Here is a 72089-nt window from a genome sequence, read left to right on the forward strand (position 1 = left end):
CCTTGTGCTGCTGTCACTTCACCCAACTAGCGAATCGAATTCGTTGGTTGGGTGGAGGTTGTGGCTCAACGAGCGGGTTCCGACTGTACTTTTTAGTTGGCTGACAGCTCAACTAACGGGGCCCCAACTAAAAAGTCACCCAACTATTAAGCCCCCAACCAGCGAGTCATGACTGTATATGATTTACTGCATAGAGCTGTTGCAGTGAGATTAACCACAGCAGGCGCTATTGAGTTGTCCAAAAAAGTCTCACGAAACCTACTGCAAGCCTATCCACATGCTAATCCTCAGTTACCCAGATTGGTGTCGAAGCGACCCAGATTGAGCAAAACTGCAGTTACTGTAATCTGAGTAAAGGCACCTTTACTCTAATCTGGGTTACCGATGTTGGTGGCAAAATCTGGGTAACCGGTACCCAGCTCCTCCTGGACCTTGATTTTGTTAATTTATTTCCAATTTCCAATTATTGTATTTGAATTTCCGTATTAGTGTAAGTTCATAGGCCTTTAAAGGAACATAAGTTCATTAGGCCTTATTTATTGTAAATTTATGTAAAATAAATGTTGTTGTGTAATTTAGAATTTTGATAAAAAGCTCACAATTCCCGTGTGCTGTTCACTTAGGGGCTGTTCATTTATTACGTAAGACAATTTTTACGATTTTTCGACACCCCCACCCCCCCTTGTAAGATTTTTTGTATGAAAGTCCAAATATTTTTGTATGGTGCGTAAGATTTCTCAAACCCCCCTCCCTCCATAAACCCTTACGTAATTAATGGACGGCCCCTTACCTGATACAGGAAAACAGTCCCCTGGAAGAATTTAACTGTTATTCTCAATCCGGAAAGTGACAAAGTGCCGATTACCCAGATCTTTACCCAGATTCAACCAATCTGGGTTTTCGGGCTACCCGGATTTTGACAACTGCTAACAACATGAAAATCCAGGTAGAATCGACCCAGGCGATGGGTAGTTTCAGGTTAGCGTGTAGAGATTAACACGGGAAATCTGAACACAAACCACTACCACACAGGAATATGGATTGGTCAATAGAGATAAGTGACATTTCAACACACGAACACCAGCGCAAGTTTTTCCTCACACAAAAGTGCACGCCGATTGAAAGGCTATTCAGATTGAATATGAAAATATTACCCAATCGAATTGGGTAAAACGGGTAAATAATGATAAAACTAACGTTCGGGGCAAGAGTGCAAATATTTTCCTCGCAGTTTCACAACTACATCTACAAAAAAGGCACGCATACATTTGAACGTGATTACCTCTATAGGGTACTGCAAGCACCTGATCTAACCTCACTTTGTCTGACAGTTCAGCGAGCTTGTTTGCAAGGTGTTAGATTTTTTAACGAGCGGCGAAAATTAAACTTACGTCCGGAACCATTATGATACGGAAATATCGATTATATTCAACTCTACTAGTACAAAACCAATCGTCTAATTACCGTTTTACTGAAATTGTATCGAAAAACAGTTTTGCCGGATCTCCAGAGACTAAGTCCACGTAAACAAGCTCGCTGAACTGTCAGTTCACGGCTTCGTGACGTCATCTTGCAGTATCCTATAGAGGCTTGCATCAAAAACATAACCTCATCGAATTCTCATACGATTTGTAAACATTGCCCTCAAATTTTTTTTGAGGGCAAGGACGGCTTTATGGACCGACGCAATGCTTGTATTCCTGCTTGCACAGCAACCACTCCAGGTGCCTGTAGCATAATGAAAATTTTACTAATAATATCAGTCTTGTAGCTTGTATTTTGTAATTTCCTGTTGCATAAAAATCCTACAAGTACAAGTTACAAGTCTAATATTACAAGTCAGCTGGACTAATATTATTAGTAGAAATGGATCATTAAAATAACTAAAACGGCCGCTATGAAATGAACAGATAGCGCCACCGTAGCCTTGTGTGTTTGACGTAACTCGACTGCTGTCACTGTGTTACCGTCCATATATAGGCTAGTGGCGCAGAACAGTGGCGACACCTACTAGTGTTTAGAGAAAAAGTAAAAAAACGTAAACAAACAAGTTGCACGAAATCCTCGATATGTTTTTAGTAGTTTTGAAGTAATTTGCCAAATATTCCGGTGTAATTTTGATCGAGTCGGTAGTTTGACCACGGCAGAGTCATTTTCTGCAACACAAGTGAAGTTATTGGCATTCCGTTGATAATACTAGGCGCTGGAAGTGTGAGATGTTTTTGTACTAGATAAATTGCATCCGTTTTACTGAAGATATTTTTCTAACTACGAGTAAGTATTTCACAAGAAATTTACTGGGGATTATTTATAAATGTATATGTGATGCATAAATCATTAATTACCGCTCAGAATTTTCGGTATTTTTACTATGTTTTGCTTGTCTTTTTAGGGTTATCATAATGGAAGAATGTTATCGGAAATCTTATGTTCGTTGCGTGGTTCCTTCTTGCTTACAGCAACGCGACATTGGTATATCGTTCCACAAATTTCCCGACAAACAGCATGATAAACAACGGTACAAGAAATGGATAAGTGCACTGAGATTGAAATATCAACCTAAACCATATTCTGTTGTGTGCAGTCGTCACTTTGCAATTGGTGATTTCCACTGTGTCAGTAAGTAATTTGTATCGTAATCGAAATCGGAATTGTGTATTGATTAAATGACTTCTTTTAGGAAATTCTGATCAGAACAAGCTCGTTTTGCGAAACGACGCAGTTCCTTCTGTTGTGGAAGAACCCCAACAAGCGCGAGGGAATCCGGAACTCATTAAAGGTCGAGCTGATCGTGCCAAATCACGGGCATCCAGGAAGGAAGAGTGTGACTTGTCAACAGATGCTGAAACCTCCCAGACACCTGCAGATGTGGCAATTCAAGTTGGCGCACCAATGCTGATGAATGTAACTGTAGCAGTGCAGGTTGATACGTTGGATCTTGATTCTCTATGGAAGAAACCAGAACGAGAGGTAGTTCAATTTAAAACTGAGGAACAGTTTACTGCATGGACCGGTTTAGGACATTTTAAAATGTTGGAAGTAATTGTCAAAGCAGTAGAGATGACACCCGAAGCCAAGATGTTTGCTAAATGGGACATTAGCATTGAAAACTTGGTGACACTGGTGTTTGTGAAGCTTAAGACAAATTTGTCTTTCCGCTGCATCTCAAATATGTTTGGGATAACTCCCAAGACAGCATCTAAGTACTTTCATACCTTTGTTCCAATCCTCGCCGATGTAATGCGTATAGCGGTTCCATGGATGAACAAAGATAACATTGCGAACGATCTGCCATACCATTTCCAGCAGTACCCAAACGTGCGCGCTATATTGGATTGCACCGAAATTCCTATTCAAAGGTCCAACTGTTTGCACTGTAGAATAATCACATATTCGCACTACAAAGGACGTGAGACAGCTAAATACATGGTTTCTATAACCCCCGGAGGAGTCTTCAATTTCATCAGTCCTGGATACGTCGGAAAGGCTTCAGATAAATTTATCTTTAATGCTTGTAATATTCTTCCTCTTTTTGAAGAAAACGATGCTGTTATGGTCGACAAGGGGTTTTCGATCATGAAGGAACTGGTGGAACACAAGCTGGAGTTGATAAGGCCCCCAATGTTGTTTGATGGGCAGCTTAGCAAGGAAGAAGCTACGTCAAACGTATCGATCGCAAGTGCTCGTGTGCATGTTGAGCGGAGTATCCAACGACTCAAGCAATTCAAGATATTGACAGAAAGAGTAGACACAACCTTGTTGCACTTCCCGGATAAAAACTAACCATAGGGTGTTTGGTGAAAACCATTCATGCACCATACAGTGTACCAGCTACAATAATGTATATTGTAATGAAATGGTTCATTCAAAGCTTCGCACATTGTAGCTACTATACATTTACATTCGATTTTTATGTAACAATATATTATACTGTTTTTCTTACGTTTGAACCATTCACTTTTCCGAAACATTATTTTTCCGTGCATTATTAATCATTTATTCAGTTTTAGATTTTTTCCGTGCTTTGTTTTGTTGATGTTTGTGACTTTTTTGATGCGAAGGAAAGGAAAGAAAAAAGTGAATAAGTTGAAACATCAATTTAAAAGTAAAAAGAAAATCGCGTTAAGTACTGTTCCTTTAAATTCCACTAAGAATCAAAGGAACAGTACTTAACGCGATTTTTTTTTACTCACGGATATTCCCCTAACAAGCCCAGGTTAATCATCATCATTAATTTAAAGTCAATAAAATGTTTAAATAAGTAGTAAATCAGATCTCTTAAGAACTGCAGATCCAAGAGATATGGTGGACTAGGTATGTAGAGTGCGATGAGAGGAATACGATTGACGTACTTTATCGTAGAGCCATGTTTAACATATGGACTGGACTGAATACTGAAAGAAATTCTAATATAGGTTCGTCTGTGGGTTCGCTTTTTAACCTAACTTATACTTGAATCGAACTTGACAGTTTTCTCATGAGTTGTTATGTATTTCCCCGTGTATTTCAAACTTTAGTCAAACTGGAGCCTCAATATTGCAAAAACGGTTAAGCGCGCTGTAATGATACTTATGTACCTCGTCACCCACTTCATGCAACTACATTAGTGGTCTAATAATACTTAGCGCGCTCGGCATAGTTCCATCATGCCGCTCAAAGTGTTGCCACAAATAATGCTTAGTTTGCGAAACCCAGTTATCTGGCTGGTGGGGCATGGGAGCCTAAGCTTCAACTGTTAATGCAATCAGAGACTACTCAGACCTTGACTCAGACTTAGACGTGGGCGATACAATATGAAGGGTTATCCAAAACGCTCTGGAGAATTCCCAAAGCGCATTCTCATAATGCTAGTAAGCCTAAGATGTCATTAACAGGAGGAAAATGACAAGATAATATAACATTATATGGTTTATGTAATGTAAACCAATACAACATAACAAAAGAGAACCATTCCAAAACCATTTAATTAAATGTATAACCAGTAGTGAAACTACAATTAAAAACAATATATTTACGGTACATTTTATTGTTTGAAACCATATGTGTACCATACAATGTACGGTTTTTTAAAACCCACGTATCAGTATTTATAACAATTCATTTACAATATAATGTATGGTTTTGCAAAAAATAATATATGGAGAAAAATATTTTTTTATATTGTTACGATTCTTAACCACCCGTATAGTATATTGTAAAAATCTTATTTACAATATACTGTATTAGGTTCTACATTACATTTTATTGTTTTTGTATTTTTATTTTTACAGTGGTGTCTATTGTAAAAATATGGTTTTAAATAGTACTGTTACAATACAACGTTCGGTTTTTCTACTGTATTTTTTATTCGGGTTGCTGGACGACTTCATCATCATTTTGGCTGGAACGGTAAACCTTTCGGCCCCAATTCTTTCGGACAATCGCTTTGTTTAGTATTAAAAACGTCTCATTTGAAGAATTTATAGTTTGTATTTTCATTCATTCTGCGCAAAGCATTGGCAAAAAAATGTTGAAATAAATTTCTCTCAATACAGGAAACATTTTCGCAATAAAATTACTATCATATGGCACATTAATCAAAAAATAATCATTTTCATATGCACTGTAAATCACCAAATCCGTTGATTTTGTTCGAGTCAAGCACATGCCTAACTGTACTTGCCCGTAGTATGCATGTTTTTTTCTAAGAGTGTAGTTTTCTGTTTTCTTTTCAATCCATTTCAATCCTTCAATCATTTCTGACATGCACTTATCCTTTCCCGAAAACGGACACTTAATCTCAATCAGTTTAGCATCGTCCACCACTACAGCATCCGGTGAACACCCAAGGAACGGGGCTGATGGCGGAATAACAAGTCCCATTCTTATAACGTTTTTCCCTGGATTCTTTTTCCTGTAGCAGTCCAGAGCATGTCCTTCCATCTGCTTTCCATACAATAACGGCGGAAGTCGTTTTTCTAGCGGATGCAGAATCGATGACAGCTTTTTATTCCAGTCGCGATCTCCAGTGTCGTTTAAGTAGTAAGTGTAGAGGTCGTAGCACTCACTAGCCGTTATGCGCATACGCCTTTCCCTACGCCAGATGTCATTGGACTGATTATGCGTTTCAGCACATATCGAAAGGCTTTCTTCCGATGAAACACATACCCGATATTCATAGAAGAGGTGCAATTTGAAATCGAGCAGCGGTCCATGGTAATATTTCCATCTTGCTGTGACCAACGGATTGGCGATGAACGGTCTTAGATAAGCTTGTGCCAACTTGATTTCTTGCTGGATATCTTCTTTCTCGATAACGTCCGTTGGTTGATTTTGGAGAGGATTCCATTCTGGTAGGTTTTGGTTGAATGATTCGGGCAATGACTCAATCTGCAGCTCAGCTGATGGTAACGCAGATGATTCCATTTCACTTTCTTTAGGTCGCAATGTATTGCGGCCAATCATCGACTTTGCGAGAGCAGAACCAGGAAGCTCTAAAATGAAATATAAAATTAGCTTTGTAAACTATTTTTTACTAGTGTAACCGTACCTGATATGAACAGATTGAATATGGACGAGCTAAGATCATCCGATACCGTAGCCGATGTGTTCCTCTTGCGCTGATTACACAATCCAGAAAGAGGCACAGGTTCGTAAAGCGCTTCAGCTTGTATTTTGGCTACTTTACCCCACTGTTGACGCACATCTGTTGCAGATAGTATTTCAAGATCCTTATTTCTGTAATCAGAGAACAAAACATGTGAAGAAGCATACTTTCACGGAAATCAAACCTTTTTATGTACCTGTGAATGAAGAGGAGGCAGGCAAATTGATGCTTGCATCGGAATTTTCCGGCAGGACACGAACACGATATTTCCCAATTCCGCAGTTCGCTGGATGTTACCATTCGAATCTCCCTTGGTGGTTCTGACGGATTCGATCCACGAAGGCAGCTGCAAAAAATGTGAATCGATTCCCCGGCCACTTTCGTCACTCCAACTACAATCACATGATTGTTCTTGAATATTTCGTTGCCTTCTTTCCAATTGCGGGTACTTTCTTGTGCGAAATCAAAGAGATCCACAATATCGACTTCGACTCGCACACTTTGCAGTAGCACATTCTGCAAAAAAGAATGAAATTTCGTCACATTCAACATTTTGGGTGTGATTAAAGTTAGTTTTATTTACCATTTGCTGATCCATCGCTTGCGCTAGATACCCTTAAACGAGGCCTGATCTTGGTGGGATTCTGAACGTCGAAAAACAAGTTTTCACCTAACAAACCACTGTAACCTATAGAAATAAAGAAAAAACTACTCTTCCACTGTCATTTAACAACAACTTTTGTATAAGATTTAAAACTTTTCATTCAGAAAAACTTTGCTGAAATTAACACTTTTGTCGGCATTCAAAATATATCGCGTAAAAGACTCGTCCAATACATTAAATGATTCACAGAAATTTTCAATTGCTTATGCGAAAAAGCTTCTATACACTTTCGATAGCGAAATTTATATCACTTTTTATTAAAACTGCATGAATAATCCGTTTCAAAAAACCACTTCAAAAGCTGATTTGTTTGTTTACATTTTTCTACTTTTTCTCAATCTGTCAGATGACAGTTCCACCAGCCTATGGTGGCGCTTTTGTTTTGATGCGGTGAGTAGCGGAAAAGTCGGCTTCAATGATCCATTACAAGTGTCTGCTGCATTAACAATCTACAAGTATAAAATATTAGCTATGACTTGTACTTTTGATTTTGATTACAAGTCTCGAAGGTCTTGTAAAATAATTTACATGTTAATTTAAATGTTTGCAGAAGTCATATTCAGTTTTAAATATATCGATTTACCATTCTGATGAACTCAAAAAATATTATTTATCTAACATTTCAACCTTAATTCCAGTTTTCATCGATTAAGTTTAGCCATATTTATCCATCGGATTGTGTTCAAAGTTCATTGAGAGATAATTGCGTTGATGTGCACGTCATGATGTATACAAAATATCATTTCTGCTGAAATTCTCAAATTCTCCAAAGTGTCTACAATACCCATCTTGGACTAGTGGTTCTTGGTGAAGTTATGTCACCAAATGTTATGGTCACTGCACCAAATTGAAATCGCGACTCCAAGCACATCTCGTGAAGTTGCTGATGCGAAATAAATATGAATCAATGAATTAAATGCTTTGACTGTTTTCCTACTCTCCGCATCGACCAATATGGCGCTAGCTTCTATGCGCGAAAGATCGCTAAAAGTAAATCGCAAAAATATTGTATGGCGAATAGCATCTAATGGCGTATTTCTCAAAACGAAACATATTATTCGAAAAAAATATTTGGTAGCGGTTGTGCACAATGATTACCGGTTTGGTGCCTACCAAATATTTTTTAGCTAAAAGCTTTTCATTTCAAGAAATTCGAGTTTAGATGCTTTTCGCCATACAAAATAAAATGATTTTATTCCTGTTGAGCAACATTGAACGCACTCCCTGCCGGTAATCCATTGTTTGTATTGGGCTTCATTGAGTTAATTAGGAGCTACAATAAGCATTATTCCGAATCGAGTTGCGACATACAAAAGTAGGTAAGAGGTCAATTTTTTGCATCCCAGGTCACTTCGAATTTTAACGAGAAGCATAATACTTGGCATATCCATTGCTTTTCCACCAGTACTATTGAATCTTTGAGACATTTCACTAAAAATCTAGGTATGTACTTGGTTCAGCATATTCACTAATGTTGTTCCATGTTTCGTTATTTTGGTAATTAGAATGCCACACCTAATTTTTTTTTTCGTTAAAGCGGCCGAAAATGATCCAAGCAGCACATGCTATTCTTCATGTATTATACATATAGGGCACTGCATTGTTTTGATTTTGTATGGGATTTTGACGTTTCTTGGTCTTGTTGTTTACAAAATTTCTGTAAGAGTGAAAGAAAAGGAGAGAATTTTATGCAGTGCCCTATGGAGAGTGTAAAACTTCGGAATCTATGAAGGATATTTTTTAACAAACAACCTGTTTTATTTTTTACAACTTTTTTTATTTTTCTTCCGGACGTTACTTAAAAATGCAGAAAATAAACAAACAATAACAGCCATTTTAAATTATTAGTGAACTGTCGGATGAATTTTGACAGATAAATGAACAAAAACAACTTGTTTTTCATGGTCACTAATACTACAAGCACCGACGAACTGACGTGACAGCTAGAACAAACAAATTCAAATTTGTTGTCCGCGAAGCCATGATGAAAAATAGCCGAACACTATCGCCACCTCTATAACGGTTCGCGTTGGTTTGCTAGCTTGATCCCAAACCCCCGTGTGTTGATATAGGAAGAGGTTCGCGTCTGCGCTGATTTGACAGAAGGGTTCGCTCGCTTTGCTAGTCGACCGTTAAATTGAGGGGGGACAGTTTTGAATCACCACTGTCACGTCGGTTCGTCGGTGCTACAAGTGCTAATAATATTAGTGGAAAATTGAGCCTTTATGCAACACAAATTATTAGCACTTGTAATATTAGTACTTGTAACTTGTAACTTGTAGCTAATATTATTAGCCCGATTATGTTACAGGGCCCAGGTGACACCCAACCGTATTACTCTTGCCACTTCCGAACCGACGTCATCCTGGGTAAGTTGAGTGTGCTGCACGTGAGGGGTGATTCCTTCCCAGATAAATCCCAAACTCCACACCAATCAAGCCCAAAAATGTAACAATTATAGCTAACTAGTTGGGGAACTAGCAGTCAAAATTTGAGAATTTTCGGTGCACCTAATAAAAAGTTACAGCTTTTTGAACATTTTCTAGCTAATTATTTAAATGTGTATGCTCTAGCAAATCTGCAACTAGCGTCATCTGGTGGCAGAAACTAGAACCAAACAGTAATTCTACTGAAAGGCCTTGATTCACCACACAACTTTGCCGAAGACACCATATTTCTTAAAAATCAGGATCCTGCGATATGTAGAATTTAAAATTTGTTTGCACTCTAGCGCCGCCTAGCGGTGGAATTTCAAATCATACGTACCATCATATTTAAGTCCTTTACCAACCAAACATCTTAGCCGAAGACGTCAACACTCCAAGTAATATGGATCCTGAGATATATGAAATTTCAATTTCGTTACTGTTTCATCTATTTGTCTGTGGTTTCTGTGATATCAAAGACAAGTAGACGTAACACTGACAATATTTCCATCCCGTATATATCAGGATCCTTATTACTTAGACAGTTGGTGTCTTCGGCAAAGTTGTTTAGTTTCGGCTGCTCAAAAAAATTCAGATAATGAGCGGTATGATTCGAAATTCCATCGCTAGGCGGCGCTATAGGGCAAACAAATTTTTAATTTACCATATGTCAGGATCCAGGTTTTTTAGAAAAAAAATAGTGTCTTCGGCAAAGTAGTTTAGTAGATCAAGGGCTTTCAGTTGAATTACGGTTTGGTTCGAGTTTCTGCCACAAAATAGCGCTATTTGCAAAATTGCAAAAACATACTAAATTAAGTCATTAGCTAGAAAATGTTAAACAAGCTGTAACTTTTTATTTATTTAAAATTCTCAAATTTTGACTGCAAGTTCCTTAACTAGTTAGCCATAAATGGTACAAATTTGGGCTTGATTGGTTAACTCTACCGTTGATATGTGTTCAATAAAATATGTATAATTTCAGTGCAGATTATAATACTACTATATCTTAGGGATATGTGAACCAAATTTAATGGAATTTTGTTCATTTATGAGTAATAAGCTGGTATTTGATTACCTTACTTACCTTACCGGTCAGGCTAAGGCCGGGGTGGCCTCTGCTGTACATAGGAGCCGCCTCCATTCCACTCGGTCCATGGATGTTTGTCTCCAGTTCCGCACTCTGCGTAGGGTCCGCAGATCGTCCTCCACTTGGTCGACCCACCTAGCTCGCTGCGCTCCACGTCTTCTTGTACCGGTCGGATGACTCTCGAGAACCATTTTAGTCGGGTTGCTATCCGACATCCTGATGACGTGACCCGCCCACCGTAGCCTCCCGATTTTCGCGGTATGGACGATGGTTGGTTCTCCCAGCAGCTGATGCAGCTCGTGGTTCATTCGCCTTCTCCAAGTCCCGTCTTCCATCTGCACTCCGCCGTAGATGGTACGCAACACCTTCCGTTCGAAAACTCCAAGGGCGCGTTGGTCCTCTGCACGTAGGGTCCATGTTTCGTGCCCATAGAGGACGACCGGTCTAATCAACGTTTTGTAGATGGTTAACTTCGTGTTACGGCGAACTTTATTCGATCGTAGAGTTCTGCGGAGTCCAAAGTAGGCACGATTTCCTGCCACAATGCGCCTCTGAATTTCTCTGCTGGTGTCGTTGTCGGTGGTCACCAGTGAGCCCAAGTACACGAATTCTTCAACCGCCTCGATTTCATCACCGTCGATATGAATTCGGGGTGGCGGGCGCGGTGATTCCTCCCTGGAGCCCTTCGCCATCATGTACTTTGTCTTCGACACATTAATGACTAATCCGATTCGCCTGGCTTCACTCTTTAGTCGAATGTACGTTTCCGCCATCGTCTCAAATTTACGAGCAATAATAACAATATCGTCGGCGAAACCAAGCAGCTGAACGGACTTCGCGAAAATCGTCCCACTCGTGTTTATCCCCGCTCTTCTTATTACACCCTCCAAAGCAATGTTGAACAGCAAGCACGAAAGACCATCACCTTGCCGTAGCCCTCTGCGAGATTCGAAGGGACTCGAGAGTGTCCCTGATACTCGAACTACGCACATCACTCGATCCATCGTCGCCTTGATCAACCGTATCAGTTTATCCGGGAATCCGTATTCGTGCATAATCTGCCATAGCTGTTCTCGATCGATTGTATCATACGCCGATTTGAAATCGATGAACAAGTGATGTGTGGGCACGTTGTATTCGCGGCATTTCTGCAACACCTGGCGGATGGCGAACATCTGGTCCGTTGTAGCGCGTTCACCCATAAATCCAGCCTGATATTGCCCCACGAACTCTCTTGCAATCGGTGATAGACGGCGGCATAAAATTTGAGAGAGTATTTTGTAGGCAGCGCTCAGTAGTGTGATCGCGCGGTAGTTCCCGCAATCCAACTTGTCGCCCTTTTTGTAGATGGGACACACGATACCTTCCATCCATTCCTCCGGTAATACTTCCTCCTCTCAAATCTTGGTAATGACCCAGTGTAGTGCTCTCACCAGTGCTTCTCCACCGTATTTTAGAAGCTCGCTTGGTAGTTGATCTGCTCCAGCGGCTTTGTTGTTTTTCAACCGGCCAACCTCCTCCTCAATCTCTTGAAGGTCAGGGGCCGGAAGTCTTTCGTCCTGTGCACGTACTCCTAGATCTGTTACCACGCCACCTTCGGTACTTGCAACGTCGCCATTGAGGTGCTCATCGTAATGCTGCCGCCACCTCTCGACCACCTCACGCTCGCTCGTGAGAATATTCCCGTGATTATCTCGGCACATGTCGGCTTGTGGCACAAAGCCTCTGCGCGAGCGGTTCAGCTTCTCGTAGAACTTTCGTGTTTCCTTAGCGCGGTACAGCTCTTCCATCGCTTCGCGATCTCGTTCTTCCTGCTGGCGCTTCTTCATCCGGAAGACTGAGTTCTGCCTGTTCCGCGCCTGTTTGTAACGTGCCTCATTCGCTCTCGTACGGTGTTGCAGCATTCTCGCCCATGCTGCATTCTTCTCGTTTTTCAACTGTTCACATTCGCCGTCGTACCAGTCGTTTCTGTGATTCGGAGTCGCGAAACCTAGTGCTGTAGCCGAGGTACTGCCTATGGCGGATCGGATGTCCCTCCAGCCATCTTCAAGTGTAGCTGCGCCAAGCTGCTCTTCCGTTGGTAGGGCCACTGCTAACTGCTGCGCGTAGTCTTGAGCCACTTCTACGTTACGAAGTTGCTCGATGTTGAGCCGCGGCGTTCGACTTCGACGCGTGGTGATAACTGTCGAAAGTTTTGAGCGCATGCATACAGCGACTAAGTAGTGATCCGAATCTATATTCGCACTGCGGTATGTGCGGACGTTGGTTATATCTGAGAAGAATTTACCGTCGATTAGAACGTGGTCGATTTGGTTTTCTGTTTGATGGTCGGGTGATCTCCAGGTGGCTTTGTGGATATCTTTGCGGGGGAAGAAGGTGCTTCGGACTACCATACCACGGGAGGCTGCAAAGTTTACGCATCGCTGGCCGTTATCATTCGATACGGCGTGCAGGCTGTTTCGCCCGATTACCGGTCTGTACATTTCCTCCCTTCCTACCTGCGCGTTCATGTCGCCGACAACGATTTTCACGATTACCATCGATTACCATTTGGCTACATATGTCACAAGAGAAAAAAAGTTACAGCTTGTTAAACACATTTTTAGAAATTCCATTGCAAGCTATTGTAAATTTGTTGTTAGCCCAGCCTAGTGACAATGTTTTGCATCAAATGGTAAACAAACGGTAAGCCCTTAATTTACCATACGTTTTGTCAAAGAAACCATCTTTTTAAGTAAACAGGAACCTGAGATATTCAAAAACTAAAATTTGAAAAGCTCTTTAGCACCGCCTATTGGTTGAATTTCGAATCCATCAACTGTAAGTCCATGACCAGCTTAACACGTACGTCCCCAACCCCCATTTCGACGAAAATTTCAAAATTCAAATGGCTGGTTCTCAGTCATTTTTCAACGGATTTTAAAAATTTTTGCACCAATCGATCACAAATTCCTTCTAGTTTTAAGAACCGGAGTCCACTTTACGGAAGCGGTCATGGTTCCGGAATTATTCCGGGGAGTCGTGGGGTAACCTCCTTATCGCTCATGGTGGCCACATTGTAACGTTAGCTAAAACCTCACATGCAGCATACCAATCTTCATGATTTTGCAAAACAGGAACTCTAGAAGGTATTTTGAGACTTTCTGGAGATAATGGCCACTATCGGAGATACTCCGGGAACCTGGTTCCCCCGGGGAAGTGGCCAGTTCGTGTTTTTTTTCTGAACCCTGTCTTGCGACATATCATTCTTCATGATTTTGCAAAAGAAGAACTTTTGAAGATATTTTGAGACTTTCTGGAAATATTGGCCACTGTCAGAGGGACTCCGGGAACCTGGTGCCCCAGAAAAGTGACCAGTTCGTGATTTTTTTCTGAACCCTGTCTTGCGACATATCATTCTTCATGATTTTGCAAAACAAGAACTCTAGAATGCATTACGAGACTTTCTGGAGATAATGGCCACTACCGGAGATACTCCGGGAACCTGGTTCCCCCGGGGAAGTGGCCAGTTCGTGATTTTTTTTCTGAACCCTATCTTGTGACATATCATTCTTCATGATTTTGCAAAACAAGAACTCTTGAAGATATTTTGAGACTTTCTGGAAATATTGGCCACTATCAGAGAGACTCCGGGAACCTGAGCCCCCGAGGAAGTGACCAGTTCATGTTTTTTTCTGAACCCTGAATTATTTTGCGGAACAAGAACTTTAGAATGCGTTTCGAGACTTTTGGACATATTGGCCACTATCGGAGATACTTCGGGAACATGGTGCCCCCGGGGAAGTGGCTAGTTCATGATTTTTTCTGAACCCTATCTTGCGACATATCACTCTTCACGATTTTGCAAAACAAGAACTCTTGAAGATATTTCGAGACTTTTTGAACATATTGGCCACTATTGGAGGAATTCCGGGAGCCTGGTGCCTCCGGGGAAATGGCCAGTTCATGATATTTTTTTCAGAACCCTGTTCTGCGACATATCATTCTTCATGATTTTGCAAAACAAGAACTCGAGAATGCATTTCGAGACTTTCTGGACATATTGACCCCTATCGGAGATACACCGGGAACCTGGTGTCCGCAGGGATGTGGCCAGTTCGTGATTTTTTGAACCCTGTATTGCTAGATATCATTCTTAATTATTTTGCGGAACAAGAACTTTAGAATGCGTTTCGAGACTTTTGGACATATTGGCCACTATCGGAGATATTCCGGGAACCTGGTGTCCCCGGGAAAGTGGCCAGTTCATGATTTTTTTCTAGACCCTGTCTTGCGACACATCATTCTTCATGATTTTGCAAAACATGATCTCTAGAATGCATTTCTAGACTTTCTAGAAATATTGGTCACAATTGAATGTACTGCGGGAACCTGGTGCCCCCGGTGAAGTGGCTAGTTCGTGTTTTTTTCCTGAATACTGGCTTCTGACATATCATTCTTCATGATTTTGCAAAACAAGAACTCTAGGATGTATTTCTAGACTTACTGGACATATTGGCCACTATCGGAGGTACTCCGGGAGCCTGGTGCCCTCGAGGAAGTGGTCAGGTTGTGATTTATTTTCTGAATACTGTCTTGCGAGGTATCACTCTTCATGATTTTGCAAAATAAGAACTCTGGGAGATATTTCAAGACTTTCTGGACATATTGGCAACTAACAGAGGTACTCTTTCCGGAACTTGGTTTTCCCTGACCAGTGTTTTTTTCTGATAACGTTCCTGCGACATACCACTTCATGATTTTGTAAAACAAGAACTCTTGAGAACATTTCAAGATATTTGGACTTATAGACCACTATTAGAGATTCTTCGAGAACCTCGTGCGACATCAATCTTCATGATTTTGCATAACAGAACAATTTGGTCATATCGGTCACTGCCAGAGGTACATCAGCAACCTGATTTCCTTGGGGAAGTGGACTGTTTGATTTTTTTTTGAACAAATATAGGGTCAGGGATTCTCGTATAAGTTTCCCGGAAATACGTCCAGGACTTTTTCTTGACGTTTTTATGTGATTCTGAAATGTCTTCTTCTGGTCATTTATGAATTTGCAAAACAAGAACTCTAGAAGACATTTCGAGACTTTTTGGTCGATTCGGGATTTTTTTCTGAGCCCTGTCTTGCGACACATTTCATGGGATTATTCTTTGAAACTTTTGGAGATTCTTCTAAAAGTGGTTTGGAGATTACACAAGGAGTTTCTTTTGGAATTCCTCCAAACATGTTTCTGGGATAACACCTCAACGGATTTCGCTTTATTATCTTTTAGGATTCGTAAGAAGTATTTTTGTAGGGATTCCTCAAGGAATTACTTATGGGGCTATTTTACCATTTCTTATGGAATTCTTCAATTTTATTCTTTGGAATGCTTCCAGAAATACTTTGAGGATTCTTCAACGGGTATTATGGGATTTTTGTATGTAGTCTATGTAATGTATGTAATCTATTGATTACTCTGGGAAAGTACTCGGGGAACCTGTTTCCCCACGGCTAAAATATAAACGACTCTTAAAAAAGTGATAATTTTCCATAACAAAATCAGAAATTGCCAATAAAAAAGTAGGGGTGGGAGCAATAATAAACTACAAAATTTCCATAAACAAATCAAAAAGTGCATAAATAAATCAAAACTTCCCATAAATAATTGATTTTCGAGCAATAAAAAATGTCAGAATTTCCACAAATAAAACAACAATTGCAATAAAAAACTGTATTTTTTTCCAACAAAAAAGTTTAAATTTTCCATAAATAAATCTGATTTTTCCATAAACAATTCAAAAATTTCCAATTGAAAAACATCAAAAAAGCAATTGAAAACATAGCAATAAAAACGAACTGATGAGCAAAGTAAAAGTATCAGCCGAGCCATGTGGCGAATCCGAAATCCGATGCACCGTAACTGCGTCGATTCGGTTCTAGGCAATCCACAGAACCAAGAATTTGCCCGGTATAATGCAAACAGAGATGTTATCCTTTTTTAAAGTCCGACGAGCGTTAGCGAGTTCGGACAGCAAGCGATTGTCTGTTAAATTGCATAATAGTTTCAGTTTTTCTATCATAGTTCTATAATCTAGTATGTTCGAAATTTTTTGTTGGAAAAAATATAATTTTTAATCGCAATTGTTTACATATTTGTGGAAATTCTGACATTTTTTATTGCTCGAAAATCAATTATTTATGGGAAGTTTTGATTTATTTATGCGCTTTTTGAATTGTTTATGGAACTTTTATAGTTTATTATTGCTTCCACCCCTATTTATTTATTGGCAATTTTCGAATTATTTATGGAAAATTTTTAATTTATTATGGAACGATTAATTGGCTGCCGTTTCCCCACAGGGAAGTGGTCAGTTCGGGGTTTTTTCTGGACCCTTGCGACATATCAATCTTCATCATTCTGCACAACAAAAACTGTTGAATGCATTTTGTATTTTTTTGGACAAATTGGTCATTATCAGAGGTAGGTACTCAGGAAACCTTGCCGGAATCGACTCGTTTGGGATTCTCGGGAGAAGCTTTTAGTGTAAACCTAGTAGGAAATCTTGGAGAAATTCCAGAGACGATTTTGGAGGAAATTCAACAGAAGCATTTGCAGAAATCTAAGAATAAGGGCAAGGATGAAAAGTACTCTAGAAGAAACTAGGAATCCTTACAGGAAGTCCTGGAAGAACCTCAAAAGGAACTCCTGCAGATATTCATGGAAAAATCTCAGAAGGATTCCTTGGAAGAATACCAAAAGGACCTCTTCTATGAATCGCAGATGGAACTTCAAAATGGATAGAATTTCACTTTTTTATGAAAAAATCTCAAGCAGAAATTCTGTGGGAACTCATGTAGAAGTTTCAAAAGGAATTATTGAAGAAAAAAAAATCCTGGAACAATTATCATAGGAGCTTTTGAAGAAAACGCCGGGGGAACTCTTACAGGAATATCCAAATAATAATCTGGGTGAATTTCAGAAGGAACTCCTGGAGCAATTTCAGAAAGTAAAACCCAGAGATCATTCTTCGAAAAAATATATCAATTCCTGGCGGAGGAATTTAAAAATTGGCACCTGGGTCAATCCTAGAAGCAGTTCCTGGAAAATTCACAGACGTCAAACATTATTTTAGGTGTCCAAATAAGAACTTCACACCGAAATCCAAAAGATAACCTAATCCTTGGAGGAATCCCAGAGAGAAACTCAGTAGGGAAAACAAAAAAGTAATTTTGGATAATATCTAGAAATCTGGATATCTGGAAATGTATATCTGGATATGGAAATCTGGAAATATCAAGAAACTACATGTAAATATCCCATTCGTCGAAATATCCTGAAAGTACTTTTGGAGGTAATCTGAGGAACTGTTTGGAAGAATTTCAAAAGAATTCCTAAAGATAAACTCTTTGAAGAACCTCTAAAAAATACTTCCTTCAAATTCAGAACATAATCGAGCGAAATCCAACGAGATATCCCACAAACCTTTTCCCTAAGGAATTATTTGTGTTAACTGTAAACCGCTTGAAGAGGAAAAAATAATGAATATTGATGTGTCGAAAAACAAGGATTAGAAAATTTTCACAATTTGGCCTCTTATCAGAAAACAGGTTCCTGAAGGACTCGCCAATATGTCCAAAGTTGTTGTATTGATATGTCATAAAACCAGGGTCAAAAAAGTATCTCGAAGTACCTCCTGATTGTGGCTAACATGACAAAAATACCTTAAATATCTTCTAGAGTTCTTGTTTTGCAATATTATGACGGTTGAAATGTTGCAAGACCGTTTTCAAAATAACGAACTGGTGGCTCCCTTGGAATAATCAGGTTCTCTGAGCTCCTCTGATAGTGGTCTGTATATCCAAAAATTCTCCAAAAGTTTCCTACAGTTCTTGTTTTGCAAAATCAAGAAGATTGATATGTATGTCGCAAAACAGGCTTCAGAGGGAATCAGAAATTGGTCACTTCCTCGGGGAACCAAATTCCAGAAGTAACTCTAATAGTGGCCAATATTTCCAAAAAGTCTTGAAATGTCTTCTAGAGTTCCTATTATGCGAAATGATGAAGATTGAAATGTTGCAAGACCGGGTTCTGAAAAAAAAACAAATCACGAACTGGCGGTTTCCCCGGGGGAGCCAAATTCCTCTGCTGCTGGCCAGTATATCCAAAAAGTCTCCAAATGTCTTCTATTGATATGTCGCCAGACTGGTTTCAGAAATAATCACAAACAGGCCACTTCCCCGGGGGCACCAGGTTCCTGGAATACCTTTGATAGTGGTCAAGATATGCAAAAATAAATTCTGTGGCAAGACATACAAAAAACACGAACTGGCCACTTTCCCGGGGGCACCAGGTTCCCGGAGTCCCTCTGATAGTGGCCAATATGTCCAGAAAGTCTCTAAATACATTCTAGAGTTCTTGTTTTGCAAAATCATGAAGAATGATATGTCGCAATACAGGATTCAGAAAAAAAATCACGGACTGGCCACTTCCCTGGGGACACCAGGTTCCCGGTGTATCTCCGATAGTGGCCAATATGTCCAGAAAGTCTAGAAACGCATCCTAGAGTTCTTGTTTTGCAAAATCATGAAGAATGATATGTCAGAAGACAGTATTCAGAAAAAAAACACGAACTGGCCACTTCACTGGGGGAACCAGGTTCCCGGAGTATCTCCGATAGTGGCCAATATGTCCAGAAAGTCTAGAAATACATTCTAGAGTTCTTGTTTTGCAAAATCATGAAGAAAGATATGTCGCAATACAGGGTTCAGAAAAAAACACGAACTGGCCACTTGCCTGGGGACACCAGGTTCCCGGTGTATCTCCGATAGTGGCCAATATGTCCAGAAAGTCTAGAAATACATTCTAGAGTTCTGGTTTTGCAAAATCATGAAGAATGATATGTCGCAATACAGGGTTCTGAAAAAAAAACACGAACTGGCCACTTCCCCGGGAGCACCAGGTTCCCGGAGTCCCTCTGATAGTGGCCAATATTTCCAGAAAATCTCAAAATATCTTCAAGAGTTCTTGTTTTGCAAAATCATAAAGAATGATATGTCAGAAGACAGTATTCAGAATAAAAAACACGAACTGGCCACTTCACTGGGGGAACCAGGTTCCCGGAGTATCTCCGATAGTGGCCATTATCTCCAGAAAGTCTCGAAATGCATTCTGGAGTTCTTGTTTTGCAAAATCATGAAGAATGATATGTCAGAAGACAGTATTCAGAAAAAAAAAAACACGAACTGGTCACTTCACCGGGGGCACCAGGTTCCCGCAGTACATTCAATTGTGGCCAATATTTCTAGAGAGTCTAGAAATGCATTCTAAAGTTCATGTTTTTCAAAATCATGGAGAATGATGTGTCGCAAGACAGGGTCTAGAAAAAAAAATCATGAACTGGCCACTTTCCCGGGGGCACCAGGTTCCCGGAGTATCTCCGATAGTGGCCAATATGTCCAAAAGTCTCGAAACGCATTCTAAAGTTCTTGTTTCGCAAAATAATGAAGAATGATATGTCGCAAGACAGGGTTCAGAAAAAACATGAACTGGTCACTTCCCCGGGGGCACCAGGTTCCCGGAGTATTTCCGATAGTGGCCATTCACTCCAGAAAGTCTCGAAATGCATTCTAGAGTTCTTGTTTTGCAAAATCATGAAGAATGATATGTCGCAATACAGGGTTCAGAAAAAAATCATGAACTGGCCACTTCCCCGGGGGCACCAGATTCCAGGTGTTTCTCCGATAGTGGCCAATATGTCCAGAAAGTCTCGAAATGAATTCTAGAGTTTTTGTTTTTGCAAAATCATGAAGAATGATATGTCGCAATACAGGGTTCAGAAAAAAAAACATGAACTGGCCACTTCCCCGGGGGCACCAGGTTCCCGGAGTATCTCCGATAGTGGCCAGTATGTCCAAAAGTCTAGAAACACCTTCTAGAGTTCCTGTTTTGCAAAATCATGAAGAATGATATGTCGTAAGATAGGGTTCAGAAAAAATCACGAACTGGCCACTTCCCCGGGGGCACCAAGTTCCCGGAGTATTTCCGATAGTGGCCAATATGTCCAGAAAGTCTCGTAATACCTTCTAGAGTTCCTGTTTTGCAAAATCATGAAGATTGGTATGCTGCATGTGAGGTTTTAGCTAACGTTACAATGTGGCCACCATGAGCGATAAGGAGGTTACCCCACGACTCCCCGGAATAATTCCGGAACCATGACCGCTTCCGTAAAGTGGACTCCGGTTCTTAAAACTAGAAGGAATTTGTGATCGATTGGTGCAAAAATTTTTAAAATCCGTTGAAAAATGACTGAGAACCAGCCATTTGAATTTTGAAATTTTCGTCGAAATGGGGGTTGGGGACGTACGTGTTAAGCTGGTCATGGACTTACAGTTGATGGATTCGAAATTCAACCAATAGGCGGTGCTAAAGAGCTTTTCAAATTTTAGTTTTTGAATATCTCAGGTTCCTGTTTACTTAAAAAGATGGTTTCTTTGACAAAACGTATGGTAAATTAAGGGCTTACCGTTTGTTTACCATTTGATGCAAAACATTGTCACTAGGCTGGGCTAACAACAAATTTACAATAGCTTGCAATGGAATTTCTAAAAATGTGTTTAACAAGCTGTAACTTTTTTTCTCTTGTGACATATGTAGCCAAATGGTAATCGATGGTAATCGTGAAAATCGTTGTCGGCGACATGAACGCGCAGGTAGGAAGGGAGGAAATGTACAGACCGGTAATCGGGCGAAACAGCCTGCACGCCGTATCGAATGATAACGGCCAGCGATGCGTAAACTTTGCAGCCTCCCGTGGTATGGTAGTCCGAAGCACCTTCTTCCCCCGCAAAGATATCCACAAAGCCACCTGGAGATCACCCGACCATCAAACAGAAAACCAAATCGACCACGTTCTAATCGACGGTAAATTCTTCTCAGATATAACCAACGTCCGCACATACCGCAGTGCGAATATAGATTCGGATCACTACTTAGTCGCTGTATGCATGCGCTCAAAACTTTCGACAGTTATCACCACGCGTCGAAGTCGAACGCCGCGGCTCAACATCGAGCAACTTCGTAACGTAGAAGTGGCTCAAGACTACGCGCAGCAGTTAGCAGTGGCCCTACCAACGGAAGAGCAGCTTGGCGCAGCTACACTTGAAGATGGCTGGAGGGACATCCGATCCGCCATAGGCAGTACCTCGGCTACAGCACTAGGTTTCGCGACTCCGAATCACAGAAACGACTGGTACGACGGCGAATGTGAACAGTTGAAAAACGAGAAGAATGCAGCATGGGCGAGAATGCTGCAACACCGTACGAGAGCGAATGAGGCACGTTACAAACAGGCGCGGAACAGGCAGAACTCAGTCTTCCGGATGAAGAAGCGCCAGCAGGAAGAACGAGATCGCGAAGCGATGGAAGAGCTGTACCGCGCTAAGGAAACACGAAAGTTCTACGAGAAGCTGAACCGCTCGCGCAGAGGCTTTGTGCCACAAGCCGACATGTGCCGAGATAATCACGGGAATATTCTCACGAGCGAGCGTGAGGTGGTCGAGAGGTGGCGGCAGCATTACGATGAGCACCTCAATGGCGACGTTGCAAGTACCGAAGGTGGCGTGGTAACAGATCTAGGAGTACGTGCACAGGACGAAAGACTTCCGGCCCCTGACCTTCAAGAGATTGAGGAGGAGGTTGGCCGGTTGAAAAACAACAAAGCCGCTGGAGCAGATCAACTACCAAGCGAGCTTCTAAAATACGGTGGAGAAGCACTGGTGAGAGCACTACACTGGGTCATTACCAAGATTTGAGAGGAGGAAGTATTACCGGAGGAATGGATGGAAGGTATCGTGTGTCCCATCTACAAAAAGGGCGACAAGTTGGATTGCGGGAACTACCGCGCGATCACACTACTGAGCGCTGCCTACAAAATACTCTCTCAAATTTTATGCCGCCGTCTATCACCGATTGCAAGAGAGTTCGTGGGGCAATATCAGGCTGGATTTATGGGTGAACGCGCTACAACGGACCAGATGTTCGCCATCCGCCAGGTGTTGCAGAAATGCCGCGAATACAACGTGCCCACACATCACTTGTTCATCGATTTCAAATCGGCGTATGATACAATCGATCGAGAACAGCTATGGCAGATTATGCACGAATACGGATTCCCGGATAAACTGATACGGTTGATCAAGGCGACGATGGATCGAGTGATGTGCGTAGTTCGAGTATCAGGGACACTCTCGAGTCCCTTCGAATCTCGCAGAGGGCTACGGCAAGGTGATGGTCTTTCGTGCTTGCTGTTCAACATTGCTTTGGAGGGTGTAATAAGAAGAGCGGGGATAAACACGAGTGGGACGATTTTCGCGAAGTCCGTTCAGCTGCTTGGTTTCGCCGACGATATTGTTATTATTGCTCGTAAATTTGAGACGATGGCGGAAACGTACATTCGACTAAAGAGTGAAGCCAGGCGAATCGGATTAGTCATTAATGTGTCGAAGACAAAGTACATGATGGCGAAGGGCTCCAGGGAGGAATCACCGCGCCCGCCACCCCGAATTCATATCGACGGTGATGAAATCGAGGCGGTTGAAGAATTCGTGTACTTGGGCTCACTGGTGACCACCGACAACGACACCAGCAGAGAAATTCAGAGGCGCATTGTGGCAGGAAATCGTGCCTACTTTGGACTCCGCAGAACTCTACGATCGAATAAAGTTCGCCGTAACACGAAGTTAACCATCTACAAAACGTTGATTAGACCGGTCGTCCTCTATGGGCACGAAACATGGACCCTACGTGCAGAGGACCAACGCGCCCTTGGAGTTTTCGAACGGAAGGTGTTGCGTACCATCTACGGCGGAGTGCAGATGGAAGACGGGACTTGGAGAAGGCGAATGAACCACGAGCTGCATCAGCTGCTGGGAGAACCAACCATCGTCCATACCGCGAAAATCGGGAGGCTACGGTGGGCGGGTCACGTCATCAGGATGTCGGATAGCAACCCGACTAAAATGGTTCTCGAGAGTCATCCGACCGGTACAAGAAGACGTGGAGCGCAGCGAGCTAGGTGGGTCGACCAAGTGGAGGACGATCTGCGGACCCTACGCAGAGTGCGGAACTGGAGACAAACATCCATGGACCGAGTGGAATGGAGGCGGCTCCTATGTACAGCAGAGGCCACCCCGGCCTTAGCCTGACCGGTAAGGTAAGTAAGGTAATCAAATACCAGCTTATTACTCATAAATGAACAAAATTCCATTAAATTTGGTTCACATATCCCTAAGATATAGTAGTATTATAATCTGCACTGAAATTATACATATTTTATTGAACACATATCAACGGTAGAGTTAACCAATCAAGCCCAAATTTGTACCATTTATGGCTAACTAGTTAAGGAACTTGCAGTCAAAATTTGAGAATTTTAAATAAATAAAAAGTTACAGCTTGTTTAACATTTTCTAGCTAATGACTTAATTTAGTATGTTTTTGCAATTTTGCAAATAGCGCTATTTTGTGGCAGAAACTCGAACCAAACCGTAATTCAACTGAAAGCCCTTGATCTACTAAACTACTTTGCCGAAGACACTATTTTTTTTCTAAAAAACCTGGATCCTGACATATGGTAAATTAAAAATTTGTTTGCCCTATAGCGCCGCCTAGCGATGGAATTTCGAATCATACCGCTCATTATCTGAATTTTTTTGAGCAGCCGAAACTAAACAACTTTGCCGAAGACACCAACTGTCTAAGTAATAAGGATCCTGATATATACGGGATGGAAATATTGTCAGTGTTACGTCTACTTGTCTTTGATATCACAGAAACCACAGACAAATAGATGAAACAGTAACGAAATTGAAATTTCATATATCTCAGGATCCATATTACTTGGAGTGTTGACGTCTTCGGCTAAGATGTTTGGTTGGTAAAGGACTTAAATATGATGGTACGTATGATTTGAAATTCCACCGCTAGGCGGCGCTAGAGTGCAAACAAATTTTAAATTCTACATATCGCAGGATCCTGATTTTTAAGAAATATGGTGTCTTCGGCAAAGTTGTGTGGTGAATCAAGGCCTTTCAGTAGAATTACTGTTTGGTTCTAGTTTCTGCCACCAGATGACGCTAGTTGCAGATTTGCTAGAGCATACACATTTAAATAATTAGCTAGAAAATGTTCAAAAAGCTGTAACTTTTTATTAGGTGCACCGAAAATTCTCAAATTTTGACTGCTAGTTCCCCAACTAGTTAGCTATAATTGTTACATTTTTGGGCTTGATTGGTGTGGAGTTTGGGATTTATCTGGGAAGGAATCACCCCTCACGTGCAGCACACTCAACTTACCCAGGATGACGTCGGTTCGGAAGTGGCAAGAGTAATACGGTTGGGTCAGAGAAGAGAAGGGCATCTCAGAACAAACCGAACACACGAAAAGTGATAAATTTTTGGCGTGAAAAATCGACTCGATTTATTTTGTTTCTGCCCATTTCGTTTCCGTCGTGTATAATCGTCAAAACAACTGCATGGCTCAAAGTGTATTGATTATTTCAGGTATAATCAAAATAAATGAACAGATGACGTCATATCGATGATTACTTATCTTATTCTTCGAAATTTTGTTTCATTGAGAGCATATCAATTGTTGTTTTGACCACTATTACAATAATATGGTACACGTACCAAAGGTGTTTTTTGCAATTGCAGGCTGTTATAAAGCATAACAATGATGTTATTCCTATTTTTTTCTCAATTATCATAACGATTTTATACATATTCCCATCACTATTGTATAGCGTACCCTATTTACGGTTTTAAGAGATAAGCAACTTTGTCTGTGTCCCCGAAATACATTGTAATTAAACACATTTTTTGCGAATCAGTTTTTGAGTTGTTGTACCTGCCTCCGAAATACTTTGCTTTTTCGTGTCAACACGGTTGAAATTTTCCGTGTAAAAAGTGTGGCTTCAACCGCTAGGTGTCGCGACCAACAGCATGAAATATTTATCAATTTCTGACTCGGGAGATGGCCTTCTCTTCTCTGGTTGGGTGTCACCTGGGCCCTGTAACATAATCGGGCTAATAATATTAGCTACAAGTTACAAGTTACAAGTACTAATATTACAAGTGCTAATAATTTGTGTTGCATAAAGGCTCAATTTTCCACTAATATTATTAGCACTTGTAGCACCGACGAACCGACGTGACAGTGGTGATTCAAAACTGTCCCCCCTCAATTTAACGGTCGACTAGCAAAGCGAGCGAACCCTTCTGTCAAATCAGCGCAGACGCGAACCTCTTCCTATATCAACACACGGGGGTTTGGGATCAAGCTAGCAAACCAACGCGAACCGTTATAGAGGTGGCGATAGTGTTCGGCTATTTTTCATCATGGCTTCGCGGACAACAAATTTGAATTTGTTTGTTCTAGCTGTCACGTCAGTTCGTCGGTGCTTGTAGTATTAGTGACCATGAAAAACAAGTTGTTTTTGTTCATTTATCTGTCAAAATTCATCCGACAGTTCACTAATAATTTAAAATGGCTGTTATTGTTTGTTTATTTTCTGCATTTTTAAGTAACGTCCGGAAGAAAAATAAAAAAAGTTGTAAAAAATAAAACAGGTGGTTTGTTAAAAAATATCCTTCATAGATTCCGAAGTTTTACACTCTCCATAGGGCACTGCATAAAATTCTCTCCTTTTCTTTCACTCTTACAGAAATTTTGTAAACAACAAGACCAAGAAACGTCAAAATCCCATACAAAATCAAAACAATGCAGTGCCCTATATGTATAATACATGAAGAATAGCATGTGCTGCTTGGATCATTTTCGGCCGCTTTAACGAAAAAAAAAATTAGGTGTGGCATTCTAATTACCAAAATAACGAAACATGGAACAACATTAGTGAATATGCTGAACCAAGTACATACCTAGATTTTTAGTGAAATGTCTCAAAGATTCAATAGTACTGGTGGAAAAGCAATGGATATGCCAAGTATTATGCTTCTCGTTAAAATTCGAAGTGACCTGGGATGCAAAAAATTGACCTCTTACCTACTTTTGTATGTCGCAACTCGATTCGGAATAATGCTTATTGTAGCTCCTAATTAACTCAATGAAGCCCAATACAAACAATGGATTACCGGCAGGGAGTGCGTTCAATGTTGCTCAACAGGAATAAAATCATTTTATTTTGTATGGCGAAAAGCATCTAAACTCGAATTTCTTGAAATGAAAAGCTTTTAGCTAAAAAATATTTGGTAGGCACCAAACCGGTAATCATTGTGCACAACCGCTACCAAATATTTTTTTCGAATAATATGTTTCGTTTTGAGAAATACGCCATTAGATGCTATTCGCCATACAATATTTTTGCGATTTACTTTTAGCGATCTTTCGCGCATAGAAGCTAGCGCCATATTGGTCGATGCGGAGAGTAGGAAAACAGTCAAAGCATTTAATTCATTGATTCATATTTATTTCGCATCAGCAACTTCACGAGATGTGCTTGGAGTCGCGATTTCAATTTGGTGCAGTGACCATAACATTTGGTGACATAACTTCACCAAGAACCACTAGTCCAAGATGGGTATTGTAGACACTTTGGAGAATTTGAGAATTTCAGCAGAAATGATATTTTGTATACATCATGACGTGCACATCAACGCAATTATCTCTCAATGAACTTTGAACACAATCCGATGGATAAATATGGCTAAACTTAATCGATGAAAACTGGAATTAAGGTTGAAATGTTAGATAAATAATATTTTTTGAGTTCATCAGAATGGTAAATCGATATATTTAAAACTGAATATGACTTCTGCAAACATTTAAATTAACATGTAAATTATTTTACAAGACCTTCGAGACTTGTAATCAAAATCAAAAGTACAAGTCATAGCTAATATTTTATACTTGTAGATTGTTAATGCAGCAGACACTTGTAATGGATCATTGAAGCCGACTTTTCCGCTACTCACCGCATCAAAACAAAAGCGCCACCATAGGCTGGTGGAACTGTCATCTGACAGATTGAGAAAAAGTAGAAAAATGTAAACAAACAAATCAGCTTTTGAAGTGGTTTTTTGAAACGGATTATTCATGCAGTTTTAATAAAAAGTGATATAAATTTCGCTATCGAAAGTGTATAGAAGCTTTTTCGCATAAGCAATTGAAAATTTCTGTGAATCATTTAATGTATTGGACGAGTCTTTTACGCGATATATTTTGAATGCCGACAAAAGTGTTAATTTCAGCAAAGTTTTTCTGAATGAAAAGTTTTAAATCTTATACAAAAGTTGTTGTTAAATGACAGTGGAAGAGTAGTTTTTTCTTTATTTCTATAGGTTACAGTGGTTTGTTAGGTGAAAACTTGTTTTTCGACGTTCAGAATCCCACCAAGATCAGGCCTCGTTTAAGGGTATCTAGCGCAAGCGATGGATCAGCAAATGGTAAATAAAACTAACTTTAATCACACCCAAAATGTTGAATGTGACGAAATTTCATTCTTTTTTGCAGAATGTGCTACTGCAAAGTGTGCGAGTCGAAGTCGATATTGTGGATCTCTTTGATTTCGCACAAGAAAGTACCCGCAATTGGAAAGAAGGCAACGAAATATTCAAGAACAATCATGTGATTGTAGTTGGAGTGACGAAAGTGGCCGGGGAATCGATTCACATTTTTTGCAGCTGCCTTCGTGGATCGAATCCGTCAGAACCACCAAGGGAGATTCGAATGGTAACATCCAGCGAACTGCGGAATTGGGAAATATCGTGTTCGTGTCCTGCCGGAAAATTCCGATGCAAGCATCAATTTGCCTGCCTCCTCTTCATTCACAGGTACATAAAAAGGTTTGATTTCCGTGAAAGTATGCTTCTTCACATGTTTTGTTCTCTGATTACAGAAATAAGGATCTTGAAATACTATCTGCAACAGATGTGCGTCAACAGTGGGGTAAAGTAGCCAAAATACAAGCTGAAGCGCTTTACGAACCTGTGCCTCTTTCTGGATTGTGTAATCAGCGCAAGAGGAACACATCGGCTACGGTATCGGATGATCTTAGCTCGTCCATATTCAATCTGTTCATATCAGGTACGGTTACACTAGTAAAAAATAGTTTACAAAGCTAATTTTATATTTCATTTTAGAGCTTCCTGGTTCTGCTCTCGCAAAGTCGATGATTGGCCGCAATACATTGCGACCTAAAGAAAGTGAAATGGAATCATCTGCGTTACCATCAGCTGAGCTGCAGATTGAGTCATTGCCCGAATCATTCAACCAAAACCTACCAGAATGGAATCCTCTCCAAAATCAACCAACGGACGTTATCGAGAAAGAAGATATCCAGCAAGAAATCAAGTTGGCACAAGCTTATCTAAGACCGTTCATCGCCAATCCGTTGGTCACAGCAAGATGGAAATATTACCATGGACCGCTGCTCGATTTCAAATTGCACCTCTTCTATGAATATCGGGTATGTGTTTCATCGGAAGAAAGCCTTTCGATATGTGCTGAAACGCATAATCAGTCCAATGACATCTGGCGTAGGGAAAGGCGTATGCGCATAACGGCTAGTGAGTGCTACGACCTCTACACTTACTACTTAAACGACACTGGAGATCGCGACTGGAATAAAAAGCTGTCATCGATTCTGCATCCGCTAGAAAAACGACTTCCGCCGTTATTGTATGGAAAGCAGATGGAAGGACATGCTCTGGACTGCTACAGGAAAAAGAATCCAGGGAAAAACGTTATAAGAATGGGACTTGTTATTCCGCCATCAGCCCCGTTCCTTGGGTGTTCACCGGATGCTGTAGTGGTGGACGATGCTAAACTGATTGAGATTAAGTGTCCGTTTTCGGGAAAGGATAAGTGCATGTCAGAAATGATTGAAGGATTGAAATGGATTGAAAAGAAAACAGAAAACTACACTCTTAGAAAAAAACATGCATACTACGGGCAAGTACAGTTAGGCATGTGCTTGACTCGAACAAAATCAACGGATTTGGTGATTTACAGTGCATATGAAAATGATTATTTTTTGATTAATGTGCCATATGATAGTAATTTTATTGCGAAAATGTTTCCTGTATTGAGAGAAATTTATTTCAACATTTTTTTGCCAATGCTTTGCGCAGAATGAATGAAAATACAAACTATAAATTCTTCAAATGAGACGTTTTTAATACTAAACAAAGCGATTGTCCGAAAGAATTGGGGCCGAAAGGTTTACCGTTCCAGCCAAAATGATGATGAAGTCGTCCAGCAACCCGAATAAAAAATACAGTAGAAAAACCGAACGTTGTATTGTAACAGTACTATTTAAAACCATATTTTTACAATAGACACCACTGTAAAAATAAAAATACAAAAACAATAAAATGTAATGTAGAACCTAATACAGTATATTGTAAATAAGATTTTTACAATATACTATACGGGTGGTTAAGAATCGTAACAATATAAAAAAATATTTTTCTCCATATATTATTTTTTGCAAAACCATACATTATATTGTAAATGAATTGTTATAAATACTGATACGTGGGTTTTAAAAAACCGTACATTGTATGGTACACATATGGTTTCAAACAATAAAATGTACCGTAAATATATTGTTTTTAATTGTAGTTTCACTACTGGTTATACATTTAATTAAATGGTTTTGGAATGGTTCTCTTTTGTTATGTTGTATTGGTTTACATTACATAAACCATATAATGTTATATTATCTTGTCATTTTCCTCCTGTTAATGACATCTTAGGCTTACTAGCATTATGAGAATGCGCTTTGGGAATTCTCCAGAGCGTTTTGGATAACCCTTCATATTGTATCGCCCACGTCTAAGTCTGAGTCAAGGTCTGAGTAGTCTCTGATTGCATTAACAGTTGAAGCTTAGGCTCCCATGCCCCACCAGCCAGATAACTGGGTTTCGCAAACTAAGCATTATTTGTGGCAACACTTTGAGCGGCATGATGGAACTATGCCGAGCGCGCTAAGTATTATTAGACCACTAATGTAGTTGCATGAAGTGGGTGACGAGGTACATAAGTATCATTACAGCGCGCTTAACCGTTTTTGCAATATTGAGGCTCCAGTTTGACTAAAGTTTGAAATACACGGGGAAATACATAACAACTCATGAGAAAACTGTCAAGTTCGATTCAAGTATAAGTTAGGTTAAAAAGCGAACCCACAGACGAACCTATATTAGAATTTCTTTCAGTATTCAGTCCAGTCCATATGTTAAACATGGCTCTACGATAAAGTACGTCAATCGTATTCCTCTCATCGCACTCTACATACCTAGTCCACCATATCTCTTGGATCTGCAGTTCTTAAGAGATCTGATTTACTACTTATTTAAACATTTTATTGACTTTAAATTAATGATGATGATTAACCTGGGCTTGTTAGGGGAATATCCGTGAGTAAAAAAAAATCGCGTTAAGTACTGTTCCTTTGATTCTTAGTGGAATTTAAAGGAACAGTACTTAACGCGATTTTCTTTTTACTTTTAAATTGATGTTTCAACTTATTCACTTTTTTCTTTCCTTTCCTTCGCATCAAAAAAGTCACAAACATCAACAAAACAAAGCACGGAAAAAATCTAAAACTGAATAAATGATTAATAATGCACGGAAAAATAATGTTTCGGAAAAGTGAATGGTTCAAACGTAAGAAAAACAGTATAATATATTGTTACATAAAAATCGAATGTAAATGTATAGTAGCTACAATGTGCGAAGCTTTGAATGAACCATTTCATTACAATATACATTATTGTAGCTGGTACACTGTATGGTGCATGAATGGTTTTCACCAAACACCCTATGGTTAGTTTTTATCCGGGAAGTGCAACAAGGTTGTGTCTACTCTTTCTGTCAATATCTTGAATTGCTTGAGTCGTTGGATACTCCGCTCAACATGCACACGAGCACTTGCGATCGATACGTTTGACGTAGCTTCTTCCTTGCTAAGCTGCCCATCAAACAACATTGGGGGCCTTATCAACTCCAGCTTGTGTTCCACCAGTTCCTTCATGATCGAAAACCCCTTGTCGACCATAACAGCATCGTTTTCTTCAAAAAGAGGAAGAATATTACAAGCATTAAAGATAAATTTATCTGAAGCCTTTCCGACGTATCCAGGACTGATGAAATTGAAGACTCCTCCGGGGGTTATAGAAACCATGTATTTAGCTGTCTCACGTCCTTTGTAGTGCGAATATGTGATTATTCTACAGTGCAAACAGTTGGACCTTTGAATAGGAATTTCGGTGCAATCCAATATAGCGCGCACGTTTGGGTACTGCTGGAAATGGTATGGCAGATCGTTCGCAATGTTATCTTTGTTCATCCATGGAACCGCTATACGCATTACATCGGCGAGGATTGGAACAAAGGTATGAAAGTACTTAGATGCTGTCTTGGGAGTTATCCCAAACATATTTGAGATGCAGCGGAAAGACAAATTTGTCTTAAGCTTCACAAACACCAGTGTCACCAAGTTTTCAATGCTAATGTCCCATTTAGCAAACATCTTGGCTTCGGGTGTCATCTCTACTGCTTTGACAATTACTTCCAACATTTTAAAATGTCCTAAACCGGTCCATGCAGTAAACTGTTCCTCAGTTTTAAATTGAACTACCTCTCGTTCTGGTTTCTTCCATAGAGAATCAAGATCCAACGTATCAACCTGCACTGCTACAGTTACATTCATCAGCATTGGTGCGCCAACTTGAATTGCCACATCTGCAGGTGTCTGGGAGGTTTCAGCATCTGTTGACAAGTCACACTCTTCCTTCCTGGATGCCCGTGATTTGGCACGATCAGCTCGACCTTTAATGAGTTCCGGATTCCCTCGCGCTTGTTGGGGTTCTTCCACAACAGAAGGAACTGCGTCGTTTCGCAAAACGAGCTTGTTCTGATCAGAATTTCCTAAAAGAAGTCATTTAATCAATACACAATTCCGATTTCGATTACGATACAAATTACTTACTGACACAGTGGAAATCACCAATTGCAAAGTGACGACTGCACACAACAGAATATGGTTTAGGTTGATATTTCAATCTCAGTGCACTTATCCATTTCTTGTACCGTTGTTTATCATGCTGTTTGTCGGGAAATTTGTGGAACGATATACCAATGTCGCGTTGCTGTAAGCAAGAAGGAACCACGCAACGAACATAAGATTTCCGATAACATTCTTCCATTATGATAACCCTAAAAAGACAAGCAAAACATAGTAAAAATACCGAAAATTCTGAGCGGTAATTAATGATTTATGCATCACATATACATTTATAAATAATCCCCAGTAAATTTCTTGTGAAATACTTACTCGTAGTTAGAAAAATATCTTCAGTAAAACGGATGCAATTTATCTAGTACAAAAACATCTCACACTTCCAGCGCCTAGTATTATCAACGGAATGCCAATAACTTCACTTGTGTTGCAGAAAATGACTCTGCCGTGGTCAAACTACCGACTCGATCAAAATTACACCGGAATATTTGGCAAATTACTTCAAAACTACTAAAAACATATCGAGGATTTCGTGCAACTTGTTTGTTTACGTTTTTTTACTTTTTCTCTAAACACTAGTAGGTGTCGCCACTGTTCTGCGCCACTAGCCTATATATGGACGGTAACACAGTGACAGCAGTCGAGTTACGTCAAACACACAAGGCTACGGTGGCGCTATCTGTTCATTTCATAGCGGCCGTTTTAGTTATTTTAATGATCCATTTCTACTAATAATATTAGTCCAGCTGACTTGTAATATTAGACTTGTAACTTGTACTTGTAGGATTTTTATGCAACAGGAAATTACAAAATACAAGCTACAAGACTGATATTATTAGTAAAATTTTCATTATGCTACAGGCACCTGGAGTGGTTGCTGTGCAAGCAGGAATACAAGCATTGCGTCGGTCCATAAAGCCGTCCTTGCCCTCAAAAAAAATTTGAGGGCAATGTTTACAAATCGTATGAGAATTCGATGAGGTTATGTTTTTGATGCAAGCCTCTATAGGATACTGCAAGATGACGTCACGAAGCCGTGAACTGACAGTTCAGCGAGCTTGTTTACGTGGACTTAGTCTCTGGAGATCCGGCAAAACTGTTTTTCGATACAATTTCAGTAAAACGGTAATTAGACGATTGGTTTTGTACTAGTAGAGTTGAATATAATCGATATTTCCGTATCATAATGGTTCCGGACGTAAGTTTAATTTTCGCCGCTCGTTAAAAAATCTAACACCTTGCAAACAAGCTCGCTGAACTGTCAGACAAAGTGAGGTTAGATCAGGTGCTTGCAGTACCCTATAGAGGTAATCACGTTCAAATGTATGCGTGCCTTTTTTGTAGATGTAGTTGTGAAACTGCGAGGAAAATATTTGCACTCTTGCCCCGAACGTTAGTTTTATCATTATTTACCCGTTTTACCCAATTCGATTGGGTAATATTTTCATATTCAATCTGAATAGCCTTTCAATCGGCGTGCACTTTTGTGTGAGGAAAAACTTGCGCTGGTGTTCGTGTGTTGAAATGTCACTTATCTCTATTGACCAATCCATATTCCTGTGTGGTAGTGGTTTGTGTTCAGATTTCCCGTGTTAATCTCTACACGCTAACCTGAAACTACCCATCGCCTGGGTCGATTCTACCTGGATTTTCATGTTGTTAGCAGTTGTCAAAATCCGGGTAGCCCGAAAACCCAGATTGGTTGAATCTGGGTAAAGATCTGGGTAATCGGCACTTTGTCACTTTCCGGATTGAGAATAACAGTTAAATTCTTCCAGGGGACTGTTTTCCTGTATCAGGTAAGGGGCCGTCCATTAATTACGTAAGGGTTTATGGAGGGAGGGGGGTTTGAGAAATCTTACGCACCATACAAAAATATTTGGACTTTCATACAAAAAATCTTACAAGGGGGGGTGGGGGTGTCGAAAAATCGTAAAAATTGTCTTACGTAATAAATGAACAGCCCCTAAGTGAACAGCACACGGGAATTGTGAGCTTTTTATCAAAATTCTAAATTACACAACAACATTTATTTTACATAAATTTACAATAAATAAGGCCTAATGAACTTATGTTCCTTTAAAGGCCTATGAACTTACACTAATACGGAAATTCAAATACAATAATTGGAAATTGGAAATAAATTAACAAAATCAAGGTCCAGGAGGAGCTGGGTACCGGTTACCCAGATTTTGCCACCAACATCGGTAACCCAGATTAGAGTAAAGGTGCCTTTACTCAGATTACAGTAACTGCAGTTTTGCTCAATCTGGGTCGCTTCGACACCAATCTGGGTAACTGAGGATTAGCATGTGGATAGGCTTGCAGTAGGTTTCGTGAGACTTTTTTGGACAACTCAATAGCGCCTGCTGTGGTTAATCTCACTGCAACAGCTCTATGCAGTAAATCATATACAGTCATGACTCGCTGGTTGGGGGCTTAATAGTTGGGTGACTTTTTAGTTGGGGCCCCGTTAGTTGAGCTGTCAGCCAACTAAAAAGTACAGTCGGAACCCGCTCGTTGAGCCACAACCTCCACCCAACCAACGAATTCGATTCGCTAGTTGGGTGAAGTGACAGCAGCACAAGGGGCGTGCGCATTGTTTTTTTAAATCATGTTTAGGTTGGAAGCAAAAAGGAAAATTTTTCAATTTGTTTCACATTTAGAGCAAAATTGATACGTTTTGCAAGATACATATATGGCCAATGCGAGAAACATTTTATTTTCACCCATTTTTAGTCGGTGAAGTGAAAATATAGATGTTTATGAAACCACCCGGACCAATAGCAAGCACAAAACGCTTTCAATGATCGACAAAATAAAGATTACCGATGTTTTGCATTTGTTTCGAAGTAATTGTACATATTCTTTTTTTTTTTTGAAGAAATATGAAATGGAAATTCTTTTCGATTATCAGTAAAGTTAAAGAAACCAAAAACTCATTAGCTCGCCCCTCGGAATTACAGATTGGTTGTCATTTTCAGTTTGACATTGAATTATGACATCCAGGTACTTTTTAGTTGGCTGACAGCTCAACTAACGGGGCCCCAACTAAAAAGTCACCCAACTATTAAGCCCCCAACCAGCGAGTCATGACTGTACCTGGATGTCATAATTCAATGTCAAACTGAAAATGACAACCAATCTGTAATTCCGAGGGGCGAGCTAATGAGTTTTTGGTTTCTTTAACTTTACTGATAATCGAAAAGAATCACCACTTGAAATGCTTCAATTCACCACTGACTGTGGCAATATGGTGTTTGGTGGCGTTAGTGTTGTCATCGTGTATTGGTTTGCAACCTTACTCAAGTAAAGATTCAAATCCTTACACAACTTTCCGAATGAAATTTGTTCTAGCCTGGATGTCTGTTCTCTGTGTTTTGATTTTGATTACAAGTCTCGAAGGTCTTGTAAAATAATTTACATGTTAATTTAAATGTTTGCAGAAGTCATATCGGCACCTACATTTCAAAAGGGCGTAACTGCATTTCAAAACAGTGCCTTTTTTTTAAGCTGTGGATCGTATTTCATATATCCCATGAAATCCATCTCCACTATCAGAAAGAGTGGGAATTTAGCTTTCTTTTAGTGCTTATAGATGGTCCAAAAGATTGAACATACGATCCACAGCTTTGAGAGAAGGCACTATTTCAAAAAGCAGTTACGCCCTTTTGGAATGTTGGTGCCGATATTCAGTTTTAAATATATCGATTTACCATTCTGATCTGCCGTGTGCTGCATAGTTGTCCCATGTTAATAGGGATTGCCATAGAACATGGGACAAATATGCTGCACACGGCAGTGATGAACTCAAAAAATATTATTTATCTTTCAACCTTAATTCCAGTTTTCGTCGATTAAGTTTAGCCATATTTATCCATCGGTATTGTGTTCAAAGTTCATTGAGAGATAATTGCGTTGATGTGCACGTCATGATGTATACAAAATATCATTTCTGCTGAAATTCTCAAATTCTCCAAAGTGTCTACAATACCCATCTTGGACTAGTGGTTCTTGGTGAAGTTATGTCACCAAATGTTATGGTCACTGCACCAAATTTAAATCGCGACTCCAAGCACATCTCGTGAAGTTGCTGATGCGAAATAAATATTAATCAATGAATTAAATGTTTTGACTGTTTTCCTACTCTCCGCATCGACCAATATGGCGCTAGCTTCTATGCGCGAAAGATCGCTAAAAGTAAATCGCAAAAATATTGTATGGCGAATAGCATCTAATGGCGTATTTCTCAAAACGAAACATATTATTCGAAAAAATATTTGGTAGCGGTTGTGCACAATGATAACCGGTTTGGTGCCTACCAAATATTTTTTAGCTAAAAGCTTTTCATTTCGAGAAATTCGAGTTTAGATGCTTTTCGCCATACAAAATAAAAATGATTTTATTCCTGTTGAGCAACATTGAACGCACTCTCTGCCGGTAATCCATTGTTTGTATTGGGCTTCATTGAGTTAATTAGGAGCACAGAGAACAGACATCCAAGTCCAGTTCCGAAACTGTGTAAGGAATTTAACGGCCATTTGAAATCGGCAACACAAGTGGCAATAGCGTGGCGCTGCAATCGGTTAGTTTCCCATACTAATTTAATTCACCACTTGAAATGTTTCAATTCACCACTGACTGTGGCAATATGGTGTTTGGTGGCGTTAGTGTTGTCATCGTGTATTGGTTTGCAACCTTACTCAAGTAAAGATTCAAATCCTTACACAACTTTCCGAATGAAATTTGTTCTAGCCTGGATGTCTGTTCTCTGTGTTAGGAGCTACAATAAGCATTATTCCGAATCGAGTTGCGACATACAAAAGTAGGTAAGAGGTCATTTTTTTGCATCCCAGGTCACTTCGAATTTTAACGAGAAGCATAATACTTGGCATATTGTTGCTAAACGTCTTTATCCATTGCTTTTCCACCAGTGCTATTGAATCTTTGAGACATTTCACTAAAAATCTAGGTATGTACTTGGTTCAGCATATTCACTAATGTTGTTCCATGTTTCGTTATTTTGGTAGTTAGAATGCCACACCTATTTTTTTTTTCGTTAAAGCGGCCGAAAATGATCCAAGCAGCACATGCTATTCTTCATGTATTATACATATAGGGCACTGCATTGTTTTGATTTTGTATGGGATTTTGACGTTTCTTGGTCTTGTTGTTTACAAAATTTCTGTAAGAGTGAAAGAAAAGGAGAGAATTTTATGCAGTGCCCTATGGAGAGTGTAAAACTTCGGAATCTATGAAGGATATTTTTTAACAAACAACCTGTTTTATTTTTTACAACTTTTTTTATTTTTCTTCCGGATGTTACTTAAAAATGCAGAAAATAAACAAACAATAACAGCCATTTTAAATTATTAGTGAACTGTCGGATGAATTTTGACAGATAAATGAACAAAAACAACTTGTTTTTCATGGTCACTAATACTACAAGCACCGACGAACTGACGTGACAGCTAGAACAAACAAATTCAAATTTGTTGTCCGCGAAGCCATGATGAAAAATAGCCGAACACTATCGCCACCTCTATAACGGTTCGCGTTGGTTTGCTAGCTTGATCCCAAACCCCCGTGTGTTGATATAGGAAGAGGTTCGCGTCTGCGCTGATTTGACAGAAGGGTTCGCTCGCTTTGCTAGTCGACCGTTAAATTGAGGGGGGACAGTTTTGAATCACCACTGTCACGTCGGTTCGTCGGTGCTACAAGTGCTAATAATATTAGTGGAAAATTGAGCCTTTATGCAACACAAATTATTAGCACTTGTAATATTAGTACTTGTAACTTGTAACTTGTAGCTAATATTATTAGCCCGATTATGTTACAGGGCCCAGGTGACACCCAACCGTATTACTCTTGCCACTTCCGAACCGACGTCATCCTGGGTAAGTTGAGTGTGCTGCACGTGAGGGGTGATTCCTTCCCAGATAAATCCCAAACTCCACACCAATCAAGCCCAAAAATGTACCAATTATAGCTAACTAGTTGGGGAACTAGCAGTCAAAATTTGAGAATTTTCGGTGCACCTAATAAAAAGTTACAGCTTTTTGAACATTTTCTAGCTAATTATTTAAATGTGTATGCTCTAGCAAATCTGCAACTAGCGTCATCTGGTGGCAGAAACTAGAACCAAACAGTAATTCTACTGAAAGGCCTTGATTCACCACACAACTTTGCCGAAGACACCATATTTCTTAAAAATCAGGATCCTGCGATATGTAGAATTTAAAATTTGTTTGCACTCTAGCGCCGCCTAGCGGTGGAATTTCAAATCATACGTACCATCATATTTAAGTCCTTTACCAACCAAACATCTTAGCCGAAGACGTCAACACTCCAAGTAATATGGATCCTGAGATATATGAAATTTCAATTTCGTTACTGTTTCATCTATTTGTCTGTGGTTTCTGTGATATCAAAGACAAGTAGACGTAACACTGACAATATTTCCATCCCGTATATATCAGGATCCTTATTACTTAGACAGTTGGTGTCTTCGGCAAAGTTGTTTAGTTTCGGCTGCTCAAAAAAATTCAGATAATGAGCGGTATGATTCAAAATTCCATCGCTAGGCGGCGCTATAGGGCAAACAAATTTTTAATTTACCATATCTCAGGATCCAGGTTTTTAGAAAAAAAATAGTGTCTTCGGCAAAGTAGTTTAGTAGATCAAGGGCTTTCAGTTGAATTACGGTTTGGTTCGAGTTTCTGCCACAAAATAGCGCTATTTGCAAAATTGCAAAAACATACTAAATTAAGTCATTAGCTAGAAAATGTTAAACAAGCTGTAACTTTTTATTTATTTAAAATTCTCAAATTTTGACTGCAAGTTCCTTAACTAGTTAGCCATAAATGGTACAAATTTGGGCTTGATTGGTTAACTCTACCGTTGATATGTGTTCAATAAAATATGTATGTGCGGAAAAGTTTGCACACTTGGCAAAGCGTGTACAGAAGGCTTTATCTCTTTCACGTTGAACAAATTGGTGTGGAGTACTAGATCACCTATGAACGATTTGAATTACGTCTGTTGCTTTGGTATGGAGGAAATTTGAACACCTCCTAAATATTGTTTGAAAAATTGTCTGAAACTTGAATAACTGAACAACATATCAGTAATCAAATTTTAAAAATCAGTAAAGCAACCGCAGAGATACAGCTGATTAAAACTATAGCTTCACCTAGTTTTAGATTACCGTGACGAAAGCGCTACCCAAGGAACATTCACTCATTTAACCAACATTCTCAGGGAAATCCCGGAGAAATACTCGGGAAGCTCCTGGGGTATTCCCGGAGTACTCCTGGGGGAATGTATGCGGAAGTTCTGGTGGAATTTCCAGGGTTATTCTAGAGAAATTCCCAAGAAACTCTTGGGAATTATTGATGAACTCCTTGCGACAATTTTCCACTTCTTAACAACATCCCAGAAGGAACTTTGGGAGAACTCCAAGAGGAAACCGATAGCTCCCAGAAAGTACTCCTGGAAGAATCTAAAAAATACCGTTGAGGGAATCCCGGACTCCTTGAGGAACCGCATAAAAGTCATGGATGAGATTACCGACAACCGAGCCGACAACATTCTTCCTGTTTCTCCTGCACTTCCAATCCAGAATATCTCCAGAAACTTCCTGGGAACGAAAATTAACCCCGTAATTTCACCGAAATCACCAAGCCGAAATCGCCAACCAGAACATAGTTTCGTTTTCGCGCAATGTTATTGTTTTTTTAGTTCGCCAACATAAACGTCAACCTATATCAAGTTGGCGTAGTGTGAACACCTTACTTGATATAGGATATCATCTCGCTATATTACTTGATATAGAGCGCAGTGTGAACGTAGCATAAGCTCTAGCTTACCGATGATAATCTAGCCGATTGCTCCAGGGGCCGGTCTTACAATCAACGTCAACAAGACCAAATCGTTGGATGTGAACACGATCAATTCTTTCAGTTTTACGATAACTGGACAAGCAGTGGAGAATGCTGAACACTTCCACTTGGTAGCCAAATGACGGTACATCATTGGCAAAACTACAGATTCTTGCCAGGGGGTGCTGCACCACAAACAAATATTCATTAGTTCATCCCCTAATCGCCTAATGTCTAACAGCCATGACATGCTTATTGTATGTACCATGACATGACATTGTATTCAAATTCTAGGGGGTGCCTTGCACCTCTGGCACCCCCGGTATTTTCGCCCATGCGGTACGTAGGTACTAAGCAGGCGAGGGATGCTTTTGCGATTTTAAGAAATGTATGGAAAAACAATGAGATTAGTCAACGCACTAAAATCCGAATTTTTAACTCAACGTGAAAGACTTGCTGCTGCTGTCCGCCAGTAAAATCTGGGTGAAGCACTCAACGGCTGCAACAGGTCTTCAACAATAGGTGCTCCCGGTATATAATTTGTGCTTGGTAAGGCCTTCTGCATCACCATGTCCAGGGCTGTTACAACTGGCGCGGATTTTGCATTTTGCGCGGTCTTTGCGTTTCTGCCAATTACGGCGCGGATTTTGCGGAAATGGTTTTTAAATGCACTAACATTTAGACATAAAGCTCAACACATTCAGAAAAAAATACATTTTCAAATTAGAGTTATGGAAAATTGAGCTTGAGTAAAAACAATGTTAACACTCGCGGCCCCGTGATCGAAAATTAGTTGTAAATCTTCAAATGACTGTACCGTCAGTGTACCAATAGCCGCTCAGTGTTGCAAAAATCAAGTTTACACGCATAAATACACTCTTTTCAGGGCTGATATTCTTGGACAATATAAATTAGACGAGAGCAAAGCTATTTTATGCAATATTTACCGAATAACATAAATTTTGAAAACAAAACAATTGAATTTTTTGAGCGGCTATTGGGCCCAAAAAAGCTGTAGGTAATTTAATGTGTTTCAATAACCGCCCACGCAAAACAATACGTCAAAATCGTAAAATCTGCCGATTTAAGTACACAGTGTGTAAATAATTGTAAAAACATAGAGTTGCAAAAATAATGCACTTTTCCGCAAAAGTCTATTTAACCCTAAAAGGGATACCTTCATGGCCTCAGTTCCAATGGACCCCAGGTATCCCTTTTAGGGTTAAAAGATGGCATAAATTTGTTAGTGAGCGGAATCAGGACCACTTTGGTCTCACACCAAATGTTAAAAAATCATACTTTTATGAAAAGTTCTACATAAGTCTTTATTTGTATCTGATTGTACTTAGATTGAACTAACATAAAATGGAAAAACATTACAAATTGGCTTAACAGTCATTCAACAGTGATGATGTTTTTCTACGAAACTGGCCTTAGATGAGCGGAATCTGGTACCCTGATGGTACCTCAGAGATGGCTCAACCGATTTTCAAAATGTTTTTATGGATCTCTTGTACGAATCTTAAAGTTTCAGATAATTGAACAGAAATCATTCTAGGGATGTTCAAATTTCCTATAAAAAAGTGCAACCGATACAAATTTTTTTTCGACGAGCTCATTTGGTTGTAAACGTTCAAAATATTTAAGTAAACATCATCATACATCTTAGTGTTTCAAATGAATATACAGTGGGGACCCGATTTTGTCAGCCCCCGATTTTGTCTACCCCCGATTTTGTCAGCTTTTTGACCCGATTTTGTCAGCCTTTTTTGAAATAAAAAAATAATTTGTATTTCATTCAGAATTTCCATTTTATAATCATTATTAATGCAGTTGATGTCTTTAGGCGTCATAGAAAAATTACGGAATGTACAAAACTCGTGTAACTTTTGAAAACGGCCAAACTTTTTTTTTGTAAACTAACACATTGAGGCAATTTTAGCACCCAACCCTCGCCAATGTTTTTAACCAATATTGTTTTAAATTGCCAAAAGATTCCAGCTCTCTCTCTTCTTGGCGTAACGTTCCAACTGAGACACAGCCTGCTCCTCAGCTTAGTATTTTATGAGAACTTTTATAATTTTTAACTGAGATTCCCCAAAGCCAATGTTTTTTTTTTGCATTTGTACATATATCGTGTGCTAGTCATGAAGATATTTTATACGCAAGGTAGTTAACCCTCGAGCAGTCGCGTCTTTGACCACCCTCAACGTCACCACGGCCACGGTGTGTACCACATGTGTGCACTTCACATGCTGCGTGTACTCAGTACACGACGCGACCGCTTCCGGGTTATGGAAATGTCGATTATGAAATAGATTCTGAGCTAACCGGGAATCAAACTCCTCACCCTCATCATGGTTTTGCTGATTTCACATGCGCTTACCACATCGGCTATATGGGCTTAAAGACTATTCTTCTGAATTTCCTCAGGAACAGAACAAACAATAAACGATGCCTGTTGTTATGATTAAAAGTCAATCCATTTACTTCTTTCCGGCATCTCTGGGACTCCTCTAGGTTTACTTGTTTGGATTGATTCAGATAGACTAACATTAGAAAAGGGCGCAACGACCATTTCGAATTTTTGCTTCTCCCTTCCTTCTGAGCACATGGTCCATTTTCATGTTATCTCTGACCAATAAAAGATAGAGCAGACTGCCCTCTATCTGATAACAAGATAAGTTTGCATAAATAAATTGAAATACGCCTAGACGCGGTGGGAGAGGTTGAAACATGCAATGGTTGTTCTGCCATTTTTTACATGTTGGTCTAGATTTATTATTGTTGATTATTGATTTGTATTGTAGATTTCCGGCTTATATTGCTTCAAAAATTGCTGTCAGAATTGTATTCATTAGAAACCCTTGAGAAATTCGAGATGGGATTCCCCAAAAGCTTCAAGAACTTTGTGTGGTTTCTTGTAAGAATTTTTGCTGGTATTTCTCCAAGAATTCCACCGTAAGTTTTTAAAGGAATTCTTCCGGGATTTTTAGCGATTTATTAAGGTGTGTCTCTTTAAGATCTTTCAGGCATTTCTCCTGTGATTTCTCCAGAAGCTTTTCTTAAGACTTGTTCTGGAACTCCTGCTAGGATTCCTCCAAAAGTTTTGCTGATATTCTTACAGCATTTTTTTTTTCAAAAAATTTCTACATGAACTCTTACAGCTATGTATCTAGGGGTTTCTCCAAGGGTTTCTCCAACAATAATTGTTACGTGGATTTATCCAGGGATTTTCCTAGCGATTCTTTCAAGACATCCTGTTGGCATTTCTCCATACATATCTGTTTGGATAGTCCAGGAAGTTCTGCTGGAGTTCCTCCAAGAAATTGTCTGGAAATTTCTATAAGAACCTTTTCAGATATTTCCCCAAGAATTGATCATGCATTCTTCCTATGATACTCCCAGGTTGACGAACTCCTGTTGAGATTCCTTCAGAAATTCTCCTCTAGTGATGTATTCAGAATATTCTGTAGATACTTCTGAAATAATTCCTATATGAATTACTGCGTGCATTAGTCCATGAATAAATTTACGGAAGGCACAAATTTCCCAAATGGAAGAGAACGTGCCCCTGGAGCCAACCTACTCATGAATAAATCTATCGATTTTCCAAGAGATTTTTTCAAGAATTCCTCATAGGGTTCCTTCAGGGATCCTTCTAGGAATTTCATAAAGTGTTCCTCTATTAATACCTTCAGTTATTACTCATACAAGATTTCCTCTAGAGATTTCACTATGATTCCTCTGTTAGATTTCCCAATTCGACATCCTCTATGGATTTCCCGGAGGTCTCGCTTGAGATTTTTCCAGGGTTACCTCTTGGTATTTCTTTACGAAAATCCCTTGGTATTGCTTCTGAAATTCCTTTAGAAAATTTTGTTGGAAATTATTCTGGAATTCATGCTAGACTTTAACAATTCATTTCTGCTATGGTTTCTCCTGAAACTGCTCCTGATATTCCCCCAGTACTTTTTTTCAGGAATTTCTCCATGGATTTCTCAAGGAGATTTCTTCAAAGATTGCAATATTTTTCTTTCAATGATTTTTCAGAAAATGCTAAAGAAATGCCTCTAGAGATTTCTACGAAGATTGCAGTAAGGATTCTTTCAGAAATTAATTAAGGAATTTATCCGGAGTTCCTGTAAAGGTTTTTGCAGAAACTACTTCCGTATATCCTCGGGTAGTTTCTATAAAAACTTCCCCGAACATTTCTTCAAAGATTTATCCAGAGATTTTTTAGAGATTAGGCTCTGGAAATTAAAGTGGAAAGACAGCGGACACGTAGCCAATTCGGACAGTTGGAGTGTGACTATCAATCAGATGTTCGTTCATTTTCATTCGTTGACAGCTAAAGTTGAATGTTATGATTTAAACTGCGCTAGACAGTGTCAACTGTCTTCTGTAGACCACAATTGCTTTAGGCTAGAAGAAGGCTGTGTTCCAGTAGCGATGTTATGACAAGAAGAAAAAGAAATAAAAGATTTAATAGTTCTGCTGTAAAAAAGCACTCAATGGTAACTTTGCCAAATACCATTTTTTTTTCTGTGCCCTTAACACCCTTTCGATTTTTTTACCACAAAAGGTTCGTTCAAATATTACGTAACGCAAAATTTGGCAATTTTAGACCCTATCCACTATCCCTCCACCGCATAACTATTTTTGAAAGAGAAATTTTAAAATTTTGTATGAAGTGTAACACAGCGCTGGACTCCCCTCATTGGCGTTACGTAATATTTGAACGAACCTAAAGCAGACCCTCAACACTTATATCTGTCCCTGACGTACTCAGAATAATTTTTCATGAATAAAAAAATGATTTTAAAAAATGTCCCGATTTTGTCAGGTACCCGATTTTGTCAGCCCAAAATGCTACCAGGGGCTGACAAAATCGGGTCCTTACTGTAGTATAAGATAACTGAATGCATATCGTAAGTCAAAAAAAAAATGAACATCCCTAGCGCTCCCAGAACAGTGATTAGTTGCAATTAAATTTACAATTGGCTGTACCTCTGCGATGACTCAATCGATTTGCAAAATTCTTTTACCATTCCCTTGTCCGAATCTTAAAGTTTCAGATAATTTAATAGAAATTATTTTAGGAGTGTTCAAATTTCCTTCATAACAGTACAATCTCTACCAACGTTATTCGACATGCTCATTTGATTTTGAACGTTCACTATCTTTCAGTAAACATCATACATCTGCGTTGTTCACATGAATCTATCTATATCTATATCTATATCACTGACAGCCACGATGTTTACATGTCTTCTTCTTACTTCTTTTTTTCAACTTTGTGCGCCGCACAATGGTTTGAAAACATATAATTGGTCAAAAATGATTTGCATATTGAGTTTGTTGCGACATAGCATGGAAAATAAATGGATTCGTTGCGCTGGTCGAGAAAAACTAATCATTAATATTATATCTTTTTCAATCACTACAAACGGAGCGGAATTTTAATAAGATATTTTGTATTTTTGGCCACTCCACACCATCAATGTACGATTTTCAGCTCGGTTCGCGGTGACAGTTTGTGACAGGTCCTCCTTGACATTAAGTAGCACGCAATCGAAGCCAGCTGTCTCCTCTCTCTCAGGGTTGAAATATTGAAAAAAAATATATCGGTTGCATTGATTTAAAGGAAATTTGAACACCCCTAGATTATTTTTTTTCAATTGTTTGAAATTCGAAGACTAAAGACTAGACTAGAGGCGAAAACCAAAAAAAAAAAACATTATTTTTGAATTTTATAGCACCCACCTGAGTGAATGCTTCTTAGCGTGCATCGAGCATTTTGACATTTGCGGTAGAACTGCGGCGGTCGGAACCACCGCAACCTCGTTGGATTTTTTTCTATTTTACCGCAATCACAGACAAACAGACGTGTCACTTGGAAGAAAATGCGATAAAAATCATCGTCACGCAAACATAATCGCCCAATGCTAATTATGCTGTGGTACGCAAATCCACTGAGTAGATGGCGGTAGTGAGCAAACGTCAAACAGGAGCAAAAACGATGCGAGCGCTATGAGCGAGCGATTTGCGAACTACGGAATATTTGAATAATCCGTTAAAAAGTGAAACGATAGGAAGTAAGCAGAGTGAGACGTCTGTTTGTCTGTGCCGCAATATTCAATTGAAAATTTAATTGCAAGTAATCACTGTGCCAGGAACGCTAGGGATGTTTAAAATATTGTTCCGTTGAATTTTTGATATGCATCCAGTTATCTTATACTACACGAAAAGAAATTTAATTATATTATTTATAAGGATTCATTTATCTTTTTTATTAGATGCGTTCTAATTGCTTCTATAACATCAACCTATTGAAATCTATAACATTTTCTTATACCATGTATACGTTTTGTGTTATGGCTAAAAAGTATTAGTTTAAGCAAATATATTTGTTAAGGTATTGCTTTGAAAATTTACTCCACTACAAACAAACGGCGCCGTCGTGTTCAACGTAAGAAGCCATTGTTGTTCTCGTGTGGTTTCGGCACCGAAGTGTTTTTTTGCCGTTTTTGTGTAATTCTGAGCTTCAAGCGCTTGCGGATTACGGTAGGTATTACACCATAAATAAGTTAAAATGTATGCAGCAGCTTACATAAAGATTCTCTCCCATAGAGTACCCTTGGAGCCATGACCACCCTACCTGGAAAACGGTCACAATCGAGATCCCAAGACAGTCTCCAGGATGCCATCGGAAAGCTCCGTCCGGAGCGTTTATTCAAGATCCTCGGTTCCGGAAGTACATAGTGACAAATTACACGCAGCAGCTCTGGAGATGTTGCTCGGAAGATCTCGGGCGGGATCTTGCACACTAAGATTCAGATGTTCCAGCTCAGTAATTTTTTCACTGAGTTCAGCATTTTTTTCATCTTTTTACTGAGTTTTCAACAGCAGATTTATCTCGGTACACTCAGTAATCGTATTTACCGTGCATCAGTAACTTTTGACAGTTTATTAGCTGAGCTCGGTAACTCATTTACAGAATATCCGCATAATAAACAACCGAGCGTACCGAGTTAAATCTGCTGTTGAGAACTCAGTAAAAAGATGGAGAAAATACCGAGCTGATCATAGTGTGTGGGAGGAGTTCAACCCAACGATCAACCTTTCAGCGAACGTGAACGGACGTGCGGGCCAATGAGGAGCAGCTTCGAAAAGTTATTTTGAGAGCAGCGTGACCGATACAGGTCCGTTGCAGTGTTTCAAATTAATAAATAAATGATTTATACAATAAAATGATTATGTCTGATGAGCGTCTGAGTCGAAGTTTATATAATTTCCATTTTTGCTCAAAAAAGAAAAAAAAAATAACAAGGATACCATCAAAATATACGGTAATAAAATTCATTAGATTTGACCCATACATAACATAACATTCCTAATACCAGTTATTAGAAATAGCAAATGAAATTCATAAATTAAACTTATGCATTTTATTAATTGTGTGTTATGCCTCATATTACACTCACAGATGAGCTTTATGAGGAAAACGAAATGGCGAAAATGTATAACATTTTCTTATACAACCAATAAGGATTTTTCTTTTCGTGTATACTAGATGTACCCGGCAAACTTTGTCTTGCCTACTGCGTTTTTGACGTTTCAAGCACAGACAAACAGACGTAACACTCTTAAGCTGCTAGTACACAGGGTCAAATATTTGTCCAAAAAGAAACCAATGCTCAAACATCTTGTTTGACTCGATCGAATTTTCATTAGTGTCAAACTGATGTTGTTTCTTGAGTTCTTTCCTTGTCAAATATTTGACCCTGTGTACTACTGGCCTTATGATTACTATCGTACATCGATTTAAGGGTCTATTCAAAAATATGGTAATTGGCCAACTGGCCATCCGTGGCGCTCGTATCGTTTTTGTTCGAGTTTGACGTTTGCCCACTACCGCCACCTAGTTGATGATCGGCCAAACTCAGTCCTTTTAGCATTGGGCGAACATGTTGCGGTGACTATGATGTAAATCGAAAAATGTTCGAAGTGTTACGTCTGTTTGTCTGTGGTTGAAATATTGAAAAAAAAAAATATATCGGTTGCATTGATTTAAAGGAAATTTGATCACCCCTAGATTATTTTTTTTTCAATTGTTTGAAATTCGAAGACTAAAGACTAGACTAGAGGCGAAAACCAAAAAAAAACATTATTTTTGAATTTTATAGCACCCACCTGAGTGAATGCTTCTTAGCGTGCATCGAGCATTTTGACATTTGCGGTAGAACTGCGGCGGTCGGAACCACCGCAACCTCGTTGGATTTTTTTTCTATTTTACCGCAATCACAGACAAACAGACGTGTCACTTGGAAGAAAATGCGATAAAAATCATCGTCACGCAAACATAATCGCCCAATGCTAAGTATGCTGTGGTACGCAAATCCACTGAGTGGATGGCGGTAGTGAGCAAACGTCAAACAGGAGCAAAAACGATGCGAGCGCTATGAGCGAGCGATTTGCGAACTACGGAATATTTGAATAATCCGTTAAAAAGTGAAACGATAGGAAGTAAGTAGAGTGAGACGTCTGTTTGTCTGTGCCGCAATATTCAATTGAAAATTTAATTGCAACCCAGCACGGAGGAAGTTAGGCGTTCGACACTGTTAGGCATTGGTTAGACATGTTGCTCATCGAAAATTTTTGGAGAGCATAAATCATAACTCCGAATTTATGCTGAATGTTCGATTTTTTCGCGCATCGTTGACAGTTGAGCAAATGGCAGTGGAAAAAAACTTTGTTGATTGCGGCAGCTTGAAAATCGCGTTCGTCGGTCGAGAGAATGAAAAAAATTCTCGTCTCAGTTAGTTAAACCCGTACCATTTCCGTCGTTCGGTTGTCCAACCCGTCAATTCCTCGTCGCTGCTCTTGGCCACTAAGTCCGTTTCGTTCTCGTCGTACTGTCGCCGGAACCAGTCATCTCCAAAACAGTGTCCGATTCCGTTAAGTTTGGCTTCATCGAGCCGGTGAGTAACTTTAATTTTAATTTAATCTTTCATTTAATTTGATTTATTTTTCATTTAGTTTAAATTTAATTTCATTTCAATTAAATTTTAATTAAATTTGAATTAAATTTTAATTAAATTTTAATTAAATTTTAATTAAATTTTAATTAAATTTTAATTAAATTTTAATTAAATTTTAATTAAATTTTAATTAAATTTTTATTAAATTTATTAAATAATATTAAATAATTATTAAATAATTAAATAATTAAAATTAAAATTAAAATTAAAATTAAAATTAAAATTAAAATTAAAATTAAAATTAAAATTAAAATTAAAATTAAAATTAAAATTAAAATTAAAATTAAAATTAAAATTAAAATTAAAATTAAAATTAAAATTAAAATTAAAATTAAAATTAAAATTAAAATTAAAATTAAAATTAAAATTAAAATTAAAATTAAAATTAAAATTAAAATTAAAATTAAAATTAAAATTAAAATTAAAATTAAAATTAAAATTAAAATTAAAATTAAAATTAAAATTAAAATTAAAATTAAAATTAAAATTAAAATTAAAATTAAAATTAAAATTAAAATTAAAATTAAAATTAAAATTAAAATTAAAATTAAAATTAAAATTAAAATTAAAATTAAAATTAAAATTAAAATTAAAATTAAAATTAAAATTAAAATTAAAATTAAAATTAAAATTAAAATTAAAATTAAAATTAAAATTAAAATTAAAATTAAAATTAAAATTAAAATTAAAATTAAAATTAAAATTAAAATTAAAATTAAAATTAAAATTAAAATTAAAATTAAAATTAAAATTAAAATTAAAATTAAAATTAAAATTAAAATTAAAATTAAAATTAAAATTAAAATTAAAATTAAAATTAAAATTAAAATTAAAATTAAAATTAAAATTAAAATTAAAATTAAAATTAAAATTAAAATTAAAATTAAAATTAAAATTAAAATTAAAATTAAAATTAAAATTAAAATTAAAATTAAAATTAAAATTAAAATTAAAATTAAAATTAAAATTAAAATTAAAATTAAAATTAAAATTAAAATTAAAATTAAAATTAAAATTAAAATTAAAATTAAAATTAAAATTAAAATTAAAATTAAAATTAAAATTAAAATTAAAATTAAAATTAAAATTAAAATTAAAATTAAAATTAAAATTAAAATTAAAATTAAAATTAAAATTAAAATTAAAATTAAAATTAAAATTAAAATTAAAATTAAAATTAAAATTAAAATTAAAATTAAAATTAAAATTAAAATTAAAATTAAAATTAAAATTAAAATTAAAATTAAAATTAAAATTAAAATTAAAATTAAAATTAAAATTAAAATTAAAATTAAAATTAAAATTAAAATTAAAATTAAAATTAAAATTAAAATTAAAATTAAAATTAAAATTAAAATTAAAATTAAAATTAAAATTAAAATTAAAATTAAAATTAAAATTAAAATTAAAATTAAAATTAAAATTAAAATTAAAATTAAAATTAAAATTAAAATTAAAATTAAAATTAAAATTAAAATTAAAATTAAAATTAAAATTAAAATTAAAATTAAAATTAAAATTAAAATTAAAATTAAAATTAAAATTAAAATTAAAATTAAAATTAAAATTAAAATTAAAATTAAAATTAAAATTAAAATTAAAATTAAAATTAAAATTAAAATTAAAATTAAGATTAAAATTAAAATTAAAATTAAAATTAAAATTAAAATTAAAATTAAAATTAAAATTAAAATTAAAATTAAAATTAAAATTAAAATTAAAATTAAAATTAAAATTAAAATTAAAATTAAAATTAAAATTAAAATTAAAATTAAAATTAAAATTAAAATTAAAATTAAAATTAAAATTAAAATTAAAATTAAAATTAAAATTAAAATTAAAATTAAAATTAAAATTAAAATTAAAATTAAAATTAAAATTAAAATTAAAATTAAAATTAAAATTAAAATTAAAATTAAAATTAAAATTAAAATTAAAATTAAAATTAAAATTAAAATTAAAATTAAAATTAAAATTAAAATTAAAATTAAAATTAAAATTAAAATTAAAATTAAAATTAAAATTAAAATTAAAATTAAAATTAAAATTAAAATTAAAATTAAAATTAAAATTAAAATTAAAATTAAAATTAAAATTAAAATTAAAATTAAAATTAAAATTAAAATTAAAATTAAAATTAAAATTAAAATTAAAATTAAAATTAAAATTAAAATTAAAATTAAAATTAAAATTAAAATTAACATTAAAATTTAAATTTAAATTTAAATTTAAATTTAAATTTAAATTTAAATTTAAATTTAAATTTAAATTTAAATTTAAATTTAAATTTAAATTTAAATTTAAATTTAAATTTAAATTAAAATTAAAATTAAAATTAAAATTAAAATTAAAATTAAAATTAAAATTAAGATTAAAATTAAAATTAAAATTAAAATTAAAATTAAAATTAAAATTAAAATTAAAATTAAAATTAAAATTAAAATTAAAATTAAAATTAAAATTAAAATTAAAATTAAAATTAAAATTAAAATTAAAATTAAAATTAAAATTAAAATTAAAATTAAAATTAAAATTAAAATTAAAATTAAAATTAAAATTAAAATTAAAATTAAAATTAAAATTAAAATTAAAATTAAAATTAAAATTAAAATTAAAATTAAAATTAAAATTAAAATTAAAATTAAAATTAAAATTAAAATTAAAATTAAAATTAAAATTAAAATTAAAATTAAAATTAAAATTAAAATTAAAATTAAAATTAAAATTAAAATTAAAATTAAAATTAAAATTAAAATTAAAATTAAAATTAAAATTAAAATTAAAATTAAAATTAAAATTAAAATTAAAATTAAAATTAAAATTAAAATTAAAATTAAAATTAAAATTAAAATTAAAATTAAAATTAAAATTAAAATTAAAATTAAAATTAAAATTAAAATTAAAATTAAAATTAAAATTAAAATTAAAATTAAAATTAAAATTAAAATTAAAATTAAAATTAAAATTAAAATTAAAATTAAAATTAAAATTAAAATTAAAATTAAAATTAAAATTAAAATTAAAATTAAAATTAAAATTAAAATTAAAATTAAAATTAAAATTAAAATTAAAATTAAAATTAAAATTAAAATTAAAATTAAAATTAAAATTAAAATTAAAATTAAAATTAAAATTAAAATTAAAATTAAAATTAAAATTAAAATTAAAATTAAAATTAAAATTAAAATTAAAATTAAAATTAAAATTAAAATTAAAATTAAAATTAAAATTAAAATTAAAATTAAAATTAAAATTAAAATTAAAATTAAAATTAAAATTAAAATTAAAATTAAAATTAAAATTAAAATTAAAATTAAAATTAAAATTAAAATTAAAATTAAAATTAAAATTAAAATTAAAATTAAAATTAAAATTAAAATTAAAATTAAAATTAAAATTAAAATTAAAATTAAAATTAAAATTAAAATTAAAATTAAAATTAAAATTAAAATTAAAATTAAAATTAAAATTAAAATTAAAATTAAAATTAAAATTAAAATTAAAATTAAAATTAAAATTAAAATTAAAATTAAAATTAAAATTAAAATTAAAATTAAAATTAAAATTAAAATTAAAATTAAAATTAAAATTAAAATTAAAATTAAAATTAAAATTAAAATTAAAATTAAAATTAAAATTAAAATTAAAATTAAAATTAAAATTAAAATTAAAATTAAAATTAAAATTAAAATTAAAATTAAAATTAAAATTAAAATTAAAATTAAAATTAAAATTAAAATTAAAATTAAAATTAAAATTAAAATTAAAATTAAAATTAAAATTAAAATTAAAATTAAAATTAAAATTAAAATTAAAATTAAAATTAAAATTAAAATTAAAATTAAAATTAAAATTAAAATTAAAATTAAAATTAAAATTAAAATTAAAATTAAAATTAAAATTAAAATTAAAATTAAAATTAAAATTAAAATTAAAATTAAAATTAAAATTAAAATTAAAATTAAAATTAAAATTAAAATTAAAATTAAAATTAAAATTAAAATTAAAATTAAAATTAAAATTAAAATTAAAATTAAAATTAAAATTAAAATTAAAATTAAAATTAAAATTAAAATTAAAATTAAAATTAAAATTAAAATTAAAATTAAAATTAAAATTAAAATTAAAATTAAAATTAAAATTAAAATTAAAATTAAAATTAAAATTAAAATTAAAATTAAAATTAAAATTAAAATTAAAATTAAAATTAAAATTAAAATTAAAATTAAAATTAAAATTAAAATTAAAATTAAAATTAAAATTAAAATTAAAATTAAAATTAAAATTAAAATTAAAATTAAAATTAAAATTAAAATTAAAATTAAAATTAAAATTAAAATTAAAATTAAAATTAAAATTAAAATTAAAATTAAAATTAAAATTAAAATTAAAATTAAAATTAAAATTAAAATTAAAATTAAAATTAAAATTAAAATTAAAATTAAAATTAAAATTAAAATTAAAATTAAAATTAAAATTAAAATTAAAATTAAAATTAAAATTAAAATTAAAATTAAAATTAAAATTAAAATTAAAATTAAAATTAAAATTAAAATTAAAATTAAAATTAAAATTAAAATTAAAATTAAAATTAAAATTAAAATTAAAATTAAAATTAAAATTAAAATTAAAATTAAAATTAAAATTAAAATTAAAATTAAAATTAAAATTAAAATTAAAATTAAAATTAAAATTAAAATTAAAATTAAAATTAAAATTAAAATTAAAATTAAAATTAAAATTAAAATTAAAATTAAAATTAAAATTAAAATTAAAATTAAAATTAAAATTAAAATTAAAATTAAAATTAAAATTAAAATTAAAATTAAAATTAAAATTAAAATTAAAATTAAAATTAAAATTAAAATTAAAATTAAAATTAAAATTAAAATTAAAATTAAAATTAAAATTAAAATTAAAATTAAAATTAAAATTAAAATTAAAATTAAAATTAAAATTAAAATTAAAATTAAAATTAAAATTAAAATTAAAATTAAAATTAAAATTAAAATTAAAATTAAAATTAAAATTAAAATTAAAATTAAAATTAAAATTAAAATTAAAATTAAAATTAAAATTAAAATTAAAATTAAAATTAAAATTAAAATTAAAATTAAAATTAAAATTAAAATTAAAATTAAAATTAAAATTAAAATTAAAATTAAAATTAAAATTAAAATTAAAATTAAAATTAAAATTAAAATTAAAATTAAAATTAAAATTAAAATTAAAATTAAAATTAAAATTAAAATTAAAATTAAAATTAAAATTAAAATTAAAATTAAAATTAAAATTAAAATTAAAATTAAAATTAAAATTAAAATTAAAATTAAAATTAAAATTAAAATTAAAATTAAAATTAAAATTAAAATTAAAATTAAAATTAAAATTAAAATTAAAATTAAAATTAAAATTAAAATTAAAATTAAAATTAAAATTAAAATTAAAATTAAAATTAAAATTAAAATTAAAATTAAAATTAAAATTAAAATTAAAATTAAAATTAAAATTAAAATTAAAATTAAAATTAAAATTAAAATTAAAATTAAAATTAAAATTAAAATTAAAATTAAAATTAAAATTAAAATTAAAATTAAAATTAAAATTAAAATTAAAATTAAAATTAAAATTAAAATTAAAATTAAAATTAAAATTAAAATTAAAATTAAAATTAAAATTAAAATTAAAATTAAAATTAAAATTAAAATTAAAATTAAAATTAAAATTAAAATTAAAATTAAAATTAAAATTAAAATTAAAATTAAAATTAAAATTAAAATTAAAATTAAAATTAAAATTAAAATTAAAATTAAAATTAAAATTAAAATTAAAATTAAAATTAAAATTAAAATTAAAATTAAAATTAAAATTAAAATTAAAATTAAAATTAAAATTAAAATTAAAATTAAAATTAAAATTAAAATTAAAATTAAAATTAAAATTAAAATTAAAATTAAAATTAAAATTAAAATTAAAATTAAAATTAAAATTAAAATTAAAATTAAAATTAAAATTAAAATTAAAATTAAAATTAAAATTAAAATTAAAATTAAAATTAAAATTAAAATTAAAATTAAAATTAAAATTAAAATTAAAATTAAAATTAAAATTAAAATTAAAATTAAAATTAAAATTAAAATTAAAATTAAAATTAAAATTAAAATTAAAATTAAAATTAAAATTAAAATTAAAATTAAAATTAAAATTAAAATTAAAATTAAAATTAAAATTAAAATTAAAATTAAAATTAAAATTAAAATTAAAATTAAAATTAAAATTAAAATTAAAATTAAAATTAAAATTAAAATTAAAATTAAAATTAAAATTAAAATTAAAATTAAAATTAAAATTAAAATTAGAATTAGAATTAGAATTAGAATTAAAATAAAATTAAAATTAAAATTAAAACATGCTCCGAGTTTTTTATTAAATATGTTTCGTCCAGCTTTCATTCGAGGCAAGAGTATGGTTGTAGTAGTGAACATCGACAAAAGTTCACTACTACAATCACACTTCTTGCTCGGATGACAGCTGGAATGAAAACAAGCAGCATAAAATCTATGCCTAACATTTGTCTAACAGCCCATAGTAAAACATGTCTAACGTTAGTCTAATGTTAGACTAACAAACATGTTTCGAATTTGCAACATGTCTAACAAAAGTGTGTCATATCTGTCTAATTTTAGACTAACATTAGGCAAAAGTGAGACAAAAAGTTAGCCTAACATGCTGGCCAGTTAGTCTCACATTAGGCTAATGTTAGGCTAACCCTCCGTACTGGGAAGTAATCACTGTGCCAGGAACGCTAGGGATGTTCAAAATATTGTTCCGTTGAATTTTTGATATGCATCCAGTTATCTTATACTATATACTAGATGTACCCGGCAAACTTTGTCTTGCCTACTGCGTTTTTGACGTTTCAAGCACAGACAAACAGACGTAACACTCTTATGATTACTATCGTACATCGATTTAAGGGTCTATTCAAAAATATGGTAATTGGCCAACTGGCCATCCGTGGCGCTCGTATCGTTTTTGTTCGAGTTTGACGTTTGCCCACTACCGCCACCTAGTTGATGATCGGCCAAACTCAGTCCTTTTAGCATTGGGCGAACATGTTGCGGTGACTATGATGTAAATCGAAAAATGTTCGAAGTGTTACGTCTGTTTGTCTGTGTTTCAAGTTTCTAGCCAGGCCCCTGACACGGCCTATATCAATGCATTGGAATCATGGTAGACAGGATGTCCTGGGCGCTAATAAATAGCGCCCACTGTCAAATGCGAAAACATCAACATTTTTTTGTTTAACGTTTATTTTGGTTTGTTGATCATTTTTTCCACCGCTTATGATCACAAAACACTTCAAACTCGCTTTGATATTAATGTACGGTAAGAGGAGCATGCGATTAGTTGAATAAAGCAACTCAACAAACACGCATTGTGAATGTGATTTCGTGTGTGGCTCACAACATGACACAAAAGCTGCGTTTGTTGATTACACGCTCGTTTCAATTTGCACGAATATGAGTATAAGGCAGTTAGATGTTGGCTACGATAAATTTCATTCATGCCAGGGGCCTGTTTCTAGCCAAGACCAAGTCCCCGATCAAAAAGGTATGGAAATTCGATTTTTGAAAACTCTCAATATTTTTATTTTTTTTTGGCCTCATAAACCTTCCTTGGGTGAAAACTAACAGAACAAAACTAAGACGACCAAAATCGGATCTTCCGTTCGCAAGTTATGCGCGGTCCCACGTATGCCACTGCATTTTTAAATATTTTGTCTTCGAATTTCAAACAATAATTATTGAAAAAAAAATAATCTAGGGGTGTTCAAATTTCCTTTAAATCAATGCAACCGATATATTTTTTTTCAATATTTCAACCTTGAGAGAGAGGAGACAGCTGGCTTCGATTGCGTGCTACTTAATGTCAAGGAGGACCTGTCACAAACTGTCACCACCGACGAACCGACGTGACAGCTAGAACAAATAAATTCAAATTTGTTGTCCCCGACGCCATAATGAAAAATAGCCGAACACTACCCAAGTAACCACAAGCATTATATCATTGCACGAATTAGACTGAATATCAACCTTTGCAATGCGAAATGCAGTAATTCCACACTTATCATGCAATAATCCTTTAGATTGGCATTATCAATGTAATGATGCATTGCATTTTTCTTTACATTAGGGTTCATTAAATGGTGATATAAGATACTTCAATAATTCAACACTGCAAAAACTGAACAAATGCAATGCACAAACTAGCAAAGTTTGCTCTAACAATACAATTATAAAAGCTTGACTCTAATGGTAAACAAATGAAATCAAGAAGATTGAACAACTTTACGGTCAACTCAAGCGGTCTTCAACGTTTCTGGTTCGACTCCCGGCCAACTTAATCCCCGTTTGAGCCACCGATCGAGGACAGCAAAACCTTTTTAAAGATGACCTTTTCTCTTTTCTGTAGGCTGCTATCACATGCCAATAATGATGGAAACCACAATTAGCATATGAGCAGTATGCGAAGCGAAGGGTGTTTTAATCGTGCTTTTCATTTTCTTATATTGATTAAATATCTTCGAAAATGCATTATGTATTTATCAGTAATTTATCAGATTGTGATAAATTACTGTATTCTATTACATATGACATAGTCGTTTTGCCCTCTACTGCAATGATTGAGACAGAAGAACAGTTTCCTTTAAGTTCATGAAATATCTGTTCTAATCACTGCAGCAGAAACGGTCAAAGGCACCAGCGCGTATGGAACTCATCTAGCGGTCTTCAACACTTCTGGTTCGACTCCCGACCCGGCGACAAAAAAATAATGGTCAAAACATTCACGTGGGCATCAGTACCGTCGATAACGAAACCGGTGCTAAAAATAGATTTTTGTTTTGGTTTTTCTAGTTGCACGTATCAAGCATGTGCAAATGCAAATGTACAGCACATGCATTTATGTTACTTTAGCAATGGCTGTCAGCGTGCTGCAATATGTGGCACTAATTGGATTTTAGTGGGGCCCTTTTCGACTTTAATATTACTTTTATGAGGTGTTTAAATTAATGCAGCATTATATTCACAATTTTAATTATCAATATATGGCAAAATTGGTGCACTTATATACGGCTTCGTGGTTACTTGGGTACCGCCTCCTCTATAACGGTTCGCGTTGTTTTGATAGCTTGACTCCAAACCCCCTTGTATTCATATAGGAAAAGGTTCGCGCCTGAGCTGATTTGACAGAAGCGTTCGCTCGCTTTGCTGGTCGACCGTTTAATTTAGGGGGGACACTTTTGAAACACCACTGTCACGTCGGTTCGTCGGTGCTGTCACCGCGAACTGAGTTGAAAATCGCACATTGATGGTGTGGAGTGGCCAAATATACAAAATATTTTATTAAAATTCCGCTCCGTTTGTTGTGATTGAAAAAGATATAATATTAATGATTAGTTTTCCTCGACCAGCGCAACGGATCCATTTATTTTCCATGCTCTGTCGGAACAAACTCAATATGCAAATCATTTTTGACCAATTATATGTTTTCAAACCATTGTGCGGCCCACAAAGTTGAAAAAAGAAGTAAGAAGAAGACATGTAAACATCGTGGCTGTCAGTGAGCTGTCTCCTCTCTCTCAGTTTCAACCCAGTTGTAAGCGTAAAACACAGATTGTGTAGAGGGATCAGTGTTGTTCATTTTGATGAACCTAAGGCATATCAGTAGATGCCAAAAACCGCTAAAGGGTATCACATCCTATCACACCAGAGAAAATTTCCAACCCTTATATCTCAGGGTTTTGATTACTTCAAGTGTTCGGTAATATTACGTACAATATTACCGAACACTTGAAGTAATCAAAACCCTGAGATATAAGGGTTGGAAATTTTCTCTGGTGTGATAGGATGTGATACCCTTTAGCGGTTTTTGGCATCTACTGATATGCCTTAGGTTCATCAAAATGAACAACACTGATCCCTCTACACAATCTGTGTTTTACGCTTACAACTGGGTTGAAACTGAGAGAGAGGAGACAGCTCACTGACAGCCACGATGTTTACATGTCTTCTTCTTACTTCTTTTTTCAACTTTGTGGGCCGCACAATGGTTTGAAAACATATAATTGGTCAAAAATGATTTGCATATTGAGTTTGTTCCGACAGAGCATGGAAAATAAATGGATCCGTTGCGCTGGTCGAGGAAAACTAATCATTAATATTATATCTTTTTCAATCACAACAAACGGAGCGGAATTTTAATAAAATATTTTGTATATTTGGCCACTCCACACCATCAATGTGCGATTTTCAACTCAGTTCGCGGTGACAGCACCGACGAACCGACGTGACAGTGGTGTTTCAAAAGTGTCCCCCCTAAATTAAACGGTCGACCAGCAAAGCGAGCGAACGCTTCTGTCAAATCAGCTCAGGCGCGAACCTTTTCCTATATGAATACAAGGGGGTTTGGAGTCAAGCTATCAAAACAACGCGAACCGTTATAGAGGAGGCGGTACCCAAGTAACCACGAAGCCGTATATAAGTGCACCAATTTTGCCATATATTGATAATTAAAATTGTGAATATAATGCTGCATTAATTTAAACACCTCATAAAAGTAATATTAAAGTCGAAAAGGGCCCCACTAAAATCCAATTAGTGCCACATATTGCAGCACGCTGACAGCCATTGCTAAAGTAACATAAATGCATGTGCTGTACATTTGCATTTGCACATGCTTGATACGTGCAACTAGAAAAACCAAAACAAAAATCTATTTTTAGCACCGGTTTCGTTATCGACGGTACTGATGCCCACGTGAATGTTTTGACCATTATTTTTTTGTCGCCGGGTCGGGAGTCGAACCAGAAGTGTTGAAGACCGCTAGATGAGTTCCATACGCGCTGGTGCCTTTGACCGTTTCTGCTGCAGTGATTAGAACAGATATTTCATGAACTTAAAGGAAACTGTTCTTCTGTCTCAATCATTGCAGTAGAGGGCAAAACGACTATGTCATATGTAATAGAATACAGTAATTTATCACAATCTGATAAATTACTGATAAATACATAATGCATTTTCGAAGATATTTAATCAATATAAGAAAATGAAAAGCACGATTAAAACACCCTTCGCTTCGCATACTGCTCATATGCTAATTGTGGTTTCCATCATTATTGGCATGTGATAGCAGCCTACAGAAAAGAGAAAAGGTCATCTTTAAAAAGGTTTTGCTGTCCTCGATCGGTGGCTCAAACGGGGATTAAGTTGGCCGGGAGTCGAACCAGAAACGTTGAAGACCGCTTGAGTTGACCGTAAAGTTGTTCAATCTTCTTGATTTCATTTGTTTACCATTAGAGTCAAGCTTTTATAATTGTATTGTTAGAGCAAACTTTGCTAGTTTGTGCATTGCATTTGTTCAGTTTTTGCAGTGTTGAATTATTGAAGTATCTTATATCACCATTTAATGAACCCTAATGTAAAGAAAAATGCAATGCATCATTACATTGATAATGCCAATCTAAAGGATTATTGCATGATAAGTGTGGAATTACTGCATTTCGCATTGCAAAGGTTGATATTCAGTCTAATTCGTGCAATGATATAATGCTTGTGGTTACTTGGGTAGTGTTCGGCTATTTTTCATTATGGCGTCGGGGACAACAAATTTGAATTTATTTGTTCTAGCTGTCACGTCGGTTCGTCGGTGGTGACAGTTTGTGACAGGTCCTCCTTGACATTAAGTAGCACGCAATCGAAGCCAGCTGTCTCCTCTCTCTCAAGGTTGAAATATTGAAAAAAAATATATCGGTTGCATTGATTTAAAGGAAATTTGAACACCCCTAGATTATTTTTTTTTCAATAATTATTGTTTGAAATTCGAAGACAAAATATTTAAAAATGCAGTGGCATACGTGGGACCGCGCATAACTTGCGAACGGAAGATCCGATTTTGGTCGTCTTAGTTTTGTTCTGTTAGTTTTCACCCAAGGAAGGTTTATGAGGCCAAAAAAAAATAAAAATATTGAGAGTTTTCAAAAATCGAATTTCCATACCTTTTTGATCGGGGACTTGGTCTTGGCTAGAAACAGGCCCCTGGCATGAATGAAATTTATCGTAGCCAACATCTAACTGCCTTATACTCATATTCGTGCAAATTGAAACGAGCGTGTAATCAACAAACGCAGCTTTTGTGTCATGTTGTGAGCCACACACGAAATCACATTCACAATGCGTGTTTGTTGAGTTGCTTTATTCAACTAATCGCATGCTCCTCTTACCGTACATTAATATCAAAGCGAGTTTGAAGTGTTTTGTGATCATAAGCGGTGGAAAAAATGATCAACAAACCAAAATAAACGTTAAACAAAAAAATGTTGATGTTTTCGCATTTGACAGTGGGCGCTATTTATTAGCGCCCAGGACATCCTGTCTACCATGATTCCAATGCATTGATATAGGCCGTGTCAGGGGCCTGGCTAGAAACTTGAAACACAGACAAACAGACGTAACACTTCGAACATTTTTCGATTTACATCATAGTCACCGCAACATGTTCGCCCAATGCTAAAAGGACTGAGTTTGGCCGATCATCAACTAGGTGGCGGTAGTGGGCAAACGTCAAACTCGAACAAAAACGATACGAGCGCCACGGATGGCCAGTTGGCCAATTACCATATTTTTGAATAGACCCTTAAATCGATGTACGATAGTAATCATAAGAGTGTTACGTCTGTTTGTCTGTGCTTGAAACGTCAAAAACGCAGTAGGCAAGACAAAGTTTGCCGGGTACATCTAGTATATAGTATAAGATAACTGGATGCATATCAAAAATTCAACGGAACAATATTTTGAACATCCCTAGCGTTCCTGGCACAGTGATTACTTCCCAGTACGGAGGGTTAGCCTAACATTAGCCTAATGTGAGACTAACTGGCCAGCATGTTAGGCTAACTTTTTGTCTCACTTTTGCCTAATGTTAGTCTAAAATTAGACAGATATGACACACTTTTGTTAGACATGTTGCAAATTCGAAACATGTTTGTTAGTCTAACATTAGACTAACGTTAGACATGTTTTACTATGGGCTGTTAGACAAATGTTAGGCATAGATTTTATGCTGCTTGTTTTCATTCCAGCTGTCATCCGAGCAAGAAGTGTGATTGTAGTAGTGAACTTTTGTCGATGTTCACTACTACAACCATACTCTTGCCTCGAATGAAAGCTGGACGAAACATATTTAATAAAAAACTCGGAGCATGTTTTAATTTTAATTTTAATTTTATTTTAATTCTAATTCTAATTCTAATTCTAATTCTAATTTTAATTTTAATTTTAATTTTAATTTTAATTTTAATTTTAATTTTAATTTTAATTTTAATTTTAATTTTAATTTTAATTTTAATTTTAATTTTAATTTTAATTTTAATTTTAATTTTAATTTTAATTTTAATTTTAATTTTAATTTTAATTTTAATTTTAATTTTAATTTTAATTTTAATTTTAATTTTAATTTTAATTTTAATTTTAATTTTAATTTTAATTTTAATTTTAATTTTAATTTTAATTTTAATTTTAATTTTAATTTTAATTTTAATTTTAATTTTAATTTTAATTTTAATTTTAATTTTAATTTTAATTTTAATTTTAATTTTAATTTTAATTTTAATTTTAATTTTAATTTTAATTTTAATTTTAATTTTAATTTTAATTTTAATTTTAATTTTAATTTTAATTTTAATTTTAATTTTAATTTTAATTTTAATTTTAATTTTAATTTTAATTTTAATTTTAATTTTAATTTTAATTTTAATTTTAATTTTAATTTTAATTTTAATTTTAATTTTAATTTTAATTTTAATTTTAATTTTAATTTTAATTTTAATTTTAATTTTAATTTTAATTTTAATTTTAATTTTAATTTTAATTTTAATTTTAATTTTAATTTTAATTTTAATTTTAATTTTAATTTTAATTTTAATTTTAATTTTAATTTTAATTTTAATTTTAATTTTAATTTTAATTTTAATTTTAATTTTAATTTTAATTTTAATTTTAATTTTAATTTTAATTTTAATTTTAATTTTAATTTTAATTTTAATTTTAATTTTAATTTTAATTTTAATTTTAATTTTAATTTTAATTTTAATTTTAATTTTAATTTTAATTTTAATTTTAATTTTAATTTTAATTTTAATTTTAATTTTAATTTTAATTTTAATTTTAATTTTAATTTTAATTTTAATTTTAATTTTAATTTTAATTTTAATTTTAATTTTAATTTTAATTTTAATTTTAATTTTAATTTTAATTTTAATTTTAATTTTAATTTTAATTTTAATTTTAATTTTAATTTTAATTTTAATTTTAATTTTAATTTTAATTTTAATTTTAATTTTAATTTTAATTTTAATTTTAATTTTAATTTTAATTTTAATTTTAATTTTAATTTTAATTTTAATTTTAATTTTAATTTTAATTTTAATTTTAATTTTAATTTTAATTTTAATTTTAATTTTAATTTTAATTTTAATTATTAATATAAATTTTAATAATTTTAATTTATTTAATTTTAATTTTTAATTAATTAAATTTAATTTTAAAACTATAAATTTTAAATTTAAATTTAATTTTAATTATTTAATTTTAATTTTAATTGTTAATTTTTTATATTAATTAAATTTTAATTTTAATTTTAATTTTAATTTTAATTTTAATTTTAATTTTAATTTTAATTTTAATTTTAATTTTAATTTTAATTTTAATTTTAATTTTAATTTTAATTTTAATTTTAATTTTAATTTTAATTTTAATTTTAATTTTAATTTTAATTTTAATTTTAATTTTAATTTTAATTTTAATTTTAATTTTAATTTTAATTTTAATTTTAATTTTAATTTTAATTTTAATTTTAATTTTAATTTTAATTTTAATTTTAATTTTAATTTTAATTTTAATTTTAATTTTAATTTTAATTTTAATTTTAATTTTAATTTTAATTTTAATTTTAATTTTAATTTTAATTTTAATTTTAATTTTAATTTTAATTTTAATTTTAATTTTAATTTTAATTTTAATTTTAATTTTAATTTTAATTTTAATTTTAATTTTAATTTTAATTTTAATTTTAATTTTAATTTTAATTTTAATTTTAATTTTAATTTTAATTTTAATTTTAATTTTAATTTTAATTTTAATTTTAATTTTAATTTTAATTTTAATTTTAATTTTAATTTTAATTTTAATTTTAATTTTAATTTTAATTTTAATTTTAATTTTAATTTTAATTTTAATTTTAATTTTAATTTTAATTTTAATTTTAATTTTAATTTTAATTTTAATTTTAATTTTAATTTTAATTTTAATTTAAATTTAAATTTAAATTTAAATTTAAATTTAAATTTAAATTTAAATTTAAATTTAAATTTAAATTTAAATTTAAATTTTAATTTTAATTTTAATTTTAATTTTAATCTTAATTTTAATTTTAATTTTAATTTTAATTTTAATTTTAATTTTAATTTTAATTTTAATTTTAATTTTAATTTTAATTTTAATTTTAATTTTAATTTTAATTTTAATTTTAATTTTAATTTTAATTTTAATTTTAATTTTAATTTTAATTTTAATTTTAATTTTAATTTTAATTTTAATTTTAATTTTAATTTTAATTTTAATTTTAATTTTAATTTTAATTTTAATTTTAATTTTAATTTTAATTTTAATTTTAATTTTAATTTTAATTTTAATTTTAATTTTAATTTTAATTTTAATTTTAATTTTAATTTTAATTTTAATTTTAATTTTAATTTTAATTTTAATTTTAATTTTAATTTTAATTTTAATTTTAATTTTAATTTTAATTTTAATTTTAATTTTAATTTTAATTTTAATTTTAATTTTAATTTTAATTTTAATTTTAATTTTAATTTTAATTTTAATTTTAATTTTAATTTTAATTTTAATTTTAATTTTAATTTTAATTTTAATTTTAATTTTAATTTTAATTTTAATTTTAATTTTAATTTTAATTTTAATTTTAATTTTAATTTTAATTTTAATTTTAATTTTAATTTTAATTTTAATTTTAATTTTAATTTTAATTTTAATTTTAATTTTAATTTTAATTTTAATTTTAATTTTAATTTTAATTTTAATTTTAATTTTAATTTTAATTTTAATTTTAATTTTAATTTTAATTTTAATTTTAATTTTAATTTTAATTTTAATTTTAATTTTAATTTTAATTTTAATTTTAATTTTAATTTTAATTTTAATTTTAATTTTAATTTTAATTTTAATTTTAATTTTAATTTTAATTTTAATTTTAATTTTAATTTTAATTTTAATTTTAATTTTAATTTTAATTTTAATTTTAATTTTAATTTTAATTTTAATTTTAATTTTAATTTTAATTTTAATTTTAATTTTAATTTTAATTTTAATTTTAATTTTAATTTTAATTTTAATTTTAATTTTAATTTTAATTTTAATTTTAATTTTAGTTTTAATTTTAATTTTAATTTTAATTTTAATTTTAATTTTAATTTTAATTTTAATTATTTAATTATTTAATAATTATTTAATATTATTTAATAAATTTAATAAAAATTTAATTAAAATTTAATTAAAATTTAATTAAAATTTAATTAAAATTTAATTAAAATTTAATTAAAATTTAATTAAAATTTAATTAAAATTTAATTCAAATTTAATTAAAATTTAATTGAAATGAAATTAAATTTAAACTAAATGAAAAATAAATCAAATTAAATGAAAGATTAAATTAAAATTAAAGTTACTCACCGGCTCGATGAAGCCAAACTTAACGGAATCGGACACTGTTTTGGAGATGACTGGTTCCGGCGACAGTACGACGAGAACGAAACGGACTTAGTGGCCAAGAGCAGCGACGAGGAATTGACGGGTTGGACAACCGAACGACGGAAATGGTACGGGTTTAACTAACTGAGACGAGAATTTTTTTCATTCTCTCGACCGACGAACGCGATTTTCAAGCTGCCGCAATCAACAAAGTTTTTTTCCACTGCCATTTGCTCAACTGTCAACGATGCGCGAAAAAATCGAACATTCAGCATAAATTCGGAGTTATGATTTATGCTCTCCAAAAATTTTCGATGAGCAACATGTCTAACCAATGCCTAACAGTGTCGAACGCCTAACTTCCTCCGTGCTGGGTTGCAATTAAATTTTCAATTGAATATTGCGGCACAGACAAACAGACGTCTCACTCTACTTACTTCCTATCGTTTCACTTTTTAACGGATTATTCAAATATTCCGTAGTTCGCAAATCGCTCGCTCATAGCGCTCGCATCGTTTTTGCTCCTGTTTGACGTTTGCTCACTACCGCCATCCACTCAGTGGATTTGCGTACCACAGCATACTTAGCATTGGGCGATTATGTTTGCGTGACGATGATTTTTATCGCATTTTCTTCCAAGTGACACGTCTGTTTGTCTGTGATTGCGGTAAAATAGAAAAAAAATCCAACGAGGTTGCGGTGGTTCCGACCGCCGCAGTTCTACCGCAAATGTCAAAATGCTCGATGCACGCTAAGAAGCATTCACTCAGGTGGGTGCTATAAAATTCAAAAATAATGTTTTTTTTTGGTTTTCGCCTCTAGTCTAGTCTTTAGTCTTCGAATTTCAAACAATTGAAAAAAAAATAATCTAGGGGTGATCAAATTTCCTTTAAATCAATGCAACCGATATATTTTTTTTTTCAATATTTCAACCACAGACAAACAGACGTAACACTTCGAACATTTTTCGATTTACATCATAGTCACCGCAACATGTTCGCCCAATGCTAAAAGGACTGAGTTTGGCCGATCATCAACTAGGTGGCGGTAGTGGGCAAACGTCAAACTCGAACAAAAACGATACGAGCGCCACGGATGGCCAGTTGGCCAATTACCATATTTTTGAATAGACCCTTAAATCGATGTACGATAGTAATCATAAGGCCAGTAGTACACAGGGTCAAATATTTGACAAGGAAAGAACTCAAGAAACAACATCAGTTTGACACTAATGAAAATTCGATCGAGTCAAACAAGATGTTTGAGCATTGGTTTCTTTTTGGACAAATATTTGACCCTGTGTACTAGCAGCTTAAGAGTGTTACGTCTGTTTGTCTGTGCTTGAAACGTCAAAAACGCAGTAGGCAAGACAAAGTTTGCCGGGTACATCTAGTATACACGAAAAGAAAAATCCTTATTGGTTGTATAAGAAAATGTTATACATTTTCGCCATTTCGTTTTCCTCATAAAGCTCATCTGTGAGTGTAATATGAGGCATAACACACAATTAATAAAATGCATAAGTTTAATTTATGAATTTCATTTGCTATTTCTAATAACTGGTATTAGGAATGTTATGTTATGTATGGGTCAAATCTAATGAATTTTATTACCGTATATTTTGATGGTATCCTTGTTATTTTTTTTTTCTTTTTTGAGCAAAAATGGAAATTATATAAACTTCGACTCAGACGCTCATCAGACATAATCATTTTATTGTATAAATCATTTATTTATTAATTTGAAACACTGCAACGGACCTGTATCGGTCACGCTGCTCTCAAAATAACTTTTCGAAGCTGCTCCTCATTGGCCCGCACGTCCGTTCACGTTCGCTGAAAGGTTGATCGTTGGGTTGAACTCCTCCCACACACTATGATCAGCTCGGTATTTTCTCCATCTTTTTACTGAGTTCTCAACAGCAGATTTAACTCGGTACGCTCGGTTGTTTATTATGCGGATATTCTGTAAATGAGTTACCGAGCTCAGCTAATAAACTGTCAAAAGTTACTGATGCACGGTAAATACGATTACTGAGTGTACCGAGATAAATCTGCTGTTGAAAACTCAGTAAAAAGATGAAAAAAATGCTGAACTCAGTGAAAAAATTACTGAGCTGGAACATCTGAATCTTAGTGTGCAAGATCCCGCCCGAGATCTTCCGAGCAACATCTCCAGAGCTGCTGCGTGTAATTTGTCACTATGTACTTCCGGAACCGAGGATCTTGAATAAACGCTCCGGACGGAGCTTTCCGATGGCATCCTGGAGACTGTCTTGGGATCTCGATTGTGACCGTTTTCCAGGTAGGGTGGTCATGGCTCCAAGGGTACTCTATGGGAGAGAATCTTTATGTAAGCTGCTGCATACATTTTAACTTATTTATGGTGTAATACCTACCGTAATCCGCAAGCGCTTGAAGCTCAGAATTACACAAAAACGGCAAAAAAACACTTCGGTGCCGAAACCACACGAGAACAACAATGGCTTCTTACGTTGAACACGACGGCGCCGTTTGTTTGTAGTGGAGTAAATTTTCAAAGCAATACCTTAACAAATATATTTGCTTAAACTAATACTTTTTAGCCATAACACAAAACGTATACATGGTATAAGAAAATGTTATAGATTTCAATAGGTTGATGTTATAGAAGCAATTAGAACGCATCTAATAAAAAAGATAAATGAATCCTTATAAATAATATAATTAAATTTCTTTTCGTGTAGTATAAGATAACTGGATGCATATCAAAAATTCAACGGAACAATATTTTAAACATCCCTAGCGTTCCTGGCACAGTGATTACTTGCAATTAAATTTTCAATTGAATATTGCGGCACAGACAAACAGACGTCTCACTCTGCTTACTTCCTATCGTTTCACTTTTTAACGGATTATTCAAATATTCCGTAGTTCGCAAATCGCTCGCTCATAGCGCTCGCATCGTTTTTGCTCCTGTTTGACGTTTGCTCACTACCGCCATCTACTCAGTGGATTTGCGTACCACAGCATAATTAGCATTGGGCGATTATGTTTGCGTGACGATGATTTTTATCGCATTTTCTTCCAAGTGACACGTCTGTTTGTCTGTGATTGCGGTAAAATAGAAAAAAATCCAACGAGGTTGCGGTGGTTCCGACCGCCGCAGTTCTACCGCAAATGTCAAAATGCTCGATGCACGCTAAGAAGCATTCACTCAGGTGGGTGCTATAAAATTCAAAAATAATGTTTTTTTTTTTTGGTTTTCGCCTCTAGTCTAGTCTTTAGTCTTCGAATTTCAAACAATTGAAAAAAAATAATCTAGGGGTGTTCAAATTTCCTTTAAATCAATGCAACCGATATATTTTTTTTCAATATTTCAACCCTGAGAGAGAGGAGACAGCTGGCTTCGATTGCGTGCTACTTAATGTCAAGGAGGACCTGTCACAAACTGTCACCGCGAACCGAGCTGAAAATCGTACATTGATGGTGTGGAGTGGCCAAAAATACAAAATATCTTATTAAAATTCCGCTCCGTTTGTAGTGATTGAAAAAGATATAATATTAATGATTAGTTTTTCTCGACCAGCGCAACGAATCCATTTATTTTCCATGCTATGTCGCAACAAACTCAATATGCAAATCATTTTTGACCAATTATATGTTTTCAAACCATTGTGCGGCGCACAAAGTTGAAAAAAAGAAGTAAGAAGAAGACATGTAAACATCGTGGCTGTCAGTGATATAGATATAGATATAGATAGATTCATGTGAACAACGCAGATGTATGATGTTTACTGAAAGATAGTGAACGTTCAAAATCAAATGAGCATGTCGAATAACGTTGGTAGAGATTGTACTGTTATGAAGGAAATTTGAACACTCCTAAAATAATTTCTATTAAATTATCTGAAACTTTAAGATTCGGACAAGGGAATGGTAAAAGAATTTTGCAAATCGATTGAGTCATCGCAGAGGTACAGCCAATTGTAAATTTAATTGCAACTAATCACTGTTCTGGGAGCGCTAGGGATGTTCATTTTTTTTTTGACTTACGATATGCATTCAGTTATCTTATACTACAGTAAGGACCCGATTTTGTCAGCCCCTGGTAGCATTTTGGGCTGACAAAATCGGGTACCTGACAAAATCGGGACATTTTTTAAAATCATTTTTTTATTCATGAAAAATTATTCTGAGTACGTCAGGGACAGATATAAGTGTTGAGGGTCTGCTTTAGGTTCGTTCAAATATTACGTAACGCCAATGAGGGGAGTCCAGCGCTGTGTTACACTTCATACAAAATTTTAAAATTTCTCTTTCAAAAATAGTTATGCGGTGGAGGGATAGTGGATAGGGTCTAAAATTGCCAAATTTTGCGTTACGTAATATTTGAACGAACCTTTTGTGGTAAAAAAATCGAAAGGGTGTTAAGGGCACAGAAAAAAAAATGGTATTTGGCAAAGTTACCATTGAGTGCTTTTTTACAGCAGAACTATTAAATCTTTTATTTCTTTTTCTTCTTGTCATAACATCGCTACTGGAACACAGCCTTCTTCTAGCCTAAAGCAATTGTGGTCTACAGAAGACAGTTGACACTGTCTAGCGCAGTTTAAATCATAACATTCAACTTTAGCTGTCAACGAATGAAAATGAACGAACATCTGATTGATAGTCACACTATCTCTAAAAAATCTCTGGATAAATCTTTGAAGAAATGTTCGGGGAAGTTTTTATAGAAACTACCCGAGGATATACGGAAGTAGTTTCTGCAAAAACCTTTACAGGAACTCCGGATAAATTCCTTAATTAATTTCTGAAAGAATCCTTACTGCAATCTTCGTAGAAATCTCTAGAGGCATTTCTTTAGCATTTTCTGAAAAATCATTGAAAGAAAAATATTGCAATCTTTGAAGAAATCTCCTTGAGAAATCCATGGAGAAATTCCTGAAAAAAAGTACTGGGGGAATATCAGGAGCAGTTTCAGGAGAAACCATAGCAGAAATGAATTGTTAAAGTCTAGCATGAATTCCAGAATAATTTCCAACAAAATTTTCTAAAGGAATTTCAGAAGCAATACCAAGGGATTTTCGTAAAGAAATACCAAGAGGTAACCCTGGAAAAATCTCAAGCGAGACCTCCGGGAAATCCATAGAGGATGTCGAATTGGGAAATCTAACAGAGGAATCATAGTGAAATCTCTAGAGGAAATCTTGTATGAGTAATAACTGAAGGTATTAATAGAGGAACACTTTATGAAATTCCTAGAAGGATCCCTGAAGGAACCCTATGAGGAATTCTTGAAAAAATCTCTTGGAAAATCGATAGATTTATTCATGAGTAGGTTGGCTCCAGGGGCACGTTCTCTTCCATTTGGGAAATTTGTGCCTTCCGTAAATTTATTCATGGACTAATGCACGCAGTAATTCATATAGGAATTATTTCAGAAGTATCTACAGAATATTCTGAATACATCACTAGAGGAGAATTTCTGAAGGAATCTCAACAGGAGTTCGTCAACCTGGGAGTATCATAGGAAGAATGCATGATCAATTCTTGGGGAAATATCTGAAAAGGTT

At 33.9% G+C, this 72089-nt stretch overlaps 2 protein-coding genes across 2 annotated transcripts; one reads left to right on the plus strand and one right to left on the minus strand.

Moving 5' to 3' along the window:
- Window positions 1-5449: 5449 nt before the first annotated feature.
- Window positions 5450-7184, minus strand: LOC134284790 (uncharacterized). The gene is made up of 4 exons (XM_062844067.1): window positions 7170-7184; window positions 6783-7102; window positions 6530-6717; window positions 5450-6473 (listed from the first exon to the last, which is right to left on the minus strand). The coding sequence occupies exons 1-4, from the start codon at window positions 7182-7184 to the stop codon at window positions 5479-5481; spliced, it is 1518 nt and encodes a 505-aa protein (XP_062700051.1). The 3' UTR covers window positions 5450-5478.
- Window positions 7185-28187: 21003 nt separating this feature from the next.
- Window positions 28188-29922, plus strand: LOC134284791 (uncharacterized). Its single transcript, XM_062844068.1, has 4 exons — window positions 28188-28202; window positions 28270-28589; window positions 28655-28842; window positions 28899-29922. The coding sequence occupies exons 1-4, from the start codon at window positions 28188-28190 to the stop codon at window positions 29891-29893; spliced, it is 1518 nt and encodes a 505-aa protein (XP_062700052.1). The 3' UTR covers window positions 29894-29922.
- Window positions 29923-72089: the final 42167 nt, after the last annotated feature.

This window comes from Aedes albopictus, unplaced genomic scaffold (genome assembly GCF_035046485.1).
Source record: "Aedes albopictus strain Foshan unplaced genomic scaffold, AalbF5 HiC_scaffold_82, whole genome shotgun sequence".
NCBI classification, from domain to species: Eukaryota; Metazoa; Arthropoda; class Insecta; order Diptera; family Culicidae; genus Aedes; species Aedes albopictus.

Excerpts from the sequence above, each read along its gene's own strand:
- LOC134284790 (XM_062844067.1), bottom strand. Across the intron at positions 6,718-6,782 it reads TGCCTCCTCTTCATTCACAG|AAATAAGGATCTTGAAATAC; the intron begins GTACATAAAAAG and ends CTCTGATTACAG. Across the intron at positions 6,474-6,529 it reads ATTCAATCTGTTCATATCAG|AGCTTCCTGGTTCTGCTCTC; the intron begins GTACGGTTACAC and ends ATTTCATTTTAG.
- LOC134284791 (XM_062844068.1), top strand. Across the intron at positions 28,590-28,654 it reads TGCCTCCTCTTCATTCACAG|AAATAAGGATCTTGAAATAC; the intron begins GTACATAAAAAG and ends CTCTGATTACAG. Across the intron at positions 28,843-28,898 it reads ATTCAATCTGTTCATATCAG|AGCTTCCTGGTTCTGCTCTC; the intron begins GTACGGTTACAC and ends ATTTCATTTTAG.